The sequence below is a fragment of the Camponotus floridanus genome, unplaced genomic scaffold (assembly GCF_003227725.1).
Source record: "Camponotus floridanus strain SB8 unplaced genomic scaffold, Cflo_v7.5 scaffold162, whole genome shotgun sequence".
Classification (NCBI taxonomy): domain Eukaryota; kingdom Metazoa; phylum Arthropoda; class Insecta; order Hymenoptera; family Formicidae; genus Camponotus; species Camponotus floridanus.
This window is the reverse complement of record NW_020229284.1, coordinates 63,981-136,069: the sequence shown is the minus strand read 5'-3', so window position 1 is coordinate 136,069 and position 72,089 is coordinate 63,981. Positions and strand designations below refer to the sequence as shown.

The following is a 72,089-nucleotide window of genomic DNA, read 5'->3' as shown; positions in this document are numbered from 1 at the left end:
ATTCATATTTCAAATTTAATACATATTTGATATTAAATAGTAATGATAGTAAAAAGTAATTTGAGTATTTTAATATAATATATTTTAATATATGTAAATTTTAATATTTAATAGAAAGTTGTATATTTAAAGTTAATATCATATATGTACACATATACATGTATATATATATATATATATATATATATATATATATATATACACAGGGTGTCCCATTTTAATCCATGCAGTCGAATATCCCGAAAACCAAGTCCGAGAGAGAAAAATGTTTCAGACAAAAGTTGTATGGTTTCAAGGGTGCCATAAGAGGGTACCATTGATTTGACCTTGAAGGTCATGCAAAGGTTACTTTGATTTTTTTAAATCGAACACCCTATATATTTTTGCATATTCTTGTAGCTCATCTCGAGAGCTTTCCAAAGCACTATAATAAAGTATGTCTTCATCGAGCACTTTTCAAGTTATGAGACTTGAAATAATTTCTTAATTTTACATAAACCATAAAATATCTAGTAAAATATTCATTTTCCGATTATCTTACCTTAATACTTTTATATACAAAATAATGAGAGGTATCAATTGGTGTAAAGAAAACATACAGTTGTTTTTAACAAAAAATATGGAATTGTTAATTGCAAATTACATATTTTTTCTTAGAAACAACTATGTGTTTTCTTTACACCAATTGATTCCTCTCATTATTTTGTACATAAAAGTATGAAAGTAAGATAATCGAAAAATGAATGGTTTACTAGATATTTTATGGTTCATGTAAAATTAAGAAATTATTTCAAGCCTTATAACTCAAAAAGTACTTAATAAAAAGGTACTTAATTATAGTGTTTTGGAAAGCTCTCGAGATAAGCTACAAGAATATGCAATGAAAAATAGGGGTTCTCATTTGAAAAATTGAACTTGACCTTGAAATGACCTTCAAAATAATAGTCAAGGTCAAAATTAATATCATCATTAGATAGATAGGGAAAAATCATAAAACTTTCGTATATAACATTTTTCCAAAAAATGCAATCTCGCTGAGTTATTTGACCGTTCCGGAACTTTTTCCCATCACTGTATATGTATAATTATAATATGAATATAATATATATAATTTACACACACACTCATACATATATGTGTATATATATGTACATATATGTGTGAGTGTGTGTGGAAATCAATAAATTTGTAAATTATTAATAAATTAACAAACATTCATGCTGTGTTTTGGAAGCAATTCAATGCATTATAAATTTTTATGTTTTCAATCGATGAATAAAGATTCAGGAAAATATCTCTGTCTTATGGATCTCTAACAATCGTGTGTGTTATTAGCTTGCATTCAACGAAGAATAAATTCGTTCTTCAATCTCATTATTAATGAAATATTGTATTTAAAGAAAATTATTTTAGCAATGATTATCATGAATAAATGATTTCGTAATTGTTGAATTATACAAGCAGAATCTCATTATTTACATAATTATAAAGGAATATACGCAGAAAATTATTTTTAAAATATATAACATACACACAGAGTTTCATGGTATCTTATTAATTGCTATGCCATAAGCTAAAATTAAACATTTTTTTGATAATAAACTTATGTTTGCAAATTTATAGTTTGAATATCACAACAAATAAATGATACTTTCATGCTAGTGTCTTGATGAAGACAACGCTATTACATAGTGCTTGCATATTAGAGTCCTGCATCGGTGAGTCTATTTGAAATCTTTTTTCCTACTCGCTGAACGGTAAAGGAACTGCAAAAAATGTTTTTTCCATGTCTATTTTTAATTATTATTTTGGTATATTTCCAAAAATATTACAATAACTATGCAAATTGATTTATTTCATCGTTGTATGTACGATAACGACCATCAATTTCTGTTAATTCTATCAAAAATCTAGCACTTCTATCAAGGCATTAATATATGCAAAGTATTATTTTTGTATTATCACGTTGAAATTACGAATTTGCGAACATAAATATATTATCAAAAGATATTCAAATTTAGCACATCTATTATATCTACTTCATAAGAATTTATAACATCGACCTCGAAACACCGTGTAAGAAATAAATGTTATAATAAATTTTTTTTATAATAAATTTTTTAACGAATAAATACGTATATACAGGGTGTCTGCTAAACATGCGGTAAAAATTCAGGGGGTGATTTACTGGGTTATTTTAAGACTTTTTTGTTATCTGATGATTTTCGAAAAAATGCTTTGTTTCGAAAATAAAAGCAATAAAAATTTTTTGACCAATTTTTCGAAAAAATGCTTTGTTTCGAAAATAAAAGCAATAAACGTTTTTTGACCAATTTTTTTTTTTTCTTGTAATTTTCAATAATTTTGTTAAAAAAACCTGTATCGCCTGTTATCTATGGAATAAAAAATTGGTCAAAAAACTTTTATTGCTTTTATTTTCAAAACAAAGCATTTTTTCGAAAATCATCAGATAACAAAAAAGTCTTAAAATAACCCAATAAATCACCTCCTGAATTTTTGCCGCATGTTTAGCAGACACCCTGTATAATCTTTTTCTATTATTCTATTTATAATAATACTTCGAATGTATGATAATGAAGCAATTACAAAATCATTTATCGCTGACAATTGTTAAAATCTTTCTTAGAGAAAGTTCACCAGAAACGAGATTAGAAAATCCAGATATCGCTTTGAAATTCTTGATGATATTGAACACAAGATAGAAAGACGATGGTCGGAGATCGACAGACAAATAAAATATTTTCATTTACGCCGTAGCAGAACCTAGAATCGACCCTAAAAATCCAGAAATATTAAATGAAATGTTCTCAGATTAGCTTTTATTTTATACCGCTATAATTATATGCTAATCAATATACAGGATGGGGAAAAAGTATGGAAGCAAACAATTATTTCCGAAACTATTCATTTTTCGACAAAATGTCTTAGACATGATTTTTATGGTATGAAAAGATGTATTATGTGGCATAGACGGCATGACCTTGAAATGACCCTTACGAGCTGCATACAAATAACGTAAAAAATTTCAAATGGAACTCGTCAGTTTTTGTTACAGATTCTTGTAGCTGATGTCGAAACGTTTACAAAACACTGCATATGAGCCCCATTCCCTTAAAAACACTCCCAGTTACGAAACAATTGTGATACAAACAATTTGTATGCACATTGACATTGCTTACTGATTTCGCATCATGACGTTCAGTTGCGTCCACTAATAACATGTAATTGTACCTGTTGTCATATGATACACTGTCTATGAGTATTCATAGAACTTTTTTGATTTCTTGATCATCGCTACCTTATTTATTATTATCATTTATTTTATCCTTAAAAAAGTAGTGTCAATTGGCATACAAGTTTCGGATATTGTGTTTTGAAAATTTGCTATTTTTGTCGTTTTCTATCATAGGAATTGTTACTGATTTTCATTTTTGTAATTTCAAATGTTATTTTCACGATGGCCCGATTAACAGAACGAGAGCGAATATCGCTGTTGATGATGCGTGGTTGGAGTGAGAATGAAAGAACTCACGATGAAGTTACAGTTTTGTTTAATGAAACTTTTCGAATCGGACAACCGGGCATAGTAAGATCTACCGTTGCTAAGACAATTCAACGATTTAATGAAACAGGTTCCGTAAAGGATAAGCCAAAAGTAGGAAGGCCAGCTTCTGCAACAAATGATGATAAAGCGGTAGAAGTATTGCAGAGTTTCATCGAAAATCCGCATACATCAACACGCAAAGCTGCAGGTGATAACGAGATCGATAAAAAATCAGTTGCGAAGATTCTAAAAAAAAATAAATTTCACCCTTACAAAATGACTTTTGTGCAGGAATTAGCCGAAGATGATTTTGATCGACGACTTGAATTTTGTGAAACAATGTTGGCAAAATTTGAGACGGATGACAACTTGCATAAGAAAATAGTTTTTTCAGACGAAGCCACTTTTGAAATAACCGGAAGTGTGAATAGGCACAATTGTAGATATTGAAGTGACGAAAACCCCCATTGGATACACGAAAAACACACACAGCATCGTGACAAAGTCAACGTATGGGCTGGAATAATAAATAACCAAATCATCGGACCTTTTTTCATTGACGGTAACTTGAATGGATTAATGTACGAAGAGATGCTTAGGCTTACTATTATTCCGGCGATACAACGAGCTACAGGTGCGAATTTCGAAATTTTGGTTCCAACAGAATGGAGCACCTCCTCATTATGCTGTTCTTAACAGGATCATTGAATGGCCCATATCTTACCTTAACTGGTTGGATGAATCGCACTTATCTTGTCTTAACTGGTTGGATGAATCGCACTTATCTTGCCTTAACTGGTTGGATGAATCGCACTTATCTTGCCTTAACTGGTTGGATGAATCGCACTTATCTTGCCTTAACTGGTTGGATGAATCGCACTTATCTTGCCTTAACTGGTTGGATGAATCGCACTTATCTTGCTTTAACTAGTTGGATGAATCGCACTTATCTTGCCTTAACTGGTTGGATGAATCGCACTTATCTTACCTTAACTGGTTGGATGAATCGCACTTATCTTGTCTTAACTGGTTGGATGAATCGCACTTATCTTGTCTTAACTGGTTGGCTGAATCGCACTTATCTTGCCTTATCTGGTTGGATGAATCGCACTTATCTTGCCTTAACTGGTTGGATGAATCGCACTTATCTTGTCTTAACTGGTTGGATGAATCGCACTTATCTTGCCTTAACTGGTTGGATGAATCGCACTTATCTTACCTTAACTGATTGGATGAATCGCACTTATCTTGTCTTAACAGGTTGGATGAATCGCACTTATCTTACCTTAACTGGTTGGATGAATCGCACTTATCTTACCTTAACTGGTTGGATGAATCGCACTTATCGTACCTTAACTGGTTGGATGAATCGCACTTATCTTGTCTTAACTGGTTGGATGAATCGTACTTATCTTACCTTAACTGGTTGGATGAATCGCACTTATCTTACCTTAACTGGTTGGATGAATCACGCAATCTCTTTCCTTGAGTGCGATTCGATGTACGCCTTAACTGATTCTACGAACTTCGCGTGTCTTTCGTATCGGCAGAAATGATCGAAGCGGGTTATTCTCCATTTGTTGTAGTAATCGCTACTGTTGTACTGATCTCTCATAATGACGTTCAGTCGCGTTACACATATTCATGTAACACGTACGCTGTCTATTTTCAATTTCGTCGATACGAATTATCACAATTGTTTCGTAACTGGGAGTGTTTTTAAGGGAATGGGGCTCATATGCAGTGTTTTGTAAACGTTTCGACATCAGCTACAAGAATCTGTAACAAAAACTGACGAGTTCCATTTGAAATTTTTTACGTTATTTGTATGCAGCTCGTAAGGGTCATTTCAAGGTCATGCCGTCTATGCCACATAATACATCTTTTCATACCATAAAAATTATGTCTAAGACATTTTGTCGAAAAATGAATAGTTTCGGAAATAATTGTTTGCTTCCATACTTTTTCCCCACCCTGTATATTGGTTAGCATATAATTATAGCGGTATAAAATAAAAGCTAATCTGAGAACATTTCATTTAATATTTCTGGATTTTTAAGGTCGATTCTAGGTTCTGCTACGGCGTAATCTACTTCTAAAGAGATTGACTCTACAGATATCCCTATCAATCGTCGGAAAGATTCTTCGTCATTTTCTTTATGAACCTTTCGAATGAATTCCCATACAGCACAAAATGGTTGCAGAAACATTACATAAATATTCCAACGTAATAATGGAATATTGCATACACATTGCGAAATGTTGCTGCAATGTTGCTGCAGCATTGCAGCAACATTAAAATGTCCGCCCTCAGTAACATTACAATGTAACATTATAGTAATCTTACAATGTAACACTACAGAAATCTTACAATATAACATTGCAATAATCTTACAATGTAACATTATAATAATATTACAATATAATATATCTTGGTGAAAATGAATATCGGAGCGTAGGTCGAATATAAGGAGAGAATGACAGAAGTGTAAACGAAGCTTTAGGAGCGTATACGCTTCGTTGTTTCAATTTACGCCTCCTAAAAGCTTCGTTTAAACTTCTGTCATTCTCTCCTTATATTCGACTTACGTTCCGATATTCATTTTTGCCAGGGTATCCACAATAATGCCATATATTATTATTTCCAGATAAATTTTGCGAGTATACAAATCATACAAGATAAAAAAGATACATGATTATGCGTTCATAATTGCTTTGTACACTCAAAATATAATTTTTTGTTAATTTATTTATTATGAATATATAAAATAATTTCATAATTTCATAAAATTGCATTTCTAATACAAAACAACTACGAACTTTTGATCATATACTTTTTCTTGAATGTTTTCATATGGTCATTGAGTTCACCTTTTAATTTCATCTTTTAAAATCTGAAACATACACAGTATTAGTAGATACTTATCACTATAAAGTTTAGTTTTGTGTGGAAATTTAATTAAAACAGTTTGAAAATTATTTTATTTTATTATATACTATGTATTCCAACATAACATTTATATATAACTTTTTTTTGGCATATTGCACTTGCAGTATTGCACTTTTATTATATATGTATGTAAAATATATGTTTGCTTTATATGTTCTTATATGTATTTGTGTATGTATGTAAATATAATACTTATATGTATATATGTAAACATGTACGTTTTTATAATATATTATTACAATATATTTTTCTTTTATTTTGTACTTTTAGTTTTCTTTTATTTTGTACTTTTAGTTTTCTTTTATTTTGTACTTTTATTTTCTGTAGCAGTCTTATTGTTTACTCCATTAACTCGGTTTGTGTATTCTGTTGTCTGAAAACATAAGAATAAATCAAATTAAAAATTGTAACTATATTTTAATCAGGTCGATCTCATTATTTAAGATAATTAAAATTTTATATATGTAATTTTTTAATTATCTTAAATAAAACGATATTATATATATATATATATATATATATATATCTTGAAGAATCTCTCTCTTAAAATAGAACAATGAATACCTTTCTCTTTGAGTTCTTAAACTGGCTTGGGTAAGCCATTTTGATATAGATTCCGCTATCTCATTGTCTGTAACCGAACCATACATTGTACGGACAGCTTCTATAAAAATTATTAAAAATATTAGAACTATAACTAAATATGTACTTATTTTAAATATAAAATGTATATGAAATAAACTCACGTATGATTATTTTTGTGAGACTTAAGTCTTTGAAACAACGTTTAGTTTTTTTTCCTGCCCAGCTAAAATCTTGAGCCAAAGTATTTGTTATAATTTTTTTCAATATATTGCGTGTCATTATATGCGCAGTACTTCCACCTACCAATCTCAAAATGTAAAGCTGAAAAATAAAATTGTACAAATAATAACAGAATAAATTTCATTATAAATATTTATTATAAATTATAAAAAATAAGATATAATACTGTACCACGTGATTTTTAAATTTTGCTTCTTCCAATTGCCCCTCGAAATATGTTAATTCTGATATAGATGAAAGTGGAAATTCAATATGAAATTCTTCATTAATATAATTACATGTCATTTTTTGTTCAAGAATATTTATTTTTTCAAGAATATTTATTTCTCTATTGTCAAGTGTGTCAAGTTTATATAAAATTTTATTTAATTTTGTTAATATTTGCTTCTTAAATTCTAAAATAAATATTTCTTTTATAAACTTTTGTTTTTATGACTAGTATTATTTACTTCTAAACGTTATATATAAAATACGTATATTTTATATTCCTATTTTATATAATTTAAAAAAAATTATTAGAATGTATAATACGTATACCATTAGAGTAAGTATTTTTTTGGCTGGTGTTCTCTTGAATAGAGCATCTTTTTAGTTTAAGATTGCTTTGGTTATTTGTATCAATTTTTTTATTGACATCTATATAGGAAGATAAATTAATAAGAATATTAATAATGTTGCGCATCATAAACATAAGTTATACATTATATGATTTTATGATACATTTATGATTATTATAGTATGATTGCCAGTTATTCTTATACTAGTTGCTTACCATGAACTATATTTATTCTATTATAAGTAGAATTTCTTTCGGATAATTCATTACCAAAATTCTCTTTACATTTATCTCGCGATTTATAATTAGGCACAAAATGTTCTATTTGTGGAAAAGCAGGCAATATTTTATTATTTTGCGTCATTCGATTTTCTTTATTCTCTTGCAAAAGAAAATCTTCTGATGATGATGACATTTCTGAGGATGACATTTTTTTTTTTGCTTGAATCCGCCTTCTTTTTTTCTTTATTTCTTTTAATTCGTTAGATGAGATTTCAGTATTTTCTATATTAGATGTATCCTGTGCTAGGACCAATTTTTCCATGCCTTTTTCATAAGTGTCTTATTTATGAAAATAAAATAAAAAAAGAAAACAAAATAAAGACAACAATTATACATATATGTGCGTGTACATACATACTACTTAAGAAAATAATTCATTTACCTGCTGTGCCGAAGATTCTCTTGATTGGTAACTCATCCCAATCAAATTCTTCCTGTGGTATTTCTTTTGTTATTATTGCTTTATTTATGCGGAATTTGGTTTTAAAATGGCCAGGCCATATACACGATTGTTTTTCCGCATTGAACCATATTGTTGGTATTAACTGTAGTCCATCATCAAACTCAGCAATTATGAATCCGCTATCATTCATTTTTCTCTGATAGCAGGTATAATAGTTGTACTTGTGTATATTTAACATTATTATAAGAAATATGTGATTAATTAACATATTTAAAAGAGAGGAAATATATGATTAATTCTCATAAAATTATTTAGCAGAATGATTTAGCGGAAATATTGCGAATGTATTTGATTCATTTCTATAAGAAATTTTCCACACTTTATATAACACATCTGTAATTGGCCAAGAAAAAATATTATCACTACTTGTGACCATCATTCTAATATTAAATTGACTAGACTTACAAGGTGTTTTATACACATCTCCTATATATTTAAGCTTCTTACCAATAAGAAAAATATCTTTATTATTATCTTCAATTATATTCAAAATCAAAATACATACATTATTTTTTAAAATGCAACAATTATTACTAAAATCTTTGCAATTTATAGTAAATATTTCATTTGATACTTGCAAGTATTGTGATGTAACATTAAGATCATTACATATTGGTCCATTTTTATGCAAATATTTACAAACATATTTCTTATTATTGCAATTATGTTTTAATAACAATGAATCCATATATTCTTTTTCCTTATATCTGTTCATTAATTGTTGCACAGGTTTTTCATTTTTTCTTAATTGTCTTTTTATACTTGTCATATAATTTTTGAAACGGAAAGCACTGAAATTATCTAGTGGGCCAAATCTTCGTACGTCTGAACATAAATGTAGAAGGTTATGAATATTGTGTGATATATATTGTCTACCATACAATGTTTCAAAAGATTCGACGAAATTATTAAGTAAAGCTTCAGCATAATTTATAAAATTTTCTTGGTATAAGTTTGGACGTGTAAGAATTGTGATAGCCACATGAAATGTGATAAAATGATAATATATGTCTTTTTTTAATATAGATTTTAATACGATAGGACCTGTATATAAAAGGAAGTTTCGAAATTCTACAGCTTTCCACAGTTTTACATCATTTATAGAGCGTGGTCTTCTAACAAATTCATTTGGAGTAGAGGTTTTAAGTAATATTAACAAATATGATATTTTGTTAATTGATCTTAAGTTTAAACGGACAGAAAGTGGTCCTTTCGTCCAAAGAAGTATCACTTTCTTAACTACACCTAAACATATAAGATGCATATAATCAAGTGGAGTATTGTTTATAGGTAAAAACTCTGGAATGTTATTGATAATACTGTAACCAGTTTGGAAATCTGTATAAGCGTTAATAGCAAACAATTCATCTCTCCTTAAAGGATATGATTTTGTTCTAAACGGAAAGCAGATTCTGCCATTTACATATTCCCCTTTAATGATACATTTGGTACAACTGTAAAATCCAGTATGACCTTTTACGCACAATACTAAAGATTTTGCAGGAGCATCACATATTAAATTAAACAATCTAATTTTGATAACATTGTTAGCATAAAGATAATCTTCCCTTATTAATTCAATTAAATCATCTATCAAAGGTTGCAAATAAATATTAAAATTTTCTGGTTTCTTATATCCAAAATATGCCCCAGCAAGATATACAGCATTATCTTTTGTATTTGAACACAGAATAGGCCATAAAGCCGCATGAGATGATTTTGCTAAAGGAAGGCCATCAATATTAACAAGTAAATTAATATGTTTATCATTAGATTTTAATAACATTTTTTTAACAATATTATTTAAGCCTAAATAAAAAAATTCACCTCCACATATTTTTATAATATTATTTTGTCGTGGAGTTTGCAATAAAGTTCTTGTATCTTTGGAAAAGTTACAAGATGTATGTTTTTGTAAAATTTTTAATAATGCATTGCATGCATTATGGGAAATATTAAATGACACAGCCCACTCAGCTATAGCGTTTCTGAATTTTTCATCATTATCCTGATCATTAATGTTATTTACTATATTAGAATTCGAAGATTCATTGTTATTCTCTCTCTCAATAATATTATAAGGTAAGTAATTAAGATTTATATTTTCCATAGATATAATATGATTACTTTCAATATTTTCAATATTTCCATGAGAACAATTTTGTAAATCTAAGTCATTTTTGACAAAAATATTTACAGCATCTGATTGTTCTACAATTTGTCTAGAAGATCCCGCAATATCTATGCTTGTTTCATTCGCAATAATTCGTCTGATATGACGTTTCGAAACAGAAGTATTTTTATGTGAATTAATCATATTTAATTATATTAAAATAATAATTATATTATATTTAGTTAGATTAAAATAATAATATGATAATAATAATAAAATAAAAATAATAATAAGCTATTTATACACATGTACAATATGCTAAAAAAATAAATACATATTTAAATATACTGCTTAAATTATAAAATATGTAAGAATTAAAATTTCTATATTTTAGATTTTAGGAAGACCTATTTTAGGAGAACCTATGTGAATTCCTACTTTTAATGAGCAAAGTTTTTAGTATATAAAATGATAATATTTCATTTATAATTGTTTATAGTTATAAGTTTATAGTTATTTTCATTATTATTTGTATATTATAAATATCATATTTTTTATAGTATGATCCCAGATAGCACAGAGTTTAAAAAGAATTTATTTTTATGTCACAAAATCTGAGTTCACTTTCAAATGTAAAAAGAATTCTTTTATGTAAAAGAATTCTTTTTGCATCTGAAAATGAACTCAGATCTTGTGACATAAAAATTCTTTTTAAACTCTTTGTGCTATCTGGGAACTATACACACAAACATTCATACATGGAAATGTTGTTACAAAGAAACAAAATATCACTTTATATATTGCGCATATCATTTTATGTACTAAAACTTTATTAAAAATAGAGTACTAAATTCATATAGGTTAACCAAGATGCAAACGTGTATATTCATAGATTCATTATTTACAATTAATCATCTAAAGAGAGGTCAAATAAAAAAATATATAAAAATAAATTTCTCTCTTTCTTTCCACTTACCTTTTACCGTTTAAAAATTTTGCCAATAATTATGTTTATAATTTTTCAATATCAGAAAAATCACTGCCAGATTAGATATTTAAGCCTTTTCTTCTAGATATAATATCCGTACTTGAGCTTCTTTATTAGATTTATTTTTAATGATATACAGAATATCCAATATCCAAAACTAATCTGAAAATATCGTTTCAACTTTCAGACATCGCACATAGCATACAATCACAAACAAATTAGCACAATAGAGTGAATAATAATATGTAAATATAAAGTAAAACATAGAAAAAAGAAATATAAAATCAATAATAATTACACAATCGGAACGTGGCATGCAGGACAATCGCCATATTGTTGCACTTATTTATTACCACTACCACTTGTCACACACGTGTATACATGTATATCGTCGATAGCAGCGTCATAGCAGACGCTTTATTAAGATGTCTTTTCATACTAGCTCTTTGAAAGACACTTTAAAGCCGTAATCACACTATGGGTTGCGGGCTCGGTCGCGGTTGAAATTGACCAATCAGAGAAAAGCAATTTGCCGTTTGGCTACTCCGATTGGTCCATTCTAACCGCGACCAAGTTCGCAACCCGTAGTGTGATTACGGCTTAAGATTAGGAAAAACATAGTAAAATTTATTTAATAAGACTAAAGGCCGCAGCACACACTTTTGCATAAGCGCATAACCATAAGCATAAGGAAATTGATTGGTCCCCAAGTATATGCATAAGAAAATGAACCAATTAATTTTCCTACGCTTACGGTTATGCGCTTATGCAAAAGTGTGTGCTGCGGCCTTAAAGCAGTAAATCGATCTATTACTGTTGAGAATTTTTTAAGAGTCGAATTAATGACTGGTCTATTTGTCTAAATCTTACTATTTATGTTTTTTAAGTATTCTTAAATGTGTGTGTATAATATATAAGCTTTTTAGTAAACAAGAATTTTATTATTTATGCATGTTGTATGTATATATAAAACATATGTATATACATACATATGTATATATATATATATATATATATATATATATATATATATATAATTTTTTTAATTAAAAGAACGATTATAAAATATTGCATGCTTCTGTAATGTTGCTGTAACATTTCTCATGAAATGTTACACTTGTATATTCCTGCAATGTCTCTACAATATTACATTGCAATCTGCAATATTGCAACATTGCTGCAATGTATTTGAAAGGTTCTGTGCTGTATGGGTTGAAAGTATGCTCTAAGACATATTTGACATTCAAAAAGAGATTGCGTTTCAATACAGGTAGGTTTCCTACAATTAGCGCATTTTCGATTGGGTACGTTTCCATATTGGAAAGAATGAGTATAATGTGAAACTACTCTATTATATATAGCGGGGTCATAACAGTTAGTGCATATAATATGTGGACTGTCAGAGGTTAATACATCATGCGTCATTGTTTTTACACATTTTATATAAAAGGTGTTAAAGAATGAGTTATCCAAGAAAGGATGTGCCGGTGATTTCACCTTCAAATGTGGGCACATTTCTTTTGATTTCCTTTAAGCGTAAACTCTCTGTTTGTGAGTTCTGCAGAAGGCAAAGACATTCAGATGACTAATGTCTCTCCCTTGATTTCTTTCATAAATTGCTCTCTCAAGATATGAATATACACATTCGTTACATTCAAAAATAGGTCTACTGAATTCGAGAGAGGAGTTGCAATACTCACATCGAGGAAAGCTTACGTCCCCGTAGGTTACCCAATGGCAAACGATTAAAGAAGCTTTCTTTCGTAATTGCCATAACCTGTAACATGGACAATACATATGTGAGTCTCTTCGATTTTTCTTTCCTATCAATCTCCGATAGAATATTACTTTTTTACATTCAGCTTTGTGGAAATTAGATAAGTGAGGTATAAGGTTGTGAATAGGGTGACTGCAGGAAGGCTCGTTTATATAGTTCATCGTTAGCTTCTAGCAACTTCTGTTAAAGTTAAATTCCAATGCTTGCTCGGTTTGCAAGTAATAAAGAAGGCACTTCCTACATTCAACAAGAGGGGTACATAGAGCTATGTATCTGTCGCACATATAGCATCTAGTGTTATAAAGAATACGTGGAGGGAAATAGGAAACGTGGTGATAAGTTGCAGGTTGTAAAGGGTTGTTCTCATAAGGTGTACAAAAGTGACAGTAATAACGTTCATTAGAGGGACAGAAATAACCATCCAATTCTTCGTGCAATAATTTGAAAAGGTTGTAAAGAGTCTGATCGGATAGTATTTTAGGCAAGACTTCCATTTAATTGTTTCAATGAAAGTTCTCGTTCTCCAGCCAGATATAAAAAAAAACATTGGCGACAGTCAATTAGTGGAGTTATAGTAGATATGCTTTCCCCACATAAGCAGCATTTAGGTTCAGAGACATTGGGAAAGTTTTCCGAAATAGAATGATATTTTAGTTGAGTCGACGTATTTCCTTGGAGTTCCGTGCATGCAGGACAGTTGTATACACAGTTTCCAACCAAGGTTCCGTCAATGATTTCGTGCACTACATGAGATAAAGTATCAGGGTTTTCGTCGGAAGACATATCAAGAATTAACTAGAAGATCCGACTTCACTTATTGAGAGATTGGAGGGGTGCGTGATACGAAATATTTCGTCAATATTTCTTAAGCAAATAGAACAATCGGAAATCGGTCGGATAATAGTGATAGGGCGATGGCAATAGGAACAGATAGTTCTGTAGGGGTGAGGAGCAATGGAAATTATGTGCATATCGGTAGGTAAGAAAGAGCGTTGAGAAATTGGTGTTTGTAACAAACAAAAGCAAGCACAACAATAGTGATTGTGATTATTCAAGTTTAAATAATCATGTAGTTTAATACATAGAGCATTAAGAGGGGTTATTTGAGACATCATTGAACATGGTCTCAGAGAGAAGGCTAGTAGGATGAAAATTGAAGAATTGTCGTGAAGAAAGATGTACATGTAATCATGTATATAATATTTTTATTCGAAGAGGTCCTTTTCAAAAACATTAAGAAATAGAGGATATCTTAGTATCTACGTGAACAGATGAGGCTTCCAATGATCGGATGAGTCTACTTATTTTTGTAACACACAATAGGCTTCTTTTATGAAATTCATTAATCGTGGTAAATTATATTTATCATCTGCAGTAGTTTATAATATAATACTATTTGTTGAAAAAGCTTTTAAAGCTGAATTAAATGTGCAATCTATGAACGCAAACCATTTTGAAGCTAATATTATTCGAACTACTATACAACATTATATTCCAATAGCTATGTCTTTATTCAAACCACAACATCCTGTAACAGATACTGCAGGAATGGAGGACCTACATGAAATACAATTAATTAGAGCTATAACATCATCATATATTTTTATTCGTATTTCTAAATATAATAAAAATATGACGGAACGAATTTTAGGTAAACTTGTTAATAAACGTAATAAACTTCATAAAACCATTTTATTTTATAACATTTGATTATTTTATTATAGTTTTATTACAGTCAAAAGCTTTTGAGACATACATAATGTTACAGCATGTTAAATATTTTATATTTCTAAACAATTGGATTACTTTGTAATGTATTTTTTTGGACTGGCTTAATAATCCTTATATAGTGATATTTGTTACTTTACGTGCAATCTCTTAAACCAAAGAATGAACTTAAAGATAATTTTATTTTATATTTATAAGATATTTATTTTTCATTTAAGCTGCAGATATGATATTATTTTTAAGATTGTTCTGCTCAGTATTTTATTTATGTTTTTGTGTTTTATGATATATATATGTATATCGTTATTAATAATATATGTACATCGTTATTAATTTTTGAAAAAAATTCAATATTTTATAACAAAAGATATTTTTTGTGTATAATATGGAATATATAGTTGTATATCTCCAATATGTGTTAAAATTCTTATTTTAATATTCAAACATTTATTTCAGTTGATTGAAGTACATCCAACATTTTACATATGTTTATGTACGTTCCATACGGTAATCTACATAAAATAATCTACATAAGGAAGAAATGCATTACTATATTTCTATTCATCCAATATCGGAACATTTTTTATAATTATGTAAATAAAAATAATGAAAAGATAATGATTTGTATAAATAAAAAATAATAAATATATTTTTTAATTTTTTTTACTGTTTACCTGCTACATTTTAAAAGTAAAAAATTTTAACTATATAAATAACATATATTTACATACATATATTTTTTATATATTTTTATATATTTTATTTTATATATTTTATATATTTTATTTTATATATTTTATTATATATTTTATTATATATATTTTATGTATTTTATTTTTATATATTTTATATATTTTTTGCTAATTATTATCTGTCCATACGAATACTTTACGAAATGTCTTTTATTATAAATTCTTTTTTATACATTGCGACGTTTCTTCAATTCAGTTTAAGTGATTCGCCACACTCCTCGAGGTGTTGGAGAGGAGCGTGCGCGGCGGAGCGAAAACGCCGTCAAAAAAATAACGAAATTAATATACTCGCGTTCTGAGGAACAGGGATGGAGGACGTTCTCGCGCGAGCCGCGGCGGAGCGGAGGCCGTTTCGATATCTCGATAAGTTGGGCGCCAGATGCGGTCTTTCACGCATCAGTTTTTCCATGAAACTCCAAAGAACGCGAAAAATAATAGCCTGCTTCGCCACGGGCCAACTAGCTCGCCTAACGGTAGAGGGGAGGGGTTTTGGAAGAAAGTCAATTGATTATGCGAGACTTCAATAATTCGAAATGCGACAGATTCAACGACAGAAATCGATAATCACGAGAGACTAACACTCAAATAAATTACGCGAATTTAACAAAAAAAATATAACACATTTATCAGTAAAGAAATAAATTTTTATTAGTAAAGAAATAAAAGAAAAATGTAATAATGAACTTTAGTAACAAATCAGGTTGAAACGACGGTTCACAATAAATTCGAACGAAATACGAAAGCGAAATACACAATCCAATTAATCCTGGCACGAATAATAAGACGGTATTCTAAGCAAATATTCGCTCGAAATCGACAACCAAAACGAGAGCGCTAAGACAATCTTGTTGTTTCCTGTTGTTTCCGAGCCCGTTTTCATGGCCGGGGTTCGCCGGACTGAGCGAGATGTTACAGAATACAAGGGCTTTTCGGCACGGAAATATTCGCGGATAATATTCACTCAAAAGAGTATCGTAATTTCGACAACCAAATCGACAATTTATCGCTACGGACTTCGCCTCACAATTTCCCAGTTCGCAATACAAAACGACAGCTTAATAATTCGACAGCATAAGTAACCATAGATCGAAAATACTTAATACTTTTGCGAAGACGGATCACGTACAGTACCGGTCAAAAGTTTAGACTCACCTCTATACTTATGCGTTTTATATCAATAATTAAAATTTTTAGCAATAAATATTAGTTAAAAAATTCGGTTGTAAAGCAAAACGGTCGATGAATTAAAAATTACCACAAAAATAATTGGATTATATAAATTTATTTATATTTTAGACTCTTCAAAATAACCTCCTTTAACCTTCAAAACGGCTGTACATATTTTGGGCATCCTTTCTATCAATTTCTTCAGAGTCAGAGCGGAAATTTTAGTCCAGGATACTTGCAGGAACTCCTACAGTTGGTTTCGATTCGTTGGTCGCATTTTTCGCACGTTCCTATCCAATTCATCCCACAAAAGTTCAATTGGGTTCAGATCAGGTGATTGAGGGGGCCAATTCATATATTTTAACTCTTTTTGCTTTTCTTTGTTCATAATGTAGTTTCTGCACAATTTTGATGTGTGTTTAGGGTCATTATCCTGCTGGAAAACAAAACCACGACCAGCTATTTTCTTTCCACACGGAAAAGCATAGAGTTGTAAAATACTATGATATGTCGTTGATCCATAATCCCTTCGATTTTTACTTCGAGATCGCCAACTTTTTCTCCAGCAAAACACCCCCAAACCATAACCGAATCACCTCCATGCTTCACTGTTGGTACTACACACTGCTCTTTCATGCGTTCGCCGACCTGGCGACATACTGCCTACGTTTTCCCCCAAAAATTTCGAACTTTGATTCATCTGTAAATAATACTTTTTTCCATTGATTAATCGACCAGTTTTTATGTTTCTTAGCCCATTGCAATCTTTTGACTTTATTTTGTTTACGTAGCAGTGGTTTCCTAGCAGCTATACATCCTTTTAATCCATAATCACGAAGTCGGCGTTGGACAGTCGGTACAGATACTGGCTTCTCTCTGGTAGCATTCAGTTCTTCGCGAATTTCTGGTGCAGTACGAGTTCGCAAACGCTTACTTTGGACACATATGAACTTATCTTCATTTTTCGAAGTTACTCTGGGTCTTCCAGAACGATGACGGCTCGTGTTTAACCCGGTTTCTTGCTTTCTTCTCAACGTCCTCACAACTGTAATCTGGGAAACCTTAATTTTCGATGATATTTGTCGTGTAGAATATCCTTCTTTATGTAGTGCTACAATTACAGCGCGTGTTTCTACGTTTAATTCTTTTTTTCGACCCATTTCGTGCACTATAAACGGAATAAATAGTATATAAATATCTCTATTGTTCTATGATTTGTATTTACACATAAAATATGATTTTCATTGTAAATTTCCACTGGAAAAATAACTAAGTTAGTTAAACTTACCTTAAACAAAGAGAATAAAAGAAAATTGGTAATAATAACACATTGAGAGAACTTCGCAGTAACGCAGCCAGACTAAAACGACGCGCGTAATGTGAACATTTGTTTCGAAATAAACACTGAACAAAACAATTATAACAAGTGAACGTGAATACGTAAACAAGTGGCTATCAAATAGCATGTATCAATGTTTTGGTTGAGATTCAATGTTTCCATACCGTCAAAGTCAATGTTATTTACGAAAATGTATCATTTCAAATGCTGAGTCTAAACTTTTGACCGGTACTGTATGCGACAAGCGAACGATATTTTCGATATTCGATAGCCGACGGCAGTTAGAGATTTTTCTCCGCTGACGTTTCGCCTCTTTCTTCCGCGCAAGCAGCTCAGATTTCAATCTCGGTACTTTGGCGATTATTTCGCACCGCGACAAATTCGACAGACACAGATGATCATTTATTACGCTCTATTCGACGGCGTAATAAGCGCGACAAAGACGCAAATATTCTATTTCCCTTTATTACGCTCTATTCGACGGCGTAATTAGCACGACGCAAATACTCTAACGCACACAATACAATAAAATACCATAAACGCTCATACGCACTCTTAACAATTGACGACGACATACACGCAATCAGACATCAAAAATCGCCCTGAGATACTTTACGGAATATTCTACGCGGCAACGACAGCGGTACGACAACACGGGCGGTATTCGCTTTCGCGATCCTTCGCGCACGCGGTCGATATTCGGCGGTCGATAGCTACGCGTAATGAACACTCGAAACCCGGAGAGAGATGAACGTTGCCTTATCAATTTACTGCCTACGACGCGAGTGTCCGTTTTTCCTCGGTCGCTTGCCTCCGATCGTCCGAAAACTCAGAAAATATCGACGGCTCGGTACCGAGTCGGAAGGATCGCGAAACACCAAAAATGGCGACGGCGGCAGAACGGCCGACCCGCGGACCGCTTCGCGTATGTGGCTCACAAATAAGAGATGGGCAACCTCACCGATAATACGTTCTTCCTGCAGGGGATGGTCCTCGGCCTCGTCCTCTGTTCGGTCCCGATAGCGGTCCCGGCGACAGGCAAGAATTCTCACATAAAGAAATCGACAACGACCAAATATCACTCGACTAATTCGCTCGAGCGTCTGCACCAGAGTGATCCCTGGATCTCGCGGCCCGGGGTCGATAGCGGCGTCAATGACCGCTTGGTGGGGTGCGCAGCCCCGCGGCCAATCGCGACACGCGAGAGATCCTAGCGCCTCGCGCCACGCGCGGTGTCCTGGCGGCTTGCGCGAAATTAATTTAATTTGAATTTTCAGCTGTCGCGGACCCATTTACAAGGGCCCGATGGAGGTTCCGCTGTCGTTTGTCCTCCTCGGAGGGTAGCGTTGATCGGACCTCCGTCCCTCTTTCTGGGACGCGGGCGATTTCTCCCGGTAGCGTCCTTTGCTAAGTGTTTTCCAGGCGCTACAATCTCCTCCGTTCGCTGTCGACGAGCGTCTTGACGCAATCTTCCTCGATGTGCTTCCGGTCCTCCGGATCTTCTCCGGCGAGGTGCCCATTGTCGGTTATGATAAACAAAAAATATCGATACAATTAATAAAAATGCTCACAAAATAACGATAGCGCTCGTCTCTCCGGGGATTTTCGATAATGCTCTCTCAAGGTTGATTCTGGCGCGGCCGCTCGGCCCGCGTCCCGTGAAAATCTCGGGGCGGATGGACGTGCTACAGGACGGCAACGTCACAATATATATATATTGTTCGAAGTTCATAATCATTTTCTCAATGTAAAAATTCGCGTAAAATAAAATCCGCATTTTCTATAGAAAACTCGAAAATTCGAAATTAACGGGCGTCGAGAAACTTCTCGAAAAATCTATTTTTAACAAAAACTCGATCGTTCGAGTTCTCTCTCGTTTTTTTCAGCACATAAGAAACGCTTACTATAAACAATTGACAATAACATTGTCAACCGTTGCCGGAATCTAAGCGACAGACGGGCATGCGCGCCCATACGTCACGATCAGCTGATCGCCTATCAGCTGATCGAAAAGGATCGTGCGCATGGCAACTTTTAAAAAATCTAACTCCTGACCTCATCGGCGACCAATTACGAGCGGCACCCTGAGGTCACCGCCAAATTCCGAAATTAATTGGTCCACGTCACAACGGGGCCCAAAATCGATATATAATGGGCCTAGCGCGTGGACCCTACACAGTCAAAGTCTAGCACTTTTCGCTAAACCGCTTACACAGTAAAACCGCTTCGTTAATAAAAACCGCTTTGTTCAACCGCTTATTATACACGACCGCTTGCTCACTCGGACTTTTCGCTATTCGCAATCTCGGCTTCGGAATTATTTCTGTATTTGAAATAATCGTGCTCGTTCTAATTTTTGTTAAACCTTTGTTAATTGTGTGATATTAAATAAAACTCAAAAAAAATCTCAAAAAAAATACGTTTCATGGCTTGTGATCATTCTCAATCTTGTGGTGTCTTTAAACTGTAATCTTCGTATCGCGCCTCCCGCACAGTGCGTATTTATTCGCGACATATATATATATAGGTATATATATATATATATATATATATATATATATATATATATATATATGTATATATATATATATATATATATATATATATGGGGCATTCTTTCTCAACTTTACACCCATGCTGCCCATTTTCTATTTGATCTAAAAATTTTTGAAAAAATCTTAAAATTTACAGAAAAATGTAAGCTTTCCAATGGCGCGTGGCAAAATTATCAAATTCAATTGAATCATACTTAAAATTTCAGAAAACCGAAAAAAAAATAATAAAAACGGTAATTATTCAAATGTAGCCATTATTCATTCGACGTTTTTCTCTTCCAATTAACACTTTAGAGTACTCTGTTTATCTCTGCACTGTCACATGAGTCTAAACTAAAATGGCGGATCCAATATGGCCGCCAAAAATTTAAAATTTTAAGAAATTAACGGATTTTTATAAAACTTAATACCAAAGAGTTTTTCTGTATGCTGAATACAAATCTCAAATCGGATTTTGAAAATTCAAAATGGCGGATCTAATACGACCACCAAAAATATTGAAAAATTTAAGAAGTTAACGGATTTTTATAAAACTTGGTATCAGGAGTATATTTGGGACGCAGATTTTAAAATTTCATCATTAAATTCGTATTTATCGACCTATTTGGTCAAAAGATTATCGAAAAACTATTAAAATTTATAACAAAATTCAAGTCCTCCATGGGCGCGTGGCAAAATTATCAAATTCAATTGGATCATTATTTTTTTTCTGAGCCTAGTCAAAAAAGTTTCATAAAATAAGATCGTGAAATCCATTTTGTACACATTCGAGAGAGTTTCTCTACCGCGATATTATCGCCATTCATTACAACATTTTAACGTTAAAAAACGTTTTATTGTGATTCCGTAAATTTCTAAACGCTTTAATATTTGGATTTGTATATCCGACTCCCATGGTTCTGGGCTTTTTTGTGCTTTGAGCGTTTCTCTGAGGTTTTCTTCGAACAGTTCTTTTCAAAGCTACTTTTAACCGTTCTTTTAAGACTGCTCTCAGAACAATACTATAGAAAATTCTATTATCTGTACTATTTTTGATCGTGAATCTTAGAATTTGATTTTGAATATGTCCAGTATACACATTGATAGATGTTGCAATCCCTACAAAAGTGTGGAAGGTCACAGAGGGAAAGATCTTCGACGCATTTCGAGTGTTATCAAACGATTATTCCCAAAGTTTCTAGATAATGCTAAAATTTGTGCAGCATGTAAGAAAATGAAATATCCTCGCATGAATGAAGATACGCACGTCTCATCGAGTCTTGATAAAACATTTGATAATTGTACTCATGATACTGAACAGAATATTTCTGTATCTTCCGGTGCATCTTCATTATCTTTCAGTGGAATTGAATGCAACATAAAATCACAAAGAGAGATTGAGTTGGAAGATATGTTGAGTGGATTGAAAGAAAAATTTTCCACTCTTGAAATTAATGATCCTTTGAGATTGACGATTTTGACTGTAGTACCAGATGCATGGAGTCTAAGTCAAATTTCTCGGGAATTCAACTGTTCTAGATATTTTGCAAAAAAAGTTAGAGAATTGAAAGCATCTAAGGGCGTTTTAGCAGAAACAACTGCTAAGAATGGTAAACCATTGCCGGAAAGTACTGTTACACGAATTAAAGATTTTTACAATAGTGACGAAAATAGCAGAATCATGCCAGGTATGAAAGATATGGTTTCAGTAAATGACGAGGGCAGAGATTTGATTCAGAAACGTCTTCTCCTTTCAGATTTAAGAGGACTTTATGATATTTATAGTAAATGCCATCCTGACTGTCCAGTTAGTTTTAGTAAATTTGCCCAACTCCGACCAAAACATTGTATACTTGCTGGTGCGAATGGTACGCATTCGGTCTGTTTCTGTACGATACATCAAAATTGCAAATTGATGATTGATTCTGTCAATTTAAATAATCTTACTAAAGATTCCAATGTGATTTTACATGATTATAAAGATTGCTTACGCCAAATCGTGTGCAAAAATCCTGATGAAAATTGTTATATTGGTGAATGCAGTAAATGTCCTGATATTATTGAATTAAAAAAACATTTGAAAGAACTCTTAGATGAGACCTTTCTCATCTGAGGTGAATACCTTTATTCACCACATACAGTTCAGTGTCTGGACAACAACTGACAGATCAACTCTTCAGACGCAAATTCTTCCGTCGTCGGAATTTGTTGATGAATTTTGTGACAAATTGATCATTCTAAAACCTCATTCTTTCATTGCAAAAGAACAATCTCGATTCTATCAGGAAAGAAAAGAGAATTTAAAAAGAGGTGAAGTTCTTGCAGTATTAGATTTTTCTGAGAATTACAAGTATGTTGTGCAAGATGCATCGCAGGCGTTCCATTTTAATAATTCACAATGTACTGTTTTTCCTGTCGCGTGTTACTATAAAAAAGAGTTAGAACACAAAAGTTTTATTTTTTTGTCGGATAGTACACTTCATGACACAGCTGCTGTATATACTGTACAAAAGATGCTGATTCCTGAATTGAAAATAATCATTCCTGAGCTAAGAAGAGTAATCTACTTTAGCGATGGGGCAAAACAGCATTTTAAAAATAAATATCAGATGATGAATCTAATGCATCACGAAGAGGATTTTGGTGTTGCAGCGGAATGGAACTATCATGCCACTGCACATGGTAAAGGTGCTTCAGACGGTGTAGGTGCTGTGTTTAAAAGGGAAGCTATGCGAGCTAGCCTCCTTAGTAAACCGAACGATGCCTTTCTTTCATTCGAGAAACTTGTTGACTGAGCTCAAAAAAATTCTAAAAGTATTAGTATACTGTCATATAATGACAAAGAGCACCAAAAGACAAAAAGATTTTTGAAAAAACGATTTGATGTAGCTCCACCAGTTCCAGAGATTCTGAGAAATCACTGTTTCGTCCCAATCAACAAAGAAATGGTGATTAAGAGATATTCCAATGCTGGTAATAGTTCGACTTTTTCATATCAAGATTTCAAAAAGTAGGGGGTAATAGCTCAGGCGACATCAGAATCAGAGGTATCTCTAGTATCAAGTTTTATAAAAATCTGTCAATTTCCTAAATTTTCAATATTTTTGGTGTTCATATTAGATCTGACATTTTCAGTTTTCGAAATCCGACTTAAGATTTGTATTTAGCTGACCGTAAAACTCTCTGTTCAAATTTTATAAAACTCCCTTACTTTTTAAAATTTTTCAAATTCTTAGTTGCCATGTTAGATCCGCCATTTTGAATTTTCGAAATGCGACTTCAGATTTGTTATTAGCAACCCGAAAAAGTCCCTGATACCAAGTATTATAAAAATTCGTTAATTTCTAAAAATTTTCAAAATGTTTTGGTGGCCATATTGGATCCGCCATTTTGTATTTTCGAAAGATAACTTTAGACTCGTATACAGTAACCCGAAAAACCCCTTGATACCAAGTTTTATAAAAATCCGTTAATTTCTTAAATTTTTTAAATTTTTGGTGGCCATATTGGATCCGCCATTTTAGTTTAGACTCATGTGACAGTGCACAGATAAACAGAGTACTCTAAGTGTTAATTGGAAGAGAAAAACGTCGAATGAATAATGGCTACACTTGAATTACCGTTTTTATTATTTTTTTTCGGTTTTCTGAAATTTTAAGTATGATCCAATTGAATTTGATAATTTTGCCACGCGCCATTGGAAAGCTTACATTTTTCTGTAAATTTTAAGATTTTTTCAAAAATTTTTAGATCAAATAGAAAATGGGCAGCATGGGTGTAAAGTTGAAAAAGAATGCCCCATATATATGTATATTGTATATACAGGGTGGCCCATTTTAATCCATCCAGTCGAATATCTCGAAAACTAAGCTCGGGAGAGAAAAATGTTTCGGACAAAAATTGTTTGGTTTCGAGGGAGCCATAAGATGGTACCATTGGTTTGACTTTGAAGAGTCATTTGAAGGTCACGTGAAGGTCACCTCAATCTTTTTAAATGGCACCTCCTATTTTTTATTACATATTCTTGTAGCTGACCTCGAAAGCTTTCCAAAACGCTATAATAAAATATCTTTTCATAGAGTACTTTTCGAGTTATGAGGCTTGAAATCATTTCTTAATTTTACATAAACCGTGATATATCTAGTAAAATATTCATTTTTTGATTATCTTGCCTTAATACTTTTATATACAAAATAATGAGAGAAATCAATTGGTATAAAAAAAACACATAGTTGTTTCAAAGAAAAATGTAATTGTTAATTGCAAATTATACATATTTTTTCTTAAAAATAACTATGTGTTTTCTTCACACTACTCGATTTCTCACATTATTTTGTGCATAAAAGTATTAAGGTAAAATAATCGAAAAATGAATATTTCACTAGATATTTTATGATTTATGTAGAATTAAGAAATTATTCAAGCCTCATAACTCGAAAAATACTCAACAAAAAAATATTTTATTATAGTGTTTTGGAAAGCTCTCGAGGTCAGCTACAAGAATATCTAATAAAAAATAGGGGGTGCCATTTAAAAAAATTGAGGTGACTTTCACGTGACCTTCAAATGACTCTTCAAGATCAAACCAATGGTACCATCTTATGGCCCCCTCGAAACCAAACAACTTTTGTCTGAAACATTTTTCTTTCCTGGGTTTGGTTTTCGAGATATTCGACTGGATGGATTAAAATGGGCCACCCTGTATATATGCTTTGAGCTTGTGCCCACTCACTTGTAAGATGGTATAACGCAGTAAATTAAATAAAATAATCCTATTCTATGTAACGATTTTAGTAATAACAATCGAAATATTAATTATTGAAGTCGGACGAATGAGAGAAGCGCTCGAGCGCTCGAGCTATAGCACGGCCCACCGTGTCAGACATTGCCTGCCGGCACGCGGCGAGAGGAGGGACAGCGCGCCGCTACCCGTGGTTACCGCTATCACTATCCGCGAATTGCACGGAGGCCGTAGATGCCGACCGACCGCTCTCTCGCAGATACCACCCGGTGACGCGTCGTAGGTACGGCCGAGAACAGACTTGGTGTGTCGCGAGACGCGCGGAGGCCGTAGGTGCCGCCCGACCGCTCTCTCGTAGGTACCGCCCGGCTACGCGTCGTAGTTACCGTCGAGAACGGACTTAGTGCGTCGCGAGCCGCGCGGAAGTCGTAGGTGCAGACCGACCGCTCTCTCGTAGGTAACGTTCGGCTACGCGTCGTAGGTACCGCCAAGAACGGAAATGGTGCGTCGCGAGACGTGCGGAAGCCGTAGGAGCCGCCCGACCGCTCTCTCGTAGATACCGCCCGGCTACGCATCGTAGGTACCGCCGAGAACGGACACGGTGCGTTGGGAGAAGCGCGGAGGCCGTAGAAGCCGCCCGAGATACCACTCGTAGGTATCGCCCGATAGCTCTCTCGTAGGTACCTCCTGGTCACACGTCGTAGGTAACACCCGGCTACGCGTCATAGTATCGTCGAGAACGGACTTGATGCGTCGCTAGCCGTGCAGAGGCCGCAAGTGCCACCCTACCGCTCTCTCGTATCGCCTGGCCACGCATCGTAGGTACCGCCCGGTTACGCGTCGTAGGTACCGACGAGATCGGACTTTGTGCGCCGCGAGCAGCGCGGAGGCCGTAGATGCCGCCCGACCGATCTTTCGTAGGAACTGACCGGCTACGCGTCGTAGGTACCGCCGAGAACGGACTTTGTGCGCCGCGAGCAGCGCGGAGGCCGTAGATGCCGTCCGACCAATCTTTCGTAGGAACTGACCGGCTACGCGTCGTAGGTACCGCCAAGAACGGACTTGTCGCGAGCAGCGCGGAGGCCGTAGGTGCCGACCGATCGCTCTCTCATAGGTACTGACCGGCTACGCGTCGTAGGTACCGCCGAGAACGGAATTTGTGCGTCGCGAGCCGCGCGGAGGCCGTAGGTGCCGCCCGACCACTCTCTCGTAGGTACCGCCCGGCTAAGCGTCGTAGGTACCGCCTAGAACGGACTTGGTGCGTCGCGAGTCGCCAGAAGGCCGTAAGTGCCGCCCGACTGCTCTCTCGTAGGTATGGCCCGACCACGCGTCGTAGATACCGGCCGGCTAGGCGTCGTTGGTACCGCCGAGAACGGACATGGTGCGTCGCGAGCAGCGCGGAGGCCTTAGAAGCCGCCCGAAATACCACTCGTAGGTACCGCCTGATAGCTCACTCGTAGGTACTGCCAGGCTACGCGTCTTAGGTACCGCCGAGAACGGAAATGGTGCGTCGCGAGCAGCGCGGAGGCCTTAAAAGCCGCCCGAAATACCACTCGTATGTACCGCCAGCTAGCTCACTTGTAGGTACCGCCCGGCTACGCGTCGTAGATATCGGCGGGCCACGCGTCGTAGATACCGCCCGGCTACGCTTCGTAGGTACCGCCGAAAACGGACATGGTGCGTCGCAAGCAGCACGGAGGCCGTAGAAGCCGCCCGAGATACCACTCGTAGGAACCGCCCGATAGCTCACTCGTAGGTACTGCACGGCGACGCGTCGTAGATACCGCCCGGCTACGCGTCGTAAGAACCGTCGAGAACGGACTTGGTGCGTCGCGAGGAGTGGCACCCGTTTGTCGACGTTAATATTGACCACCGTCGCGATTGACCACATTGAAATTGACCACGTTGCGATAAACCAACGTTCTATTGACCACGTCCCGATTGACCACCATCCCGATTGACCACTATCCCGATTGACCACGGTCCCGATTGACTACCGTCCCGATTGACCACGGTCCCGATTGACCACAAAAAAAAATTAAAAAGTTAAATTAATATAACTAGTTATAAATATAATAATAAAAAAATAATTTAAAAAATAATTTAAATATTCACATAAGGTATGATTGAGTTGCCCACAGTTTTATAAACCTATGTGAAATCCCAGTTTGCGTTGCAATGTACACGCACAGCTTCACACACCCCCACCCCCGCCTCACCACCCCTCGCTATCACCAACCACCCCACCCTGTTGCAAACCCATGTGAAATTCGGGACGATGGTCAATGGGGACCGTGGTCAATCGAAACGGTGGTCAATCGGGACCGTGATCAATCGGGACCGTGATCAATCGGGACCGTGGTCAATCGGGACGGAGGTCAGTCGGGACGGTGGTCAATCGGGACGATGGTCAATCGGGACGGTGGTCAATCGGGACGATGGTCAATCGGGACTGTGGACAATCGGGATGGTGATCAATCGGGATGGTGGTCAATCCGGACGTGGTCAATCGGGACGGTGGTCAATCGGGACGTGGTTAATCCCAACGTGGTCAATTTCAACGTGTTCAATCGGGACGGTGGTCAATATTAACGTGGCCAAATGGGACGTTCTCCGTTGTGAGCAGGATTAACGGATTAAAGCAGTAACTTAAGGAATTGACAAATCACATTCATGCATTAAATGAATACTCGACTGTGATTGCCCAATTTATGGAGTTACAGCTTTAATTCATTAATTCTACTGCCGTTGTAGACGATGCTTTAGGGTCGTCCACAGTGGTCGTAGCATAAGGTTGCACGGCATAAGATTCAAGAAATTCACCAATCACAGTCAAATATTAAGAGAATACTCGACTGTGATTGGTCAATTTCTTGAGTTTTACACCTTACAACATTATGCTACGGTCATGTAGACGAATCTTTAAACCCGATTTACAACAGATAATTTAAGCCGTAAGCCTTAAGAAATTGTCCAATCACAGCCGAGCATTGCCTTCATAAGCCGCGTTACGAAATTATTATTAGTATACTGCAAATTCTATAGTGCACGTTACGTATATTATATATTTTCAGTATTGACAGTAAACTGGCAGCAATTTCGGAACACGGCTATACTTGACTGTGATTTGTCAATTTCTTGAGTCTTACGTCTTACAACCTTATGCTACGGCCATTGTAGACGACTCTTGAAGCGTCATCATCATTGAGATTTTAAGGAGACTTAAGGCGTAAGACTTAAGAAATTGACCAATCACAATCGAATATTCTCTTAATACATGACAGCAATTGGTCAATTTCTTAAATCTTACTCCTTAATTCTCCTTAAAATTTCATTGTAGACGACGCTTAATGTAGCGTCTATAATTAGTTTTTAGGGCGTAAGTCTTAAGAAATTGACCACTAACGGTCTCGTATTAAGAGAATATTCGATTGTGATTGGCCAGTTTCTTAAGTTTTATTCCATAAAATCTCATTGTAGAAGACGCTTAAAGGCCATTCTACAGTGGCCGAAGGATAAGGATGTAAGGCGAAAGACTCAAGAAAATGACAAATCGCTGTCAATATTGAGAGTATACTCGATTGTGATTGGTCAATTTCTTGAGTTTTACGCCATACAACATTATGCTACGGCCATGTAGACGAATCTTTAATCCCGATTTACAACAGATAATTTAAGCCCTATGCCTTAAGAAATTGTCCAATCACAGCCAAGCATTGCCTTCATAAGCCGCGCTACGAAATTATTATCAGTATACTGCAAATTCTATAGTGCACGTTACGTATATTATATATTTTCAGTGTTGACAGTAAACTGACAGCAATTTCGGAACACGGTCATACTTGACTGTGATTGGTCAATTTCTTGAGTCTTAAGCCTTACAACCTTATGCTACGGTCATTGTAGGCGAATCTTGAAACGTTGTCTACACTGAGATTTTAAGGAAATTTAAGGCGTAAGACTTAAGAAGTTGACCAATCACAATCGAATATTCTGTTAACACTTGACTGTAATTGGTCAATTTCTTAAATCTTACGCCTTAAGTCTCCTTAAAATTTCATTGTAGACGACGCTTAATGTAGCGTCTATAATAAGATTTTAAGGCGTAAAACTTAAAAAACTTAAAAACTTAAAAAATTGACCAATCACAGTATAGTATTAAGGGAATATTCGATTGTGTTTAGTGAATTTCTTAAGACATACGGCTTAATATCTCATTGTAGATGACGCTTAAAGGCAATTCTACAGTGGCCGTAGCATAAGGTTGTAAGACGAAAAACTCAAGAAATTGACCAATCACAGTCATATATTAAGAGAATTCTCGACTGTGATTGGTCAATTTCTTGAGTTTTACGACATAAGTCTCCTTAAAATTTCATTGTTGACGCTTAATGTAGCGTCTATAATAAGATTTTGAGGCGTAAGTCTTAAGAAATTGACCAACGGTGTATTATTAAGATAACATTCGATTGTGACTGTTCAATTTCTTAAGTCTTACGCCTTAAATCTCATTGTAGAAGACGCTTAACACGTCGTCTACAATGGCAGTAGGATAAACGGATTAAAGCAATAACTTAAGGAATTGACCAATCTCATTCAAGCATTAAAAGAATACTCGACTGTGATTGGTCAATTTATTGAGTTACAACTTTAATTCATTAATTCTACTGCCATTGTAGACGATGCTTTAGGGTCGTCCACAGTAACCGTAGATTAAGGTTGTAAGGCGTAAAGGCCGTGGCACATAAAAAAAAATAAGCAGTAAGACTTAAGCAGTAATCCGTAAGCAGTAGAATCAAGGCACACAGTAAACTTAATATGTTACTTTCTACCAATCACAGTATTGCAATGCTTTTCGATGAGTTTTAGAACACACTTTATGCGATAGCATAAAAAATATTTTAAAGTGTCTAATCTAAATGAAAGGAAAATAATTATATATTTATCGGGATGACAATATATAAAAAGAAAGAAAATATTATATAGTATAGATTAATTCTAAGCATTTACCTATATTTAATTAGAAATGTGTGTGTATATTTTGATGATATTTACAATTTGAAATAGAAATATAATATCATTGTTCTCAAACATATTCAAAATTGCTACAATTTGTAATGTTTGTTTTACAGACAATGGATAACGAAGAAGATCTAGCGTATGTATTAGTTGTACTAATGATTGGTACATATATATTAAAAAGACAAACATCTTTTCGTTGGATTAATAGAAAATATTGGGTGCGACCAATTAATATAAGACGTCCCATTCAAGGAGATTTTGATCATTTATTACAAGAAATGAAAACTGATCCTTATATGTTCTTCAGATATACCAGAATGTCCGTAAATGTTTTCAATCACTTATTAGAAATAATGAAACCATTCTTAACCAAAAAGAGTCATCGTGCCTTAGTACCAGAGCAACGTCTTGCTTTAACTTTAAGGTTTGTATCTCTTTTAATAACTATAATGTATATTAAAAGAAGTGTTAACATACTGATTTAGTCGATCTGTGTTCATTATTATAGATATCTCGCCACAGGAAATCAAATCTTGTCTATTGCGTTAGCATACAGAATTGGAGAATCTACAGCGAGAAATGTAATTAAGGAAACTTGTGCTATGATCATAAAAGTATTGTCACCGATATATCTCCAAGCCCCTACCGAAGAACAATGGCTAAAAATAATTGAAGGCTTTTATAGGAAATGGAACTTTCCAAATTGCTGCGGAGCAATAGACGGGAAACATATTCAAATACAAGCACCGCCAAATTCTGGAAGTCTGTTTTATAATTATAAGAAAACATTTAGTATTGTTTTGATGGCAGCATGTGATAGTGACTACAAATTTACGTTGATAGACTGCGGATCATACGGTAGTAGTAATGATGCAGGGATATTTTCAAGGTCCGATTTTAATAAAGCTTTAGTCAATGGCAATTTACATCTACCACGAGGCGAAAGCATCTTACCCGGAAGTGATAAAAAGTCACCATGTTTTTTTGTCGCGGATGAAGCATTCCATTTATCTACAAATCTAATGAGACCATATTCTGGACGAAATTTGGAATAAAAAAAAAGAATCTTCAACTACAGATTATCACGAGCCCGAAGAGTTATCGAAAATAGTTTTGGAATTCTGGTATCAAGATGGCGAATATTTAGAAAACCCATTTGTATGCACCCAAAAACTGTAGACACAATAGTAATGGCGACAATATGTTGGCATAATTTTTTGAAAACAATAAATGATTTAACGTCAATGGAAAACAGAATATACTGTCCACCCAACTTCGTAGACACAGAGCAAGAAGATGGAAGTATTGTTTCTGGAGCATGGCGAAATGAATATAGTACAGCTGTTCAGTGTATCAGATCGAGTACAGCTCACCGATCGACGATTGAAGCATATAAACAACGGGATATTATTGCAGATTATTTTTTGAGTGCTGTTGGTGAAGTTCCATGGCAGTACTCTTACATTCGTAGAGGCTTATATTGTCCCGATATGGAGTAAAGAATTAATATTATGTTTGTTTTTTTTATTTAGAATAAGGAAAATTTTTCATATATATGTATTAATATTTTTTACTATTTTTATAATCCTTGGCGCTTTTTTCAAGTTCTTAAAATAGAGAATATTAATTAATGTTATGAATCATATTCTAAATAATTCGCAGAAATTTAAAATATTAATTATATTTGCTAACAATTTTGTTTCTGACTCAATTATATATTTTAGAAAAAAATGTAAAATTAATCTTAAATATTTTAACTTTTACATATGTTTGGTTTGTATAATAGAAGAATATCATACACTTACTGTATGTAGAATTTACACAGAGTTTACCACTTTTCAATTAATTCTTCATAGTACAAGTACGATTGAATACGATTGAATATGATTTAATAGTTAGAATATTATTCGAAAATGTACCAAAAATATTTTATGTTACCAAATTATTTACGGATTGTAATAGAATTTAATTATAATATATTTAATTATAAATAAAATACATAAATATATATAAATGCGCTTTGAAATAAAAAATACCTTTTTAATAAATTTCCATATAATTTATTTTTATAACTTGATTTAACTCTTCTAAGTAATAGATAGATATACATAAGGATGAGTCTTCAATCTCAACAAATAAAACATAAATATCTTACATTTAAAACATAAATATCTTACATAATTATCTTATCTAGACGCTAAATGTAATGAAAGTAAAAAAATATACGAATTATAAAAGACATGAAACAAAAAATTTATCTTGGGCGCCAAATTATCACATAATAAATCATGAAAAAAATAAAATATAAATATCTTACATTTAAAACATAAATGTCTTAGACGCTAAATGTAATGAAATAAAATATATGAATTATAAAAGACGTGAAACAAAAAATTTATCTTGGGCGCCAAATTATCACATAATAAATCATGAAAAAAATAAAATATAAATATCTTACATTTAAAACATAAATGTCTTAGACGCTAAATGTAATGAAATAAAATATATGAATTATAAAAGACGTGAAACAAAAAATTTATCTTGGGCGCCAAATTATCACATAATAAATCATGAAAAAAATAAAATATAAATATCTTACATTTAAAACATAAATGTCTTAAACGCTAAATGTAATGAAATAAAATATATGAATTATAAAAGACGTGAAACAAAAATTTATCTTAGGCGCCAAATTATCACATAATAAATCATGAAAAAAAACAAGTATCACATTAAACATAACATTCAAATAACTGAAATTATTGTATACATGGTTTTCATAAAATCTCTGCAATTGCTTGTTTTCGTTTACATTTTTCCGGCTCAGGTATTTTCTCTAATTCTATTGCTACTAGTAAACCAAAGCTTTTCTCTGGTGTTAAATTATTTAAATTCCAATCAGTGTGATTATTGTTAGTAGGACACGGTGGATTAACAAGCCGGTTTTGAAGAGTATTACTCAGAGATACAATGGACGATTCCAAGTGTGAGATATTTTTATTTTTTATTTTACCTAAAGAATTGCGAGATTCGCTTCGGAGTGATGATGATCGATCAGATGAGACTGTTTCAATTGCATTGATCTCTTGTGAGGTGTTAGGCCGATCTACCGCATTCTGTACAGTTTGAAATTTTCGGAATGGTGGTAATGATCGATCAGATGAGCCTGTTTCAATTGCGTTGATCTGTTGTGAAGTGCTAGAACGATCTACCTCATTCTGTACAGTTTGAAATCTTCGGAATGGTGGTAATGATCGATCAGATGAGCCTGTTTCAATAGCATTGATCTCTTGTAAAGTGCTAGAACGATCTACCGCATTCTGTGCAGTTTGTAATTGATTTATTTCTTGAAAATGCCGATTACGAGAAAAGTTTGTTTTCGGTGTTTCTTCGGGCACAATGTCAGAAATAAGAGAAAGATTTGAATAAGAGTCTACATGTGCATGCAATAAAGTATTTTTACTAAAATTGTGCTTATCGGTACAAACATTTGATATGTCAACTGCTTTTTTTTTAATAACCGAATTAACCACATTGGTATATGATCTGAAATTTAAAATTAATGTACATATACATATATATAACAATATGTTTATATAACAATGTACCTAGCAAACATAAATATATATAACTGTTATATAATACATAATATAATATGTATGTTACATGCAACGCAAAGGTTAATTTCCCACTCATAAATGGAACATTTGTAATATAATATGTTGCATTGTAGTTACAATTAACATATACGTTGCATGTAACGAACATATTATATTACATATGTATAACAATTATATATCTGTTTGTTGGTATATATTGTACTGACTATGTTTATGCACTGTATAATACACATATATGTATAAAACAATGTGATGTTTATATATACCTGTATTATAATGACTTAAAAAACTTACTTTCTCCGTCTAATAAATTTTTTTAGGAACATCATGTTGTTATAAAGAATAAATATTGGTCGACGACTAGCTGCACTGCCATTTCGATTTTCTATCTCTTGAAGACGTTGTTCTTTGCTAAACCTTTCACGCAAACGTAGCCAACGAGTCTGACAATTATCAACTACAATGAACAAACATACATATAAATGTAATAAATATAAATTCAGAAAATTATTAAAATAAATAATAAAATATTACCTGACATATTCATAAGTGATGCGATTTCCCTCCATGAATTCTCTTTTATTTTTGTATCTTTATATTCTTTTAAAGAAGTGTCATACAAATGAGGATATCCTCTAACTGCATCGATTAATAATTCATCGTTTGTTTTATCGTTTCCTTCATCAAATTGAGGGACTTCATCATCCTCATCGATTTGATCATTCATATCATCCGGGAAATTTTGAGAATAATATGCGTTCCATTTTCTTGTTATTAAACCTCTGTAACCTATAACTTTCATTAACACAATGAGATATCTAAACTATCTATATAATTACTGTATTTTATATAAAACAAAACTTACTTTTTTGTTTAATAATAATTTCTTCAGGAAAATTTCTTAGGAATACATAAAATAATATTATATAAATAATATTCAATTTCTTCGGGAGATAGAAAATCGAAGTGCTGCGTAATCACCGAGTCTAGTAACTTCTTTATGATTGGTTCACCGTAAAACTTAAAACTTAGAATTTCATCCTTGTGGAATATTTCAACCTTACGTTCTGAGTTTTAAGTTTTAAAATGGCTGCTTTATTGCTCGACTGTGATTGGTCGATTTGCTTATGCTTAAGTCTTATTGCTTATTTTTTTTTATGTGCCACGGCCTTAAGATTCAAGAACTTAACCAATCACAGTCAAATATTAAGAGAATACTCGACTGTGATTGGTCAATTTCTTGAGTTTTACGTCTTACAACCTTATGCTACGGCCATGCAGACGAACCTTTAATCCCGATTTACAACAGATAATTTAAGCCCTAGGCCTTAAGAAATTGACCAATCAGCCGAGCATTGACTTCATAAACCGCGTTACGAAATTATTATCAGTATACTGCAAATTCTATAGTGCACGTTACGTATATTATATATTTTCAGTGTTGACAGTAAACTGGCAGCAATTTCGGAACATGGCCTTGCCTGACTGTGATTTGTCAATTTCTTGAGTCTTACGCCTTACAACCTTATGCTACGGCCATTGTAGACGACTCTTGAAGCGTCATCTACACTGAAATTTTAAGGAGACTTAAGGCATAAGACTTAAGAAGTTGACTAATCACAATCGAATGTTCTCTTAATACTTGACAGTAATTGGTCAATTTCTTAAATCTTACGCCTTAATTCTCCTTAAAATTTCATTGTAGTCGACGCTTAATGTAGCGTCTATAATTAGTATTTAAGGCATAAGTCTTAAGAAGTTGACCAATCACGGTCTAGTATTAAAAGAATATTTGATTGTGATTGATCAGTTTCTTATGTTTTACTCCTTAAAATCTCATTGAAGAAGACGCTTAAAGGCCATTCTACAGTGGCCGTAGCATAAGGATGTAAGGCAAAAAACTCAAGAAAATGACCAATCACAGTCAAATATTAAGAGTATACTCGATTGTGATTGATCAATTTCTTGAGATTTACGCTTTAGAACCTTATGCTACGGCCATTGCAGACGAACCTTTAAACCCGATCTACAACAGATAAGCTCTAAGACTTAAGTAATTGTCCAATCACAGCCAAGCATTCTCTTCATAAGCCGCGTTCCGAAATTATTACCAGTATACTGCAAATTCTAAAGTGCACGTTACGTATATTATATATTTTCAATGTTGGCAGTAAACTGGCAGCAATTTCGGAATACGGCCATACTTGACTGTGATTGGTCAATTTCTTGGGTTTTACGCCTTACAACTTTATGCTACAGTCATTGTAGACGACTCTTGAAACGTCGTCTACACTGAGATTTTAAGGATACTTAAGGTGTAAGACTTAAGAAGTTGACCAATCACAATCGAATATTCTGTTAATACTTGACTGTAATTGGTCAATTTCTTAAATCTTACGCCTTAAGTCTCCTTAAAATTTCATTGTAGACGACGCTTAATGTAGCGTCTATAATAAGATTTTAAGGCGTAAGACTTAAAAAATTGATCAATCACAGTATAGTATTAAGGGAATATTCGATTGTGTTTGGTGATGAATTTCTTAAAGGCCCGTCTACAATGGCAGTATCAGTAGGTCGTAGCAGTTGTAAACGAAATGAACTAAATCCATTTCCTACGGCTACGATGTATGTTCTACGGCGAACGCGCAATCAGAATTAAAAACGCAGAATTCTTCCGTGACTGCGTATGCGCAACCGCCGTAGAACTCACGAAATCCGTAGGAAATGGATATGGTTCATTTCGCTTACAACTGCTACGACCTACTGATACTGCCATTGTAGACGGGCCTTAAGACATACGGCTTAATATCTCATTGTAGATGACGCTTAAAGGCAATTCTACAGTGGCCGTAGCATAAGGTTGTAAGGCGAAAAACTCAAGAAATTGACAAATCACAGTCATATATTAAGAGAATTCTCGACTGTGATTGGTCAAGTTCTTGAGATTTACGCCTTATGCAACGGCCATTGCAGAAGAACCTTTAATCCCGATCTACAACAGATAATTTAAACTCTAAGCCTTAAGAAATTGACCAATCACAGCCGAGCATTCTTTTCATTAGCCGTGTTTCGAAATTATTACCAGTACTGCAAATTCTATACTGCACGTTACGTATATTATATATTTTCTGTGTAGGCAGCAAACTGGCAGCAATTTCGGAACACGGCCATACTTGAATGTGATTGGTCAATTTCTTGAATCTTACGCCTTACAACCTTATGCTACGACCATTGTAGACGACTCTTGAAGCGTCGTCTACACTGAGATTTTAAGGAAACTTAAGGCGTAGGACTTAAGAAATTGACCAATCACAAACGAATATTCTCTTTATACTTGACTGTAATTGGTCAATTTCTTAAATCTTATGACATAAGTCTCCTTAAAATTTCATTGTAGACGCTTAATGTAGCGTCTATAATAAGATTTTAAGGCGTAAGTCTTAAGAAATTGACCAATCACGGTGTATTATTAAGAGAATATTCGATTGTGATTGGTCAATTTCTTAAGTCTTACGCCTGAAATCTCATTGTAGAAGATGCTTAACACGTCGTCTACAATGACAGTAGGATTAACGGATTAAAGCAGTAACTTAAGGAATTGACCAATCTCATTCAAGCATTAAAAGAATACTCGACTGTGATTGGTCAATTTATTGAGTTACAACTTTAATACATTAATTCTATTGCCATTGTAGACGATGCTTTAGAGTCCACAGTGGCCGTAGATTAAGGTTGTAAGGCGTAAGATTCAAGAAATTGACCAATCACTGTCAAATATTAAGAGAATACTCGACTGTGATTGGTCAATTTCATGAGTTTTACGCCTTACAACCTTATGCTACGGCCATGCAGACGAACCTTTACTCCCGATTTACAACAAACAATTTAAGCCATAAGCCTTAAGAAATTGTCCAATCACAGCCGAGCATTGTCTTCATAAGCCGCGTTACGAAATTATTATCAGTATACTGCAAATTCTATAGTGCACGTTACGTATTTTATATATTTTCAGTGTTATATATTGACAGTAAACTGGCAGCAATTTCGGAACAGGGCCTTACTTGACTGTGATTTGTCAATTTCTTGAGTCTTACGCCTTACAACCTTATGTTACGGCCATTGTAGACGACTCTTGAAGCGTCATCTACACTGAAATTTATGGAGACTTAAGCTGGAAGCACATAAAATTGTAGAAGCCATAGGCAGAATGCAGAAAGCATAGCTCATGCGCTATGGCTTCTGCATTCTGCCCATGGCTTCTGAATTTCCAATCTACATAAAAATACATAATACATAGTCACAAGCATAAGAACTTATTGTAACCGGTCGTAATAAAAGTTTTTAAGAAGAAAATAAGAATAAAAAACGAATTTATATTGATTAACACGTAAGTTTTTTCATTATTACATTATCAATGTAATAATATATTACATTATTAATGTAATACAAATATAAACTGACAGTATATAATTATTCGTGTAAATTCTCAGTTTCATAAACAGTATTTTGAGGTTAATTTTACTTTGTATGCACATTTCTGAAATTATATTTTACAAGTTTCACATTTCAACGTTTCACAGAAATGGATGATTTCGATTTTTTGTTAATTACTTTGGCCAATATGGGAGCACTTTTGGTGCAACGTCGTAGAGACAGGATCAACCGTGAACGTCGTCGCCGTCGACATGTCTGGGTACGAGCAATTAACACAAAAAGAAGACAGCAAGGAGCTTTTTACAATCTTTTTCAGGAAATAAAAATAGATCAGGATGTTCTATAAGTATACACATATGACACTGCCAATTCCATTCCAGCATTTGATGGACATTGTTAATCCAAGCTTAATAAAACGAAGCCCACGAGCACTTGAACCAGAGCAACGAATTGCTTTGACATTGCGGTATATATCGGATCATTAGTAGTTTAACAATACATATATGTAAAAACAATTTGGTAATTAATATCATAATATTAATAATGTTACAGATTTCTGATTGGAGACAAAGTTCCAGCAATTGCTTTTGCCTATCGTGTTGATCTGTCAACTGTACATAAAATAATTAAAGAGACGTCTGATGTATTTGGAAGACTTCTTAGTTCAATCTATCTACAAGCTCCTTCGAGAGAAGAATATTTACAAATTGCTGAGGGTTTTTGGAAATTATGGAATTTTCCACATTGCTTGGGGGCAATTGATGGAAAACATGTCGATGCTCAATGCCCTCCGAATTCTGGTTCGCTGTACTTTAATTATCACAAACGATACAGCATCGTACTTATGGCTGTTTGTGATCACAATTATAAATATACTTTAGTCGATATTGGATTTATGGGGAAGAACTGTGATGCGGGAATTTTTGAAAACAGCGCCTTGAATGTGGAGAATGGGATATTGGATATTCCAGAAGGAACCAGTTGCTTAAGCGGAACCGATATACAAGTGCCTTATTTTTTTATTGGGGATGAAGCATTTCCCCTTGGAAAGCATTTAATGCGACCATATTCTGGACGGTATTTGGGGGAACGCAAAAACATATTCAATTATAGGCTTTCGCGAGCCCGGCGTATAATAGAAAATACTTTTGGAATTATGGCAAAAAAGTGGAGTATTTATAACAGACCGATCGCTGCGATTCCTGAAAATATTAATAAATATATTTTAGCAACTGTATGTTTGCACAATTTCTTAAGAAACGAGGAAGGTAATATTATTGAAGGTATTATTATTGATACAATTTGAAAACAATGATGAAATAACTGAAAATAACGAAAATGGTGCAGCATATGTAACACATATTAAGGACAGTCTTTGCAATTATTTTATGACTCCGAATGGAATGGTCAATTGGCAGCATGATTATGTAACGAGAGGACAAAATCAAGACTTCATCTAAATAAAAAGAAATTTTATCAATGATTATATGTATACGTGTGTCATATATGTAAAATTTAATGCTGATATGTACTAATTGTCTATATATTAATGTATATTTGTGTATATATATATGTATATGTATTGTATGAATATGTATATGTATATGTATATGAATTTATATAAAATAAATAGTACAAGATTTTTTAAATATTCTTTATTATTATTATTATATACCAGTATCCATATATATTTAATTATTTATTTTATAATATATTTTATAATATATTTTTTATATTATATTATTAAGCTATATTTCATTATATATTTTATCATTATAAAACTTAACTAAAGTCTTAGTATTTTTAAAGCACAGTATTCTTAAAGCATATTATCAAACAGCACAAATGTTCGAAAGACGTTCCGAGGACAGTCACAGGATGTTAAACATTTATTAGATGTCCTCTGAATATGTTTCGAATATTTTTGCTATTCATTATACGTATGAATATAAATTATATTATCACAAATTTTCCTTTCTCCACAAAATTTGCATGATATCTTGTTTTTTGATCTGTTTTATATTATCATCTAATTGCTTCAATTCCGCCATAATCAGATTACAAAATGAAGTATCTGGATCATTCTGCACTTGTACATCATATTTTTTAGACTTTAAATGCTCTACGACTGCTTTATTCAACTTAATAAAAGATTCTTCGAAATCATCATTTTCAGATTCTTTTTTTTTACCGTCTTTTTCAGTTGATATATTTAGATTAAATTTGCCCTTCATATATGATGGCTTTTTAAAAGTGCAGGTAGATCTTATGTTTGCTGTTGGAGAAAAACGTGAAGAGTTAATCGTGATGGGTGATGACCGAGCTGACAATGATTCATGTACGAAATCGTTTGTATTGCTTTCTGACGTCGATGAAAAAGATGCGCATGACGCATCGTCAAAATTACTGATAGTGGATAATGTTTCCGGCATTGAAATTTTTTTTATTGGAGAAAATATATTTGTATCAATTTCTTCCAATGCAGTTATTTCTTTTTCCAAAGTCTGTTTGCCTTGCTGTATCCAATTCGCAATTTCTTTATTTACACTCTTGTCTTTCGAACAATCAGAAACACTTTTTGGAATTTGATGTTAGTCATCGAACTGAAACCATATATTTCATTAAATTTGTGGAAATTTAAAAGAGTGTGATAAAATGTTAATAATTTGTTAATATTATTATTTATAGTCTTCATCTTAATTTCTTAAAAATTATAACATTCTACTGTATAATAGGGTGATTGGCCATATTACTGACAGTGTACATATTAGTCAGTTAATATTTAATTTTTTAAAATCTAACTATAAATGTTACATTATTTTAAAAAATGTTTTGAAATGTTTTAAAACATGTTTTAAAAATTTGTAAACATTTTTTAAATAATGTAACATTTATAGTTAGATTTAAAAAATCATTTAAATATTTACTGACAGTAATATGTACACTGCCAATAATATGGCCATTCACTCTATCTCGCTTATAAGAATACAAAATCAAAATGGATTCTTACTTTCTAGTTTTGACAAATTTGTCAATAAATTTCATTGACTCGAAATAAACAAATCTTCGTCTTTTAGAGGCTCCACTTCCATTTTTTGTTTCATTTTGTCTTTTTTTCTTTTCTTTAGAGAAAGATTCTCTCAGACGAGTCCATCGATTGCAGCAAACATCTGCTAAAATATGTTAAATAAACAAATTTAATAATCGACTAATTGATTTAATACAGATTTAGTACAAATGCATGTTAATGAATTGAATAGCTCATTAGTAATATTGTTAAATATTAAAAGATAAAACTTACCAGATGTGTTCAAAATTTTAGATATTTCTACCCAAGAGTTTTCTTTTTTTATCACATCACGATAATCTTTGCAACTAGTATCATATAAGTGTGGATAGCTTTTTACAATATTGATTAATAGATCATCAAAAGTTCTCTCTTCGTCATCTTGTAACGTCAATTCATCAGGATTCAGGTTTTCATTTCCTTCATTTTCAGACATCTGTATATTATGACAGTAATCCATGTGATCGAAGGCCATAAGGATCGATTCTATAAATTTTAAGCATTAAACATAAAACATACCAAAATTTGTAAGATGTGTTTATTTTGCAATAAATTACAATTTCAGAAATGTGCATACAAAGTAAAATTAACCTCAAAATACTGTTTATGAAACTGAGAATTTACACGAATAATTATATACTGTCATTGTTAGTTTATATTTGTATTACATTGATAATGTAATATAATAATGAAAAAACTTACGTGTTAATCAATATAAATTCGTTTTTTGTTCTTATTTTCTTCTTAAAAACTTTTATTACGACTGGTTACAATAAGTTTTTATGCTTGTGACTATGTATTATGTATTTTTATGTAGATTGGAAATTCAGAAGCCATGGGCAGAATGCAGAAGCCATAGCGCATGCGCTATTCAGAAGCCATGGACAGAATGCAGATACTATAGCGCATGCGCTATGCTTTCTGCATTCTGCCTATGGCTTCTGCAATTTTATGTGCTTCCAGCTTTAGGCGAAAGACTCAAGAAATTTACCAATCACAGTCAAATATTAAGAATATACTCGACTGTTATTGGTCAATGGTTTCTTGAGTTTTACGCCTTACAATCTTACGGCCATTACAGACGAACCTTTAACCTTTAAAGGACGGGAAATTTTCAGTACAAATCGACCTCTTTAAATCGTGTATTTTTATATATATACAGGGTGACCCATTTTAACTTAGGCAGCCAAAAATATGTAATTTGCAATTAACAATTCCATATTTTTTCTTAAAAACAACTGTATGTTTTCTTTACATCAATTGATTCCTCTCATTATTTTGTACATAAAAGTATGAAGGTAAGATAATCGAAAAATGAATGGTTTACTAGATATTTTATGGTTTATGTAAAATTAAGAAATTATTTCAAGCCTTATAACTCAAAAAGTACTTAATAAAAAGGTACTTAATTATAGTGTTTTGGAAAGCTCTCGAGATAAGCTACAGGAATATGCAATAAAAAATAGGGATTCCCATTTAAGATTTCAAACTTGTCCCCCCTCACCGCCCAGGGGGAGGGGTGGGAGGGCTGATTTTAACGTCATTGTACGTCCCCCTCGAAATGATGAAATTTTGATTGTAACCATTTTTTCGTAGTGTGCTTATTTTTCGAGTTATTTGGCTGCCTAAGTTAAAATGGGTCACCCTGTATATATATGTATATATATTAAATGTATAACTCAGGACAAGTCTGCGACCGAACAGGTGGTCCCTAAAGGTACCAGACCCGTCCGCAAGGGAAAGGTCAATGCAAAAAATTTAAGGCTATGATTTTAGAGTGTTTTTCATTGTAATTTTTTGCACAATACACGGGAAAAATATTCAAAAAAATCGTGGATAGATCCTTCTTGATATTCAAAAAAATCATTTCAAGGTCAAATTTCTTTTATCCTATTTCACGCTGAAACATCGTATTTCTATTATTTTTGAGGTGTTGCGTACGAAAAAAATTGTAAAAAAATCCTGGAAGAATGATCGATCTTGAATAAGGACATAGGGAAAATATTTTTTTACATTTTAAAATAGAGTTTATCAATAATATTTCGCTCTTAGCATAACCCAGGACCAACGACGTGGACGTGGCGAAAATTTGGTCCCTTTGGGGTGCTTGATTTCCGTGAATCCCCTTGCCTCTCACGTCGGGGTGCTTGATTTCCGTGAGTCCTCTTGTCTCTCACGTCGGGGTGCTTGATTTCCGTGAGTCCCCTTGCCTCTCACGTCGGGGTGCTTGATTTCCGTGAGTCCCCTTGCCTCTCACGTCGGGGTGCTTGATTTCCGTGAGTCCCCTTGCCTCTCACATTGTGTTGAATTATGATAATGTCACTTTAGTGTGGTACTCTTCAAAGCATGGTGTTACGCATAGAGGAATATCACAATTAGAGCACATATAATTTGTTCGAGATTGAGTTTTACGTAAAGAGCACAAGTTGCACCTTCGTTTCGTACCTTTTCGCGGAAAGTGGCGAGTTAATCGACTGGCAGTGATTTCGTTACGCTGAATGATTTCAGTAGACTCAAGTTTCAATAAAGATCTAGCTACTTGTAATCGAAATGAAGGAAACGATGTATATTCTTGATTTGTTTTTTTATATAAAGAATGAGCATTGCATAGACATAAATCTACAAGGTGAAAGAAGAGCTTCCGATACCATTTCATTGTTTTTCGCACCGTTTCCGTTATAGATAATTGTCTATCTACATTATCAACACCACCCATATTTTTATTGTAGTCTTGAATGCACGTTGGCTTTATAATATCTTCTTTTGTTTTATAACTTTTTTTTCCAGTTGCACAGAATCCAACTTCGTGTACAGTTGTGAGCATGCGAACACTACGTTTGTCTTCCCACTTCATTGCCATCCAAACATTATTTTGAGCGACTTGTACTTCACCTCGCTCCAATTTGTTATCCAATTTTGGCATCCCTTTCCTATTTGCTTTCACCGTACCGCACATTCCCGTATCACGGTCATGCAGAAATTCAGCCAAAATACGGGATGTGTACCAATTATCTATATATATAACATGACCCTTCTGAAAATAAGGCTGTAAAAAGTGAGCGACAATATCACCAGTAATACCTAAATCGAACTTTTGATAATCAGTATCTGCTCCAGTATAAATAATAAAACCTAAAATAAATCCAGTATCACAGTCTACCAACTCAAAAAATTTTATGCCAAAACGATTTCTTTTCAATAGAATGTATTGCTTGAATCGAAGCCTATCTTTCCATAACAACAGACTTTCATCTATGCACAGGTTTTTGCCTGGGATAAGAACTGCCAAGAATTTACTTTGTAGATGATCTATTACTGGTTTTATTTTTTGTAATGGGTGATTGACAATTTCTGAATCATCTTCATTATTTTGAAAGTGTAAATTTCGCAGAATTTGCAAATATCTATCACGAGTCATTGTTTGTCGAAAAATTGGAGTATGTAGCAAAGGATCTGTAGACCAATAATCTTTCAAATCGCCTTTCCGAACATGGCCCATTAGAATTGAAAGACTAAGAAAAAATTTAAACTCATCTTTCGTAAAAGGGCACCAATCTTTCATATGAGAAGATGAAGTCTGAGAATTTTGTGCCTGATAACGACTCGTTTCATCTACAATCCTTTGAACTAGAGAAGAATCGCAAAAATAATTGAAAAATTCTATTGGTTTGATTCCTGCTATGGAGATGTTAGGATTTATTTTGGAACTGCCTTCAAAATCTTTGATTGATGGGAAAAAATTCGCATCCTCAAAAATTTGAGTTCCATCATAGTCGGCATCTTCCAAATCAAGAACATGAAACTCTTCATTTTCAGAGACTTGTTCTTTCAGAGTCTGGTTCGGATTCACCGCTACTCCAAGTTTCATTTTCAGCCATTTTATCAGTGATAAGGATTTGAGAAAAAATTACTCAACTATCAAAACAACGACAGCTACAAAAATAAAATCTGCACCTAGGAAAAAAGACCATTAACTATCCTGAAAAGGACTGTTGAAATAACCACCGCCGATGGGAATGCGCTTCAACTATCACAAAAAGGACAGTTCAAGTATTATCACCAAACTTGAATCGGAAGATCGCCAAGTACATATATCCTGTCAATAACGTTATTTTCACGTTTGCAACTTTAGTAACCTGAGAGACTTAGTAAAAGAATATAAATATTCTGTCTACGTAAAAATCTGTCCGCACGCATGCGATACATACAAAATAGGGGAGACGTAGTTACTAGAACATTTTCGTGACAAAATCTAACAAAGCCAGCACAACTGATACGTGTGTGTGTGTGTGTGTGTGTGTGTGTGTGTGTGTGTGTGTGTGTGTGTGTGTGTGTGTGTGTGTGTGTGTGTGTGTGTGTGTGTGTGTGTGTGTGTGTGTGTGTGTGTGTGTGTGTGTGTGTGTGTGTGTGTGGTGTGTGTGTGTGTGTGTGTGTGTGTGTGTGTGTGTGTGTGTGTGTGTGTGTGTGTGTGTGTGTGTGTGTGTGTGGTGTGTGTGTGTGTGTGTGTGTGTGTGTGTGTGTGTGTGTGTGTGTGTGTGTGTTGTGTGTGTGTGTGTGTGTGGTGTGTGTGTGGTGTGTGTGTGTGTGTGTGTGTGTGTGTGTGTGTGTGTGTGTGTGTGTGTGTGTGTGTGTGTGTGTGGTGTGTGTGTGTGTGTGTGTGTGTGTGTGTGTGTGTGTGTGTGTGTGTGTGTGTGTGTGTGTGTGTGTGTGTGTGTGTGTGTGTGTTGTGTTGTGTGTGTGTGTGTGTGTGTGTGTGTGTGTGTGTGTGTGTGTGTGTGTGTGTGTGTGTGTGTGTGTACTAAATGAATTTATGTATATACAGGGTGTCCATTTTAATCCATCCAGTCGAATATCCCGAAAACCAAGTCCGAGAGAGAAAAATGTTTCAGACAAAAGTTGTATGGTTTCAAGGGTGCCATAAGAGGGTACCATTGATTTGACCCTGAAGAATCATTTGAAGGTCATGTAATGGTTACTTTGATTTTTTTAAATCGAACACCCTATATATTTTTTGCATATTCTTGTAGCTCATCTCGAGAGCTTTCCAAAGCACTATAATAAAGTATTTCTTCATTGAGCACTTTTCAAGTTATGAGACTTGAAATAATTTCTTAATTTTACATAAACCATAAAATATCTAGCAAAATATTCATTTCCCGATTATCTTACCTTAATACTTTTATATACAAAATAATGAGAGGTATCAATTGGTGTAAAGAAAACATACAGTTGTTTTTAACAAAAAATATGGAATTGTTAATTGCAAATTCCATATTTTTTCTTAAAAACAACTGTATGTTTTCTTTACATCAATTGATTCCTCTCATTATTTTGTACATAAAAGTATTAAGGTAAGATAATCGAAAAATGAATATTTTACTAGATATTTTATGGTTTATGTAAAATTAAGAAATTATTTCAAGCCTCATAACTGGAAAAGTGCTCGATGAAGAAATACCTTATTATAGTGCTTTGGAAAGCTCTCGAGATGAGCTACAAGAATATGCAAAAATATATAGGATGTTCTATTTTAAAAAATTGAAGTGACCTTTGTGTGATCTTCAAATGACTCTTCAAGGTCAAACCAATGATACCATCTTATGGCCCCCTTGAAACCATACAACTTTTGTCTGAAACATTTTTCTCTTTCAAGCTTGGTTTTCGAGATATTCGATTGGATGGATTAAAATGGGACACCCTGTATATACACATATATACACCCACATACGTATGTACATACTACATTCGCCAACAGTCGTAAAAAGAAATGTTGGAACACAACGTTTCAAAACAGGAAAAAAAATTTGACCTTGAAATGACCTTTTTAAAAGTCCAGGATGTCTGCAGGATCATTTTTACTATTTTTACTACATTCAGCACATCAAATAACTCCAGAAAAATATAAAGAATTTTATTTCCCTTAGTGGTCCCTTTTGGTACCAGACCCGTCCTCTAAAGGTTACTACCGATCTTGAACAGATAATTTAATCTCTAAGCCTTAAAAAATTGCCCAATCAAAGCCGAGCTTTTCTTCATAAGCCGTGTTCCGAAATTATTACCAGTATTACAAATTCTATACTGCTCGTTACGTATATTATATATTTTCAATGTTGGCAGTAAACTGGCAGCAATTTCGGAACACGGCCATACTTGACTGTGATTTGTGAATTTCCTGAGGTTTACTCCTTACAACCTTATACTGCGGCCGTTGTAGACGACTCTTGAAGTGTCGTCTACACTGAGATTTAAGGAGACTTAAGGCGTAAGACTTAAGAAATTGACCAATCACAATCGAATATTCTCTAAATACTTGACTGTAATTGGTCAATTTCTTAAATCTTACGCCTTAAGTCTCCTTAAAATTTCATTGTAGACGACGCTTAATGTAGCGTCTATAAAGGCTCGTCTACACGACAAGGCATAAGACAGCGCAAAAACGTAAGCGCAGGCGCAAGAGAACTGGTTTTGGTCGTAGTGGCGCAGCGCAGCGGCGTAATGGAAATAAATTAATTTTATTTTCTACTCTTGCGCCTACGTTACGCCGATTGTTTTTGTTATATAGTTCTGTAAAGTTTCTTACATTTTTACACGATTGCTTGGATCATTCCTGTGTTATCGCCGGCAGTTTATCTCTATTAAATAATATTAAATAAATATTAAATAAATATGGACGTTGAAAATATGGGTGAGGAATATTATTGTAATGAAAATGAAAGTGATTTATCAATAGGGAATAATGTGCCAGAAGAACATGCAGTATACATTCGTACATTCATTCACTTTGTGTGTGCCAATGCTCAACTTTATATTAAAAAAAGCAAAGGCTATAGCAAAAGTCAAGATAAATCTCTCACTTGGGCAGCAATAGGAGCAGCAATGACTCCAATACTCACTGGTAAGTAAATTTGAATCATGTGTATAGGTTAGGAACTTATTGCTAATAAGAAACTTTTTAATAATAAAATATTTGTTAATTTGTTAAGGATTCGCCCTGAATCGCGCATAAAATTATTACCCCCGGTCATACTAGCGCCATCCGTTTGCGCACTATCGAACCCGCGTTCACGTACGCCGTTACTTTTTCAAAAATCATCCAGGATCCGCGTGATCACGCGAAATAATACACGGTCCTGGCCAATAAACAGGCTTATATATCACGCGATCTGACGTAATGATCAGGGATACGTCGAGGTCCGATCATACGATCCGTGATCAAATCCTTATCTATCGGGAGAAAGGCTTTCTCCCCGAGAGTCTTCCGTTTTCCACCATGGTGATCTGAGCGTAATACGGAGAGTGAAAATAGTGAAAATTCGAGAGTTCGCGATAATCTTAACGAGCAAGGTTAAGATTCGTTTCATTAGTCTCGCGCGTGTGAAATCCTTAAACCGCGAGTACATCTAGCCTCAATCATTGTAACAGTCTCGCGAAGTAACATTGTGCGCGCAAGTAATCGTGTCCGCAGTGCACGTGAACAGTTCAAACGCGAGTGCCGGGATCTTTCAGAGCGCCTCCACTCTCGGCAAGAGGCGGAGCCTTCGTCGTACCGCAACTCCGTTCAAGCGAACTGGGCGTCTCTCTCGCTCTCACGCGAACGGCCGACCAAGCGCCGTCTCGCTCGCTCTCACGCGAACGGCCAATATAGCGCCGTCTCGCTCGCTCTCACGCAAACGGTTGATAGAGCGCCGTCTCGCTCGCTCTCACGCGAACGGCCGATAGAGCGCCGTCTCGCTCGCTTTCCCGCGAGCCGTGAACAGTATGGTTTCGCGTATTCACAGATAGCCACAAGTCAGCTATCTATCTCAAAATTGGGCGAACCGACGTGTATAGTGCGGTCTCGCTTGAACTGACATACGAGCGGCATAACGCCGTCTCTCTCGCATTCGTGGCGAGTCGCGTATAGTGCAGTCTCGCTTGAACTCTAGTACGAGCGGCATAACGCCGTCTCTCTCGCATTTGTGTCGAGCCGTGAACAGTGCGGTTTCGCGTATTCGCAGATAGCAATATTCATTCTATCTATATCGGACCAGCGGACTGACGTGTATAGTGCGGTCTCGCTCAAACTCTTATCCGAGCGGCATAACGCCGTCTCTCTCACATTCGTGTCGAGTCGCGCACAGTGCTATTTCGCTCGCTCTGTCTTACGGGCGGCATAACGCCGTCTCTCTCGCGCTCGTGGTGAGTTGCGTGCAGTGCGGTCTCGCTCAAACTCTTATCCGAGCGGCATAACGCTCGAACTGTCATACGGACGGTATAACGCCGTCTCGCTCTCTCTCCCGCGAGTCGCGTATAGTGCGGTCTCGCTCTAACGCGCAGACGGTCTGCATAGCGCCATCTCGCTTCAATTCGTGCGTATGTTTGTTAAGGGCGCGATCGCGCTCGATCTCGCTAACAGCTGATCGATAGCTGTCTCGCTCACTCTCACGCGATCCGCGTAGTGGTGTGCTCTCACCCTACATCGCGTCTTGAGATCGGCAAACGGGTACAATATTGTGACTTTAACAATAAACGGACAGTAATTCGCTCACCGGTCTTACTGTAACACATTAAATCGCAATTGCATATAATTTCATTCCTATCAAGTATTTCTTCCGCGATCACGCACTGAGAGAGCTTGCGATACCCCCGCGGGTATGTGCCGGCAAAGTTCAATCGCGCTTACCCGGTTTTACAAAATTCGCGAATCGAAAGCGCGATCCCTAACATAATTTATTAATTTTTAATTCTATTAGGTTGCCCGAAAAGTAATTGCCGATTTCACGCATAGATGGCTTTGATGGTATTTGTGAATGTCTTATGTCAATGTTGTGTTTTGTTTTCTTCTGACGTTTGTCAACTGTCACTTTTAGTTTACTTTAGAAGCAAATTGGACGTGTTTTTGTTGAAAATTGTTAGTTTGGCGTTAGTTTTAGTATGGAGTCCAAAAACGAGCATTTTCGTAATATTTTGCTTTTTTATTTCCGTAAAGGAAAAAACGCAGCGCAGGCTGCTAAAAAGTTACGTGATGTGTATGGTGAGGAAACCTTAAAAGAAAGACAGTGCCGAAATTGGTTTGATAAGTTTCGTTCTGGAGATTTTTCGCTCAAAGATGAGCAACGTTCAGGTCGGCCAATGAATGCTGATGATGAGCAAATCAAAGCCATAATCGAATTGGATCGTCATGTAACTGAGCGAGAGATTGGAGAGAAGTTGAAAATACCGAAATCAACAATCCACGATCATATAAAACGTCTTGGACTTGTTAAAAAGCTTGATATTTGGGTACCACATAAACTGAAAGAAAACTGAAATCGGCAATTACTTTTCGGGCAACCCAATATAATTTTAATTATAAAATTAAATATAAATTTATTAATTAAAAATATATAAAAATGAAAATATAAAAGACAATACAAAATTAAATAAATATAAAAAATAATCAATTGTTTTAAATTATTTTATTTTTTCATTTAAAGTATAAACAAGATTTTAATTAAAAATGTAAAATAATTAAAATTTTTTTAAATTTATTAAAATAATTATTTTAAATAATTTAAATTAATTATAGAAAATTAAATAATCTGACATTATTTTTGTTTTTAGGTCCAGAAGCAGAAAAACTTTTTCATCGTCTTCGTGAAAAGTTTGGAAAGGAAAGAAAAAAGGTCACAATGTCAATGCCAAGGTCAGGAGCAGGAGCTGGGGCACCTATTTATCAATCTACTTGGATTTCTTATAATGACTTTTTATTCCTTGCAGATCATATTATGGCTCGACGGTATATTATTTATGATAATCAAATAATCAGAAATTAAATCTGTAATTAAAAGTGTATGACTTCACAGGACAACTTCAAATTTTCAACGGCTTGCTGTTCGAAACCAGCCCCCAGATGTTCGATCTCAGTTACTTGCTGTTCAAGATAAACAAGAATCTCCTGTTCAAGAATCTCCTGTTCTTACTTTATTTAAGACATCGACTGCATCAATAAATCAGTCAAATTCTTCTTCTCTTTATACTTCTTCACCCATTTGTTTCATCGAACAAACAATCTTCACTTTCGCCTACATTGAATCCAGACCTCAATTGGTTGTGCTCGTCCTCTTCATCCAGTAAGTTTAAATTTTTTTAAAATTAAATATTACTTTTAATTTTTTTCTTCAACTAAATATTACTTTTAATTAAACAATTTGATTGAAGATTTATTGTTGTATAGGTTTGGGCTCAGAAATAACTGACAATACAATTGGACCTAACATGTCCTGTGGGACAGAAAGAGAAAAATGTGTAATTGAAAAAACATTAGAAAGCACCTCGGCAAATATGAAGGCCATGGCGACTTCTATTCATCCAGCCAAGACAGTGCCTCCAAACGATCCTGTAAAGAAGAGAAAGCGAAATTTTGAGAAGACAGATGATGTACTTTCTCAATCATCAAAAGATATTTCATTTCTGGCTGCATCCCTGGGTACAGCTCTTGAAAAATTTGGATCACAGCCAGTGCAATCAGCATTCTTTTCTAGTCGTCCCAATATGTCATTAGACGTACAAGCAATGTTAAGTTCTATAGCAGTTGCACTTAACAGGGTGTCTGAGGAAGAACAAGTGTGTCATGGACATGTTAGCAGTTGTGAAAAAATATATTCAAAAACGTTCATGGGACTCTAGAGCTGAAACTCCTCCTATTAATTAAATGTGTAAAAATTGGTTCAAATCAATTGTGATAGCCAAGTACTTTAATTTTATTTTGTTTAGTTATTCTATACTAATTTTTATTTGTTGTAACAAATTTTAAAATGTTTATATATGTTGAGGATTTGTTTAATTCAGCTTAATTAGCATGAAAAAGATTGATTTGATTTTATCTTTTAATTTTATCTGTGATAAATAATGTGTACCTTTATATGTTAATTACGTAGAACACATTTTTTTGTTTCTAATTATTTTTAAAAAATGCTTTTATACAAAAAGCAATTTTCATTATATTTCACGTAATTTAGTGCAAATTATTTTCATAATTGCTTTAGAATATAATTATTTCAGTTCTAAGAATAAGTTTTTGTTGAATGAATAAAGATTTATAATATCTCTTTCTAATGAAATAAAATTATGTTCGAATGTAATGTTGATCGATTTAGTGTAATTAAAATAATCTCTAAACAAACTGTGATTATTATTTCAATATTTATTAAAATAGACAGATTTTTCAGTCTTATGTTTAAATAAATGTCACATATCAATATTTCTATTACTAAGTAAATGCCTAATGTTTATTTTTATTTTTTTTAAATTTTAATACTTGATTTATTTTTTATATAAACTTTAAATGAAACTAATATGTAATATTGATAAACGATGAAACAATACAAATTTTTCAAATTTCTTAATTGATTAATCACTATTAATAATCAATATTGAAAAACTTTATTTTTATTTCATACATGTACTGATACCATTATAATTTCTTTATTATAGAAGTATTTATAAAAACACATGATAAGAAATGACTCATCAAATGATATTAGAATATGATATAAGAATTAAAAATTCAATCATATATTATTAATTATTACATATGATTATAAAAAAATATTATTATTATATATGACTATAAAAAAATATTATTATTATTATATATAATTATAAAAAATAGATATAAAGAAAAAGAATATCAAGCAACACATAAGTTTTAATTTTTATACATAAATTTTTTCAAAGCAAAATTTGTATTGTATCTTATTATTGAATTTTACACACATTCAAATAATTTGTGTAAAATTTAAAATTTAAAATGTAAAATAATCTAAATAATCTTTAAATCTAAATAATATTTGAATAATCTAAAAATGAAAAGATTTAACATATTTATGACATTGTGATACACGCTGATTTTATATTATAGTTATAGTTTTTATCTATTATAGTTTTTAATCACCAATAATACATGTTAATGGAAATAGTATTAGTCATCTCTAAAACTTACTATATAAGTAACAAAAATCACAAAATTTAACCATAGAAATAGCAGAAACAGGAACAATTAAAATAAGAGAAAATGTTTTAACATAGCCTTACCCAAAATACATAAATGTCAATCACAAAATTTCTTTCAGATCACAGGTAGATTCGAATTTATTAAGGTAAATTCAAACGGGCACCTCGAAATATCCGTTCAAATTGCCAGGGTGCCTGAGCTGTATCTATGTCTGAGGCCTAGATATTCAGTAAGGTGTTCTCTCATACCATTTACTATTGAAGCTGTCCTATTGGCTCCTACTCTGCCAAGTCTTTGAAAGTAATCTTTAGTCATCTGAATTTTCCAAGCTCCTGTTTGAATGTTGCCATTCTCTAACTTCAATTCCAGCTGTACAGGGTTTATATAACCACCAGCTTCATTGTCCATTAACATGTTATGCAGGCACACCAAAGCTTTGATAATGTCTTCGGCTTTTTCCACAGAACAAACTAGAGCTGAATGTAAAATCTGCCACCGCATTGTCAGTATTCCAAAAGCATTTTCTGATACACGCCGTGCTCGAGATAGACGGTAATTAAAAATTCGCTGCTTATCTGACAGCTTCTGGTTCATTCTTCCAGGAAAGGGACGCATTAGATGTTTCTTTAAAGGAAAAGCCTCATCACCTACAAGAAAGTGTGGAAAAGGGATTTCACTTCCAGGAAGAGGTTTGTCCAATGGTAGGTCAACTTCACCATGATCCAAAGCTTGTCCAAAGTCAGAGTTTGACCAAACTCCACCATCACTCATGGATCCTAAAATATATAAATACACGGATATTAGAATCATACCCTTCAAACTTGACATTTTAAGTAGGGTCAGTAATAGCAAATACCATACTGTCCAATATCCACCCAAGTGAATCTATAATGGGCATCTACTGCTGCCAAAAGAACAACACTAAAAAATCCTTTGTAATTGTAGAATTCACTGCCCGACATAGGTGGTGCTTTAATGCGCATATGTCTTCCATCAATAGCACCTATACAATTAGGAAGTTGCCATTGATCAAAAAATTGTGCAGCAATTCTTTCAAAATCATTCCTAGTCAGCTGAGGCAGGTAAATAGATTGCAGCTTCTTCCATATTGCCTTACAGGTATCTTGAATGATTTTATGTGCTGTACTCTTACCAACACGAAACTTATCATGCAAACTTTGAACAGTTTCCCCCTGAGCAAGAAACCTAGAAAGAAAGTTACTCAATATTTGTACATACATGTGAAAACACAACAATAATTTCGTATATAATGTTACAAACAATGAACATAAAGGTATTTTGATAGTCTAACACTCACATCAGTGTCATTCCTAGCCTCAATTTTGATGGCAGAGACTCTCTCATAACAGTCGTTTGCTTTTCAAGCAATGGACATACAACGTTATGTAGAAACTCAAATTGTTCAGGCCACATACGAAGATTGGCAAAAAATTCTTCATGGTCTGTCAGTTGAGTTTCTGAAATAAGGTTGTGGTGGAATCCATGTTGTATTCTCTGTCGATTTACTGGTCGCACTCACCATCTCCTTCGCCCTCTGCCACGTCTGCGATATTTTTGATTATAAAGTATCAAAAATTGATGATAAAGCATAATATATATTCCTGTACAGACGAAAAGAATAAAAAACTTTTCCTCAATAGGTCTCATATTACTGAATTTGTATTTAATTTTGAATCACGTTCCTGCATCTTACGCCTGCGCGTACACTTCTTGTGTAGACGAGCACTGCATAGACTTTCTACACCTGCGCTTGAGCTTGTGGCTGCACCCGTGCGTCGCGCTTTTACGCCTTGTCGTGTAGACGAGCCTTATTAAGATTTTAAGGCGTAACTCTTAAGATGTTGACCAACCACAGTCTAGTATTAAGAAAATATTCGATTGTGATTGGTCAATTTCTTAAGTTTTACTCCTTAAAATCTCATTGTAGAATACGCATAAAGTCCATTCAACAGTGGCCGTAGCATAAGGTTGTAAGGCGAAAGACTCAAGAAATTTACCAATCACAGGCAAATATTAGGAGTATACTCGACTGTTATTGGTCAATTTCTTGAGTTTTACGCCCTACATCCTTATGCTACAGCCATTACAGACGAACCTTTAATCCCGATCTACAACAGATAATTTAATCTCCAAGCCTTAAGAAATTGACCAATCACAGCCGAGCATTCTCTTCATTAGCCGTGTTCCGAAATTTACCAGTACTGCAAATTCTATAGTGCACGTTACGTGTATTATATATTTTCAGTGTTGGCAATAAACTGGCAGCAATTTCGGAACACTGCCGTATTTGACTGTGATTGGTCAGTTTCTTGAGTCTTACGCCTTACAACCTTATGCTACGGCCATTGTAGACGACTCTTGAAGCGTCGTCTACACTGAGATTTTAAGGAGACTTAAGGCGTAAGACTTAAGAAATTGACCAATCACAATCGAATATTCTCTTTACACTTGACTGTAATTGGTGAATTTCTTAAATCTTACGCCTTAATTCTCCTTAAACTTTCATTGTGGACGACGTTTAATGTAGCGTCTATAATTAGTTTTTAAGGCGTAAGTCTTAAGAAATTGACCAATCACGGCCTAGTATTAAGAAAATTTTCGATTGTGATTGGTCAATTTCTTAAGTCTTACGCCTTAAAATTTCATTGTAGAAGACGCTTAACACGTCGCCTACAATGGCAGTAGGATTAACGGATTAAAGCAGTAACTTAAGGAATTGACCAATCACATTCAAGCATTAAAAAAATACTCGACTGTGATTGGTCAATTTATTGAGTTACAGCTTTAATTCATTAATTCTACTGCCATTGTAGACGGTGCTTTAAGGTCGTCCTAAGTGGCCGTAGCATAAATTTGTAAGGCGTAAGATTCAAGAAATTGACCAATCACAGTCAAATATTAAGAGAATACTCGACTGTAATTGGTCAATTTCTTGAGTTTTACGCCTTACAACCTTATGCTACGGCCATGCAGACGAACCTTTAATCCCGATTTACAACAGATAATTTAAGCCCTAAGCCTTAAGAAATTGTCCAATCACAGCCGAGCATTCTCTTCATAAGCCGCGTTACGAAATTATTATCAGTGTACTGCAAATTCTATAGTGCACGTTACGTATATTATATATTTTCAGTGTTGACAGTAAAGTGACAGCAATTTCGGAACAGGGCCATACTTGACTGTGATTTGTCAATTTCTGGAGTTTTACGCCTTACAACCTTATGCTACGGCCATTGTAGACGACTCTTGAAGCGTTATCTACACTGAAATTTTAAGGAGATTTAAGGCGTAAGACTTAAGAAGTTGACCAATCACAATCGAATATTCTCTTAATACTTGACAGTAATTGGTCAATTTCTTAAATCTTACGCCTTAATTCTCCTTAAAATTTCATTGTAGACGACGCTTAATGTAGAGTCTATAATTAGTATTTAAAGCGTAAGTCTTAAGAAATTGATCAATCACGGTCTAGTATTAAAAGAATATTCGATTGTGATTGGTCAGTTTCTTCAGTTTTACTCCTTAAAATCTCATTGTAGAAGACGCTTAAAGGCCATTCTACAGTGGCCGTAGCATAAGGATGTAAGGCGAAAGACTCAAGAAAATGACCAATCACAGTCAAATATTAAGAGTATACTCACTCGATTGTGATTGATCAATTTTTTAAGATTTACGCCTTAGAACCTTATGCTACGGCCATGCAGACGAACCTTTAATCCCGATCTACAACAGATAATTTAAGCTCTAAGCCTCAAGTATTTGTCCAATCATAGCCGAGCATTCTCTTCATAAGCCGCGTTCCGAAATTATTACCAGTCTACTGCAAATTCTATAGTGCACGTTACGTATATTATATATTTTTATTGTTGGCAGTAAACTGGCAGCAATTTCGGAACATGGCCATACTTGACTGTGATTGGTCAATTTCTTGAGTCTTACGCTTTACAACCTTATGCTACGGTCAAATGCTACGGCTTAATGTAGCGTCTATAATAAGATTTTAAGGCGTAAGCCTTAAGAAATTGATCAATCACGGTCTATTATTAAGAGAATATTCGTTTGTGATTGGTCAATTTCTTAAGTCTTACGCCTTAAATCTTATTGTAGAAGACGCTTAACACATCGTCTACAATGGCAGTAGGATTAACGGATTAAAGCAGTAACTTAAGGAATTGACCAATCTCATTCAAGCATTAAAAGAATACTCGACTGTGATTGGTCAATTTATTGAGTTACAACCAGTGAACTCTATACTATAACTGGAATGTGCACTGCCGTTGTTAGCGCCCGGGACATCAAAAGAAAAGGACAGGTTGCTTTGGAACGATTCCTGTCTCCGTCTAATAAATTTTGATTGGTCGATAATTTTATATGATCTTTGTTACAAACATCAGTCTTGCTAACCTTAACTCGATTGACTATCTGACCTAACCTGCCTGCTCACAGCTGCTTTTCACCTTTATTATTGAAAATATTAATGTTTCGTTTTTTTATTTATATATTTTTATTTTTTATATGTATAAAAAAGAATTTATAATAAAAGACATTTCGTAAAGTATTCGTATGGACAGATAATAGTTAACAAAAAATATATGTATGTAAATATGTTATTTTGTTCGCGAGTGAGCGCGGATCGCTGCGACAGCGCAAAGTTTACAGAATGCAGCAAACGGACAACCACGAACAGAATATTAAACGCTAAATTAACTGAACACGACACGTAATTTTTTTGGTATTTTTAGATTTTTCTTTGACACCACACAGTAAATTAAAATTTTACACAAATAAAATGAGTACAATTATTTCAGGTAACGAAATAATTTCGAAGCCGAGAGTGCGAAAGTCCGAGTGAGAAAGTGGTCGTTTTAAAAGCGGTTTTGACAAAGCGGTTCTACGAAAATACTGCGAGCAGCGAAAAAGTGCGAGACTTTTTTGATCCACGCGCGTTGCCCATTATATAGCGAGCGGATTTTTGGGCCCGTTGCGACGTGGACCAATTAATTTAATCTTTTAGCGGTGACTTCATTGCGGCGCGTGTAATTGGTTGTTGATGAGGTCTGACGTCGGATATTATTTACTTGTCATGCGCGCAATCTTTTTAGATCAGCTGATTGGCGATCAGCTGATCGTGACGCATGAGCGCGCATGCCCATAAGCTGCGTAAATTTCAACGACGGTTGACAATAATATTGTTAGCGGCGATGATGAGCGTTTTTTCCGGTGGCAAAAAAAGAGAGATAACTCGAACATTCGAGTTTTTCTAATAAATAGATATTTCGAGAAAATTCTCGACGCCCGTTAATTTTAAATTTTCGAATGTTTAATAGCGAAAATATGCGAATTTCGCTATGCAAATTTTACTCTGGAATGATTATTTTAAATTTTGAACATATTTATATAGTTAAAATTTTTTACTTGTAAAATGTAGCAGGTAAACAGTAAAAAAAATTAAAAAATATATTTATTATTTTTTATTTATACAATTCATTATCTTTTCATTATTTTTATTTACATAATTATAAAAAGTGTTCCGATATTGGATGAATAGAAATACAGTAATGCATTTCTTCCTTATGTAGATTATTTTATGTAGATTACCGTATGGAACGTACATAAACATATGTAAAATGTTGGATGTACTTCAATCAACTGAAATAAATGTTTGAATATTAAAATAAGAATTTTAACACATATTGGAGATATACAACTATATATTCCATATTATACACAAAAAATATCTTTTGTTACAAAATATTGAATTTTTTTCAAAAATTAATAACGATGTACATATATTATTAATAACGATATACATATATACATCATAAAACACAAAAACATAAATAAGATACTGAGCAGAACAATCTTAAAAATAATATCATATCTGCAGCTTAAATGAAAAATAAATATCTTTATAAATATAATATCTTATAATATCTTATAAATATAATATCTTATAAATATAAAATAAAATTATCTGTAAGTTCATTCTTTGGTTTAAGAGATTGCACGTAAAGTAACAAATATCACTATATAAGGATTATTAAGCCAGTCCAAAAAAATACATTACAAAATAATCCAATTGCTTAGAAATATAAAATATTTAACATGCTGTAACATTATGTATGTCTCAAAAGCTTTTGACTGTAATAAAACTATAATAAAATAATCAAATGTTATAAAATAAAATGGTTTTATGAAGTTTACTACGTTTATTAACAAGTTTATCCAAAATTCGTTCCGTCATATTTGCACTATATTTAGAAATACGAATAAAAATATATGATGATGTTATAGCTCTAATTAATTGTATTTCATGTAGTTCCTCCATTCCTGCAGTATCTGTTACAGGATGTTGTGGTTTGAATAAAGACATAGCTATTGGAATAAAATGTTGTATAGTAGTTCGAATAATATTAGCTTCAAAATGGTTTGCGTTCATAGATTGCACATTTAATTCAGCTTTAAAAGCTTTTTCAACAAATAGTATTATATTATAAACTACTGCAGATGGTAAATATAATTTATCACGATTAATGAATTTCATAAAAGAAGATTCTGAATATATTTTTGAACAATAATTATGTTCATAAGTCTTATTATTTGTATTAGTTAAAATTGCAATACAATCATCACATTTTATTTTTTTTATTAAACCCCGAACAATATAACCAGATATATAATATAAAATATTTTGCTGAATAAATGATATATTAATATTCTCCATAGCTTGAATTATATTTGTTATATGTTTAAAATCATTACAATCAAAAGCTTCAGAGTTCTCTTTGGTTTTAGTTTTGCACTTAAAAATAGCAGGCATTGCAGTGTTATCATCAATGCAATTTGCACTAATACTACTTTTAACATTATTTAAAAACAAAAGTTTTCGTATAATCCATATGAATTGTATGCAGTCAGGATTATTATTCCAACCCCCTCTAGCTCTTACGCAAGAAAAGAAAAGTTCTAAATGGTCTTGCGAGCATTTATACGGCAAAAATAAACGTAATGGATTAACTTTAGAAAATAAATCCTTTGCTAAATTGATCATACTATACGTATTTATTATAAAACCTACTGCAAATGTTGATCTTCGATGATGAAAAATAGGAACTCCGAAGTTTTAATTTGGAAATGTAAAGAATATTATTGTTAAAAGTATTTATAAAATAATCCAAATTTTTAGGAGTGTTGTGCCCGGCGCGGCACGGGGTGTGGGGTAGCCGGGAAAATCGAATCGAACCCTTGGATTAGTTAACGATGGTTTTTGATTATAAAATTTTTCTTATACAAATAGATTCTCGTATCTTATTTTTAGTTGGTTTCTTTACAAGCCTTCTTTCCTTATTGTCATCTTTTCCTGTGTCGCTTCGTTTTAGATTTAGAACGTTTAACAATTTTTTGAGTGAATCGTCGCACAGTATAGCAGTTAGCTCTCGGTTTCGCACTATTTAATGATTGGTTTATTATTAACAACTGTCCGCCGCGGATTCGCGGTGGACGGCTTTTATTTCCTCGGTTTCGGGGGTGTTTTGGAGGGGATCGCTTAGCGACATGACCATGTATGGTCATGGGGGTTCTTCGTGGCGTCCAAAGTCCAAATGCAAGCGAAGGAGGTTCAAAGTCGAATCCCTTCGTTAGCGTCTTTCGCGTTTCCGGCGAGCGTTCTCGCGCGTGGTTTGCTGAGATGGCGGTTTTGCGCGGTTCGCGAATGTTCTATTATATATTCTGTTATAATGAAATAATAAGTTATAGTCTTTCGGACTATAACATCCCTCTCCCGTTGGAAAAGAAAAACGGAGGTTGTAAACGGAGTTTTTCTATCTTCTAAATGTACATATGCCTATCCTTATTTTAAATACAATATATTTCGCGTGTACAATATTCATTATAATCGTTTCTTAAATTAAAATTTATTTATTCTAAAATCGTGTGCTCTTAGTTCGTTTTAATATTGGTCTAGGCATTCCGTATGGTTTCGTCTATTATTGTAACAGTCGGTTTTTTAGATTTCTTCTTTTTATATTGGACAATTATCCATATTATTACTATTATAATAATTATAGTGGTTATTCCACTGGAAGCTATTGGATATATAAATGTTTTTGTTTAAAGAAGTTATTTTCGTTACTATTTAAATCTTTATTTATCTTTTCTAATTTTTTCTAAGTTATTTAATTCCTTTAGTTCTGTTGGATTATTTACTATGCTTTTAAGTTTTTGTCTGTCATTTGTATAATTGTTATCTTTAAAGATTGTTATATTATATTCGGGTTGAAATTCTTCGATTTCTGAAGTATATGTAATTGTTTTAGTCTATAATATTATGTCTGTTGATGTCAATTTACAATTGTCACGTAGGGTGATTCGACCTGTATTTCTGATTATTTTCTTATAATCAGGGTGCTTATCGCATTTTATTGTGACTTGCTGTTCGGATGCTGTCGAGTACAGCCAGGAGTGTGGTTGACGTAAGTCAATCCATATCGTATGGTTTACTGTTATGTGTTTTACGTTACAATATTCTCGATAATCTGTTTCGTATACATATATTTTTATTTCGCATGGCGTATTTATATTTAAATGATATATCGGATGATTGCTTTTGCATATGTATTGTTTATTTTTATCTATACAATTAGTTAGATCTTGTTTCGTTAAACTTAAATAGGTACGCATTTCTTTATTTACAATCATTAGCTTATTCTCTATTTCTATATAAGCAAGTTTGTTATTATAGTCGGTTGTTGGTAACGGAATGACATTAAAAATTTCGTACATAAGTTGCGTAATGATGGGGAATTTTAATATTGTATATATTTTCGACTTTTCGCAATACGCATTTATTTTTATAAAATTTTCTATCGTTACCCATTCATTTTGATTAATTTCAAAGGGGAAATATGAGCCTCGTGGTAATTGAAGTACGGCTTCCTTTAGTTGGTTTATAATGTCAGTTATGGGTGTTAGCAATGGATGCATTTTATCCTGACGTATATATGTTAGATATTCCAAAATATCTTTCGCATCTCTTATTAAATTATTTATCATCGCTATTATTACAGTAAAATGTTCGTCTATCTCTTCTCGCGTACTATAATCTCTAATATAGTGATTAATTAGTTTTCCATTATAATCTAATATATTTTCCAATTTGTTTAGATGTATTATGGTGGAGTTTAAAATTTTAATCTGGTTTTTTGCGACGTGTTCTAAGATTTGTTGTTTGTTTTCTAATAATCCTATTTGTTCGTTTATTAATTTTATGTCATTTTCATCCATTATTCCAAATAGGATTTTTGTGATAGAGCCTACGCCATTGATTAAGCCTCTACGTTTATTTGACTTAACTTTATATAATGTATTTATTAATGTTATTATTTTATCTAGATTATTTGAATCGTTATTAATAATATTTTTTAGATCGCACGTTTGTTTTATGCTATTTTCTGGTTTTATTTCTTTGCATATTTCGTTAGTTTGTTTAATATATTGGTTGATTTGCCAGGTTCGATCATTTAATTTCGTTATGTCGAATTTGATGACTAGTTTCCAGGTTTGCTCGGTTTGATATAGATGTCCGATTTTTTCGTAGTAGATTCCTGGGTTGTGTTTAAATTCTTCAATTTCAAACGGAAAACGGGTTTCGTCTTGCTTGGTGAGAACGGGGTTGATCCCTAGTATTAGTGTTCTGTAATTATATATATTAAGTATTATATATATGTACTCTGCTGGTGTCATATTTATTCGTTGTTTGCTAATTTTATCAGTGTGGGATTAGTTTTAATCTTTCTCAACTTAGCTCTGCTATGTATTATGTCCCTTCGCGAGCTTCAGTCTCTCGCTAGTCGTTGGACAGTTCACAAAAAAAAAAGATATAATCATCATGTCGAGCTATCCTTCCTCGTTAGAGAAGTTCGCATGCGATATTGACAATTGCGAGGCCGATTTGCCTCGGGTGCGGGATGTGTCCGGTGGCCCGCCTCTACCACGCGATCATTTCGAGCGGGCTTGTTCACGTATATACGCGAATAGCCTTTCCTCGTTGTGTGTGACTGTGAATTTGGTTACCGGTGCGCGTGTGATTCACGAGGTCGTGCCCTATCCCAGGAGCATATTGCCCTCCATCTGGGATGTTTTAGACCTCTCGCGGGCGCAGGAGGCCGAGGAGTTCGCGGCGTTATGAACGCATCGTCGCGTAGAACATCTCTTGCGCCTGGGCCAGTATGCGGTGCCCAGGGGGAGGGCCCGCGCCGTCTGGCGTCTTCCGTTTGCCGGAGCCGTTGCCCCCCTCAGGCCGTGGACACGGTCGCCCACATGGGTAAGTGAATTTTTTTATTATTAGTGTGTATTTATTTTTGTGTTTATTAGTGTTCTATAAATAGTTTTAATTTGTTGGTGTACATGCGTATCGTTTTCCTTCCCTTTTTTATTGTATAATTTACGTCGGAGTTCTTTTGTAAAATCGTATATGGTCCTGTCCATAGCGATTCTAGCTTTTTTGATCTTCCGCGTCGTAGTGTCTCGTCGTATACTAACACTTTATCCCCTATTTTAAATTGTGTTTCTTTTGTCTTTTTATCATATTGTTTCTTGGCTTTACATTTTTCTTCTTTTATATGTTCTTTTGCGAGTTGACTTGTTGCTCGTAATCTTTCTTTCAATTCTTGCGCGTAGTCATCATAATTATACGTTGGTTTAGGCGGTTTTGTTAACGCTGTCGGAACTTCGGCTTGATGTCCGTACATCAATTCGAAGGGTGTATATCCTGTAGCGGTGTGCGGCGTATTATACGTGAACATCGCGAACGATATCCATTCGTCCCAGTCTGTTTGGTCCTCATTTATATAGTATCTTAAATATTCCGCTAATGTTCGATGCGATCGTTCTAACGCGCCGTTGCTTTCTGGGTGATACGCGGTTGTTTGTATTTTATTTATTTTTAATAGTTCACACGTATTTTTAAAGATTTCGCTCATGAAATTCGTTCCTTGATCCGTCAGGATTTTTTCCGGTATTCCGTGCTCAAGAATTATTTTTGTAACGAATTCCTTGCTAACAGTATTTGCTTCCTGATTCGGTATCGGTATTGCTTTACTGAATTTTGTTAAATTATCCTGGAAAGTCAACAGGTATTTATTTCCATTATTGGTAATAGTTAGTGGTCCGACTATATCCAGCGCGCATTTTTCAAATGGTTTACTTGGCGTGTCGGTAATTATTAAAGGAACTTTATTTCTTCTTAATAGTTTATTTTTTTGACAAGATTCGCACTTTGCAATATATTGTTCGACATTTTTTATTAGTCCTCTCCAATTATGTTGTAATCGGATTCTTTTAATTGTTCGTTCAATTCCTTGATGCCCTCCTATAGGTGCGTCATGGTATTCTGATAGTATTTGTTTTTTCTCTTCTTCTGTATATGTTTTTATGTTATCAGTGTCTGCTTCTTCTTCTGCTTCTTCTTCTTCTTTTTCTATCTTCAGAATTTTTTCATCCTTTTCTATTGACGTACCGGGTATCGCGTTGCAACTTAGCGCGGCTTTCGGCGTTCGCGTTCGCTCGTCCGGCCTTATGAATTATTTCATATTCGTATTCTTCTAATTTTAATCTCCATCGGATCAATCTTGATCCGGGATCGTTAACATTAAATAACTATATTAGTGGTTTATGATCCGTTATTATTTTAAACTTTGTTCCGTAGACATACGGTCTGAAATGTTTTACTGCCCAAACGATGGCTAATAACTCTTTTTCTGTTGTATTATAATTTTGCTCCGCCTTTGTCAATATTCTGCTGGCGTAAGCAATCGGTCGGTCGTTGCCTACCTCTCCTTGTGATAACACCGCTCCGATCGCGTAGTCGGATGCATCGGTGGTCACAATAAATTCTTCGGCAAAATCGGGATATTTTAGCACTGGTGCAGTCATTAGTTTTTCTTTTAATGCTTCGAATGCTGCTTGCTGTTCCATTGTCCATATAAATTTTTCCGATTTTTTGGTTAATTTTGTTAGCGGTTTTGCGATCTTTGAAAAATTCTCGATGAATTTTCTGTAATATCCGGCTAATCCTATAAAGGATTGGATATCCTTCACTTTTTTCGGCGCCGGAAATTCCTTTATTGCCGTTAATTTTGATGGATCTGGAGATATTCCGTTTTCGGAAATAATATGGCCCAAATATATTACCTCCTTGCGTAAAAATTCGCATTTGTCTGGCTGTAATTTTAAATGAGTTTTTCGCAGTCTTTGCATAACTTCTTTTAATCGCTTGTGCTCTTGTAAACTTGATCCGTATATGACGATGTCATCAAGGTAGACCAGGCATCTAAGTCCTTGCATTCCCATTAACACTGAATTCATCAGCCTTTGAAAAGTCGCTGGTGCATTCTTTAATCCAAACGGCATTCGATTAAATTCGTAATGTCCGTAAGGAGTTGAGAAAGCTGTTTCATTTTTGTCCTTTTCAGCCATTGGGATCTGGTGATATCCTGACGTTAGATCTAATGTACTGAAATATTTTGCATTTCCCAGTTGGTCTAGAATATCAGTAATATTAGGCAACGGAAATGAGTCGCCTATGGTTAATTCATTTAATTTCCGGAAGTCTATGACTACTCGGAGTTTCGGTTTTCCTGATGCATCTGCTTTCTTTGGCACTACTAATAATGGTGCGTTCCATTGACTCGTGTTTGTCCTGATAATTTCATCTTGCAGCATTTCTTGTACTTGCCGATTTACTTCCGCCTTATGTTTCTCGGGTAATCGGTATGGTTTCACATTCACCGACGCGGTGTCGGCACGCGTGCTTATCTCATGCTCGACCGTCGCGGTGCATGTCAGTGGTTCTCCTTCCAGATGGAATATTTCATTGTATTCTTCACAGATTTCTAACAGTGTTCGTTTTTCTTCTTTATTTAAATGTTGAGTTCGCAGTTGTCAAATTTGTTGTTTACGAGAAATAGCATTTTTAGCCTTCCCTTTTGTTTCTATTTTATTTATTTGCTCTGTATCTTCCTCCATGTCTTCTAGTATGACTATTGGAGTGGGCATTTCGATCTCTTTGTCTGTCGTGTTTATCACACTCACAGGACATGAAAAATTGTTTGGTTCCACCAGGCCGTTTCCAATATATACTCCTGGGGCTGCTTCGCTTGTTCGGACTATTCCTATATGATTCTGGTTTACAGCTGCTTTAATAATTGTCTCGCTGCGTGGTTTCAGAATTATTTTTCTGCATGGATGTAATTTTAATATACTATCCTTTATTTTTATTTGATTTCGTTTGTAATCGCAGGCTGCCGTTTGCTTTTTAAGGAAATCTATTCCTAAAATTCCTTCATGCTCTATTGCTATGTCATCCTTTACGACATAAAATGCATGCTTGATGACACGTTTGTTGAGTGTATTGTCGCGTACATTTTCCCTAGTGTGTATAATTTATGTCCACTGATTCCTGTGAGTGAAATTTTCTTTTCGTATACAGGTGTATTGTCTTTTAAATTTTTTAATTTAATTAGGGAAATTGTTGATCCGGAATCGTACAGCATATTTATCGTCTCGCCTTTCACTTCACGGATTGGTAGTGATACCTGCAGTAGCTCGTCTTTGGCTGTGTATGTGTTTTTTACATGCGTCACGCGATACTCTAAGGCAGGTCGCGGTTGTTTCTTTCTCGCTTCCTCCTCTTCCTCTTCGCTAGTGCTTGAAGAGTCAGTGCTTTTTTCTCTGTCTATGCGGAGTTTCTTTCTCACGCACGCCTTCTTTATGTTTTATTTTATTAACTGGCTTGGAATTACGGTTATTAGTGTTATTTATTTTAGGATGTCCGTTCAAACTCCAGCATTCCTCACGGGTGTGTTTGATCTTTTTACAATGTTTGCAGGATTTACTTAAAGTATTTATTCGCGTAGATTTTTCCGGTTTTGGTAATGTATATTTATTACTGCTACGGCAATCGCGTCCGTAGTGTCCAGATTTTCCGCATTTATAACATTGTATGTTGGTATCTCGAATTGATCGCGTTTTAGCGTCGAATTTATTTTTATTAGAGAAGCCGGATGCTCGTGGGTCGATAAGCTTCTCCTCCGCGCTTGCGCCATTTATCGCTTCTTGGAGCGAAGTATATCGTTGTGATCGCACCAGAATTTTTAATTCGTCGCGTAATCCGATTTGGAAATTTATTAGTGCTTGTTTTTGAATGATTTCGTGTATTGCTTGTTTAAATGAAGGGGGCCGTTCTTCCCCTTCCACCATGGACTCATAAAGTTTCATGGCTAGGGCATCGACTTGGCCGAATGCCTGGGCGGTTTCGCTCGACTTTTGTTTTAAAGTATTAAATTCTATTTGTAAGTGTGTTGTGCTTTGCTATGCTTGATAGGAAGTTTCGAGCTGTGTTTTTAATTCTTCAAATGTTTGGATGTTTCGCGTTTCGAAATCTTGCATGGCTCTACTTAATTTAGTGTATAAGATTGCTCGAATTAACGATTCTTCATCTGCGGGATTAATATTTTCTACCGCATACGTGCAAGAGTTTAAAAATTCCTGTAATTTACGTTGCGTTCCATTAAACTCGGGAATCATTGCTCGCGCTTCTTTTAATGTTACATAGTGCGGGGCTGCACTACGTCGGTTTCGGATATCGCTTTGATTGCGTCCGTAAGTTACGTCGAGCGGGACAGTGTTCGCATTTACTCGCGTACCGTTTAAATTAGCTTGCGCGGTTTACATATTTCGCATTTGTTCGCGCATGTACTGCATTTCGGTTTGCATTTCGCGAAAACTGTGTACGAGTTCGGCGAGTAATGTGTTACTCGTTCCTTCGGCCGGCTGATCTGCGACCTCATAGGCCGCCGCTACGTTTAGTTCGGTCTGTTGCGCTCGCATGCGCTCGATTTCTCTTTTGACGGCTTCGTTGTCCATATTTACTTGCGCACGTGGCTCGAATAAACTAACATCAACTAATATCGGTGAATAATTTCTTCGTACCGTAACGCGACTTGGTCCGTCTTGTACTGAATTATCGTTATTACTCGGTTCGTGTTCCTCGGATGAATCAGTACTCGAATAATGCTTTTCTAAATTTTTTCGTACGCTTCTACGAATATCACGAGCAGCCTCTTCTGCTACTCGTATCGGAGTTACAGTTCCGAATCTATTTGCCAATCGAGCTGGCACGCTCAGAAATCGCGGACTCTTAAATCTTACTTGTTTTGGCGGCACTGACATTTAGATAAAGTTCGACTTACAGTAGTAGTACGGTGATTCGCATGGTCGCAATTTATCGGGTTGCTTATGGGATCGCTCGACTGCTGACGCTGCTGGTGGGACGTTGTCCCGCGTTGGTGCGTTGTCCGTCGGCGATGCGTTGTCCGTCTGCGTTGCGTTGCCTTGGCCGTGGATCGACGTTGGTCCTTGAGCGCTGGTGTTTCCTTTCGGCTTTACTTTAAACGAGCTTGCCCGATCTTGGCGTCCTTTTGCGACCTAACTTGGTAACGCGTGACGTTTTCGCGAAGAATTATATCGACTGGAATCACTCTCCCGACGACGCAAAGCGATTCCCACGAGGCTGTGCGATATGCGCCGGTCAGCGAAATAAGTACGCGACGCTGCAACGCTTTTAGGGTCCTAATATCTCTCTCCGTACATAAATCGGCCCACCGCGGCGGCATAGGCTACTGTTGACGCGAAAACACCCCGGTATATCGTGGATAGCGTACTAAAACGAAGACCACAATCGGCACGGGCTATCCTACTTAATTTAGCGAACAGCGACCCGATTTTGCTGCTAAGATACGCGCAGTGGGATCTAACTTTCAAATTTCTATCTATGTGAACGCCAAGATATCTAACCGTTTCCTTAAATCGTATCTTCGCGTTACCGATCTTAATAATTGGCGGCCTATCACCGAAGTCGACGGTTTTCTTCGTGCTCTTTCGCTTCCTATCCGGTCGCGCTCCTCCCCGTCTACCTATCGGATTTCGCGCGATCGCGTCAGAATGATGGCTTCAGTTTTACGCTCGGAAATCTGAAGCTTCGCGAACCTACACCATTCTGTTATTACATTTACTACACGCTGGCCTTCTGTCTCTAGTTCTCGACGCGAATTTCCATTTATGACAACCACGAGGTCGTCCGTGTACGTGGTAAATCTGTCAGGAACCGTTTCCTCTAGTATCTTTAAAAGGCCATCAAACATGAGGTTCCAGCAAGCCGGACCGAGAACGGAACTCTGCGGGCACCCTTTCGTTGCTCGCTTGGACACCTCCGCGGAACTAAGCGCGATTTTTACTTTACGGTCGTCGAAATAGCTCCGGTGCACCTCGAATACATTTCGCGGACAATCGCATTTTTTCAAGCTATCTAAGACTAGCGGCCACCAGACATTATCAAAAGCTCCGGAAATGTCGAAGAGATGTGCAACGGCGTATCTCTTTTCAGAGACAGAGACCATTCGTCGCAACTCAACAACAGCATCCTCCGTCGACCTTCCTGGCATGAACCCGAATTGCCGACGGGAGATCCTATCCGGCGCCAGTGACGTGTCCATCAGCCGAGATTTAAGAATTTTCTCGAAAAGTTTCCCTACTACGGAGAAAAGACAAATGGGTCTGTAAGATTTTGGGTCCCTCTCGTCCTTGTCTTCACCCTTCAGAAGGACTCGAAGCGAGCCCTCCTTCCAGACAGAAGGAAAGACGCCCCACTGGAGGCATCCATTGAAAAGCCTAGCTATCTGACCCGGGATTAAACTACAGGCTGCCTTCAGAACGGCAACCTCTATTAAATCCGGACCCGGAGCTTTCTTATTTCTAAACGACTTAACCACGTTAGCCACTTCCTCCACCGTGACGGGAGGAGCGTCGGCCGTACTCGGAGTGACCCTACACGCGACTCTAATTTCACGCTGCTCAGGCGTGTCTTCCGTCTCCCGGTCATCTGTTATATGCGCATTCAGGAAGTAGCTGGCGGTCTCCCTTAATGTCTTTGTGGAATATTCGCCACACCGGAGTGTGCTAAGCACCCCCTCAACCTGGAGTTTGCATGCCTGTTGTTTGTAAACGAAGCCCCAGGGCTCCTGGTTACCGTGCGATGTGACAAACTTCCGCCAGCTTGCAAGCCTCGCCCGCTTTACCTCCCTACAGTAATGCTTTTGCATCGAGCGATACTACAGCAATACCCGAAGGCAAACAGGTTCCTCTCGCCTTCTCTGGAGAACCCTACGCTTCCTATACACGTTATTCTTTAATTTAGTGAGTTTATTTGTCCACCACGGGTTGGACTTCCTAAACCTACGCTTTCTAGGCATCGACGCAACACAGGCCTCTGTGAGCACCACTGTGAGCGTTTCAGCCATCTTTTCTACTTCTACTGTGGAACATAGATCGATGGCTTCTAGTTGCGATCCTGAAAGATCTGTCAGGGTCTCAGAGAACCGTTTCCAGTCGGCCCGATTTGTATCGAACCTCGTGTTCCCAGTTCCCCGATCGTCACCTGATTCTTTGGGCACCCTCAACCTTATGTCCACTGCCCTATGATCGCTGCTAGTCCAGTCACACCTCACCTTCCAATCACCTATGAAATTGTTCATGGAGCGCAACGCCAAGGTCACGTCAATGAATGACGAACCTCTTGTCGTCCAATAGATGGGTGGCTGTCCAGCATCGTTAACGACTAACAGACCGAAAGCCCTAATGAGGTCCTCGAATTTGGCACCTCTTTCGTCAGTCTCTTGGCGGCCCCAGAGTGACGACCTAGCATTCGCATCAACGCCTACGATGACTCTATCCCCTCTCAACGAACGAAGCACCATCTCGAGGTGCCTGAGGTGCTCCTCAATCCCGTCGCTGTACTGGAAGTAGCACGAGACGACGTAGAAATAGAAACTGGGGGGGGGGGCCTGTACTTCGACACAGGCACAATGCGCGGTACTAAGCTGCGACACGAAAAACTGTTTGAAAGTTTGGATTACAGATCGCCACTGCCGCCCACGGACGTTGCGAACGGACAGCGGCAACTTTCATCCCTACGCCTAGACTTACGATAGTATGACTCGAGCTCTGCTTCCTAACATGCGGTTCCTGCAATAACAAAACGTCTAATCGCTTTCCAGCTACGAGCTGGCGCACCTCGCCCGTTACTACAACCGAACGTCGCATGTGCAGCATCCTAAC

At 34.9% G+C, this 72,089-nt stretch overlaps 3 protein-coding genes across 3 annotated transcripts; 1 reads left to right on the top strand and 2 right to left on the bottom strand.

The window, feature by feature from the left end:
- Positions 1-8,093: 8,093 nt before the first annotated feature.
- LOC112637409 lies at positions 8,094-8,781 on the bottom strand. Its single transcript, XM_025407138.1, has 2 exons — positions 8,561-8,781; positions 8,094-8,457 (listed from the first exon to the last, which is right to left on the bottom strand). The coding sequence occupies exons 1-2, from the start codon at positions 8,769-8,771 to the stop codon at positions 8,096-8,098; spliced, it is 573 nt and encodes a 190-aa protein (XP_025262923.1). The 5' UTR covers positions 8,772-8,781; the 3' UTR covers positions 8,094-8,095.
- Positions 8,782-30,726: 21,945 nt separating this feature from the next.
- On the top strand, positions 30,727-31,650 carry LOC112637408. Its single transcript, XM_025407136.1, has 4 exons — positions 30,727-30,810; positions 30,913-31,226; positions 31,311-31,416; positions 31,478-31,650. Exons 2-4 carry the CDS (start codon positions 30,916-30,918, stop codon positions 31,520-31,522), a joined length of 462 nt encoding a protein of 153 aa, XP_025262921.1. The 5' UTR covers positions 30,727-30,810; positions 30,913-30,915; the 3' UTR covers positions 31,523-31,650.
- A 1,922-nt stretch (positions 31,651-33,572) lies between these two features.
- LOC112637407 lies at positions 33,573-34,766 on the bottom strand. The gene is made up of 2 exons (XM_025407135.1): positions 34,717-34,766; positions 33,573-34,348 (listed from the first exon to the last, which is right to left on the bottom strand). Exons 1-2 carry the CDS (start codon positions 34,749-34,751, stop codon positions 33,580-33,582), a joined length of 804 nt encoding a protein of 267 aa, XP_025262920.1. The 5' UTR covers positions 34,752-34,766; the 3' UTR covers positions 33,573-33,579.
- Between the last annotated feature and the right edge of the window lie 37,323 nt (positions 34,767-72,089).

Excerpts from the sequence above, each read along its gene's own strand:
- LOC112637409 (XM_025407138.1), bottom strand. The coding sequence starts at position 8,771 with ATGAATGATAGCGGATTCATAATTGCTGAGTTTGATGATGGACTACAG. Across the intron at positions 8,458-8,560 it reads GAGAATCTTCGGCACAGCAG|ACACTTATGAAAAAGGCATG; the intron begins GTAAATGAATTA and ends TTCATAAATAAG.
- LOC112637407 (XM_025407135.1), bottom strand. The coding sequence starts at position 34,751 with ATGATGTTCCTAAAAAAATTTATTAGACGGAGAAA. Across the intron at positions 34,349-34,716 it reads AAATTTATTAGACGGAGAAA|ATCATATACCAATGTGGTTA; the intron begins GTAAGTTTTTTA and ends TTTAAATTTCAG.
- LOC112637408 (XM_025407136.1), top strand. The coding sequence starts at position 30,916 with ATGGATAACGAAGAAGATCTAGCGTATGTATTAGTTGTACTAATGATT. Across the intron at positions 31,227-31,310 it reads CGTCTTGCTTTAACTTTAAG|ATATCTCGCCACAGGAAATC; the intron begins GTTTGTATCTCT and ends TCATTATTATAG. Across the intron at positions 31,417-31,477 it reads CTTGTGCTATGATCATAAAA|GCTTTTATAGGAAATGGAAC; the intron begins GTATTGTCACCG and ends AAATAATTGAAG.